This window comes from Rhipicephalus microplus, chromosome 2 (genome assembly GCF_043290135.1).
Source record: "Rhipicephalus microplus isolate Deutch F79 chromosome 2, USDA_Rmic, whole genome shotgun sequence".
Lineage (NCBI taxonomy): Eukaryota > Metazoa > Arthropoda > Arachnida > Ixodida > Ixodidae > Rhipicephalus > Rhipicephalus microplus.
The window spans coordinates 222,871,825-222,943,913 of NC_134701.1; the positions used below are offsets into that span (position 1 = coordinate 222,871,825).

General features: G+C 47.4%; 3 protein-coding genes across 6 annotated transcripts in view; all 3 read left to right on the top strand.

The window, feature by feature from the left end:
• Positions 1-25,704: 25,704 nt before the first annotated feature.
• Positions 25,705-51,917, top strand: LOC119170398 (very long chain fatty acid elongase 7-like). Of its 4 annotated transcripts, none has more exons than XM_075876265.1 (3): positions 25,705-25,861; positions 49,600-49,927; positions 50,663-51,917. In XM_075876265.1, exons 1-3 carry the CDS (start codon positions 25,848-25,850, stop codon positions 51,176-51,178), a joined length of 858 nt encoding a protein of 285 aa, XP_075732380.1. In that variant the 5' UTR covers positions 25,705-25,847; the 3' UTR covers positions 51,179-51,917. The 4 variants fall into 4 exon arrangements, with proteins under 4 accessions (XP_075732380.1, XP_075732368.1, XP_075732374.1 ...); XM_075876253.1 differs by lacking the exon at positions 25,705-25,861 and adding an exon at positions 33,615-33,848; XM_075876259.1 differs by lacking the exon at positions 25,705-25,861 and adding an exon at positions 35,601-35,739.
• Positions 51,918-59,192: 7,275 nt separating this feature from the next.
• On the top strand, positions 59,193-65,975 carry LOC119169369 (very long chain fatty acid elongase AAEL008004). Its single transcript, XM_037420468.2, has 2 exons — positions 59,193-59,374; positions 63,977-65,975. Exon 2 carries the CDS (start codon positions 64,039-64,041, stop codon positions 64,840-64,842), a length of 804 nt encoding a protein of 267 aa, XP_037276365.2. The 5' UTR covers positions 59,193-59,374; positions 63,977-64,038; the 3' UTR covers positions 64,843-65,975.
• A 1,520-nt stretch (positions 65,976-67,495) lies between these two features.
• LOC119170397 (very long chain fatty acid elongase 7) overlaps positions 67,496-72,089 on the top strand; it is an 8,615-nt gene continuing 4,021 nt past the window's right edge. The window contains exon 1 of the mRNA XM_037421542.2: positions 67,496-67,715. The gene's annotated coding sequence lies outside the window, so the exon portion shown is untranslated. The remainder of the gene's footprint in view (positions 67,716-72,089) is intronic.

Sequence of the window (72,089 nt, forward strand, 5' to 3'; positions counted from 1 at the left end):
TGGTGGCCGCTTCGCCTCCTTCACTTATACCAAATTTGGTATTACGGGACGTGAACGGATGACGGAGGTATGATACTGGAGCAAACATGATGAACATGAGATGTAACAATATCACTACATGCTACGCTCAAGATGTGCTCGCAGCCGTTTCGCTAGCTTCACATGTACCAAACTCGGAATAACGCAACACTAACGGACGACATATGTAAATAACACATCCAAGCAAGATAATCATGACTTGCGTGTCATGTAACAACATGACTACATGTCACACTCATGATGCGCTCGCGGCCGTTTCGCTAGCTTCACATATGCCGAATTTGGTATTACGGGATGCCAATGGATGACGAAGGTATGTGACTGGTGCAAACATGATAATCATGAGATTCTTGTCATGTGAGAACATGACTACATGCCACATAGAAGGGGCCAATACATTTCGACGTGACGCGATTTGGGTGCTCGCCGCCGGCGTTCATTTCGACGCGTCATGCCGGCGTTGCCACGCCAGGCGCCGGTCCTGCCATATACTCCCAGGCGCACGCGGCGCTGCGTTGCTTTGATGCATGGACGTTTCAGCGCGTCCGGTGTCCCTTCTTCACGAAACGAGGGAGACGCAGTGCTGTCTGGTTGATGCATTGGCGCGAAATGCAGCATGTCGCATTTCGCGCCGGTGTCCGTCGGGCCACGCTGGTCACGCCTGGCGTCAGACTATAAAGTGCTCGCGTTTTGCTAACGTTGCGTCGCTGTGCCCGGCGTGCGTGCGCGTAACGCTACATTGGAGTATATCGGGACCTTCATGATGCGGTCGCGGCCGTTTTGCTAGCTCCACATATACCGAATTTGGTGTTACGTGACGTCAATAATTGACAAATTATATGACTGGTGCAAACATGACAATTTGCATACGTGTGTCATGTAAGAACATGACAACATGCCACGCTCATAGCGTTCTCGCGGCTGTTTCACTAGTTCCTCATATACTATATTTGGTATCACGTGAAGTGAATAGATAATGAAGGTAAACGACACATCCAAACATGATAATCATGACACGGAAGTCGTGTACGGCATCATTTACCTCCACCTCCTAACGTTTCGCCGATTTTAAAGTGACATACCAACACTTCTCATTCGTGATTCGCATATCATCAATTCCCATTGTACGTGGAATCTGCAGAATTTTTTTTCACTCCGGCTTGTTCACTCCGTATCTTTGCGAAAGGTCCGCAAAGGCCATCTTTGACTTCAAGTGTGTGACTTTTTTTGTATAACGCACACCTATATGTAAGAATAAAAGTGCTTTTGCCCACAGCCTTCATCTTAAGGAGAATGGTGAACGACTGCATGACTTAGCAAGTCACGGATTGAATTCTGTCAGGCTATATGCCTTTAGCCCCAACATCTTTTTGTTTCGTGTGTCTTGTACAAGAAAACAATAAAACAAATTTTTTAAATTGAAAAAAAAAAAGAATTCTTTGGCAAGGTGCCTATAGTGAGGTACCCCTCGCAATACTTCGAAGAGTGTAGTATCCGTGTAGAATCCGGAGGTGGTGGATAGTCAGGTCAAGTCACACTTAACTTTGCATTGAGTGAAGTAAACAACTTAAGTATGCCATTAAAGCGATCAAAGGTTCATTCCTGTAAAGAAAAACTACCGATCGGCGAAGAAAGCAGACCGAACGCCGTTTCTCGTTTTCAACTTCACCTTCTTCTTTTGCAGTACTAGCCTGCACACGTTTATTCCTTTTATTTTTCAACGATTCCAGTAGTATACCTCTACAGCACAAAAAACTGAAGAGAAAATCGGACCCACACCCTCCTACCCCCTTCCCCCCACCTCAACTATCATGCACTTCTACCCCTGCCAAGGAGAACCAACAACGCCTAAAGGGCCTCATGACGAGCGGAACGCGTCCATGTTGTGGTGGTGTCAAACTCCTTTTTGACCGGTGAAAAAAATCAGTCCGGCAGAAACACCGTATTTTCGAGTAAAGCCTTTTATTGACTCCTGCAGCGACACCCTTGAAATGAGTGGTCCTCAAACAAACGACCTCCCGAGTGAAAGCGACCCCGATTGCAGCTGTGAGCCGTGACCAGCTGCAACAGAAGTGTTATATGGGCGTCTTCTGGGGCATATAGGTAATGCACTAAAATATCTTTTCGCGCTCCATTTCTTATATAATCTCAGGCACAATACACCCTCTACTTCTGTATTTCAACGAAAATCGCGCATCGTTGCGTGATCCTGTCATGACCTCTTTTAGAGAAGCCAGTGTGCACAGCCCTCATGAACGGACACCATATATTGATGATCTTACACTGGTTGGACTCAGACGGAAGACTCGGGTACACCTAAGTTCGTGCCGAGCCGCACCGGTGTTGCCAACATCCCGCGAGGAGCCGATATCTGCTTGGGTGGCTTTTTCACCGTAAATAAAGCCATGGATATGGCCAGGCAGCTTAGCCGTATATGTACCCCTGCTCCCGCTGGGAGCATAGACGGCGATTTTCTGCAGCAAATATCTTTAGAGCACCCCAAAAAAACACTCTAAAAACATACCAAACACACCCCAGAAACGCGCATCATAGGCTGCCACAACGCGGCTTTTGAGCCAGGCTAAAAAGCGGAGCAGGCTTGCTAAACGCAGCGATAACGTCTCAACCGTCACAGCAATGAATGCACGCGTGTTTAAAGTATACCTGCGGCAACGTGCTTAGGCGTAAGGACTGTGAATAGTGTCAATTTACAGAATCAATCGCAGACGTGTTCACCAATAGGTACCGATCGATGCACAATCTTTCAAGAAGAGAGAGTGATTTGAGAAAACGAAGAAAATAAAAGGACCCTATTTTTTGCCTCCCGTCATGAGGCACAGTTGAGTGCCTTTAGGACTCCATGGGAAGGGAGATGAAAAGAAAGAGAGAAGATAGAGAGAAGGGCATTCATCGGCGGCAATTCACCATGCGATATGTCGGCAACGAACACACACTGAGGGTAACGGGAAATCGGCGTGTTAGTGCAGTTTCCGGATCACCACGCCACAGACCAACCGGACCAACTCCGACTGGCCCTACCATGAGAAGCACAACATATTACCGTAAAAATATACACAGAAGCATAATTTTTTTACTCCTTACATGCCACGTATACGGAAAACGTTAATTCTGTTCTCAATCCTATGACTCTCCGAAGAGAAAATAATACTCCCTTAAGATAATTGACCCATCTCTTTAAAGATTTCATCTATGTGAAAAGTCAGAACTCCCCCTCCTCAAAAAAAAAAAAAAGAAACGGTCGGACGACTCATTCATTGTATATTAGAGTAAATGGCGCTCGTATTCGCAGCTTGGGTCACTGAAATGAGCATGCCCCGTTATCAACAGGGTACCGTGTGCCGAACGCATGCAAGCAGTGACGAAATAAAATATGCGAAGATTACATTGTCAAGATCTGGAAACCGTACGTGACAGAACTGCGCACTAGAAGGTCCAACGTGCAACCTGTTTGTCCGACACTCAGGATCATTGATCATTGGCGCTGTCCGTCTTAAAGACTGAATAGTAGAGGCTGGGGGGGACGTACTCAGGTTGATTACAACAGCAGATAAAGATAACTGCGGCCAAACAACTAAATTAATTGATTTCTATGGGGCGCAAACTATGGCTGCTGACATTGCACTGCTCTGATAACCAGGCTCAATATCGGAATTCTTCACAGCTACTTCTGAGGGAAAAAAACGAAAAAGAACGCGGCTAATCCTCTATATATGAATCGGTATAACGCAAAAGTGAACTCTGTCTTTTGCAGAGGTAGTTCAGCGTTTATTGTGCATTTATTCAGCACCACCAACAAATTGCGAAGTCACGTTAAAGACGGCAAGCAGATCGAAACTTGCAGCACACACCTCAAGCAGAAAGCATGCACTAAATCAGCATTCACACGACAAGCGCGGACTGTCACAGCTCGACAGTTTGAATGGCACATTGAATAAGAAATACGCACGAAATGAGCGCACATGTATACACAGGACAAGTGAGAACAACTGTCACAATTCTTTCTGCACCGTGTGTCAACAGCGCGCTCCTTTCGTGAACACGGCCGCGCCACCATTCGACGTGACCTTAGTCTTCCCCCGAATCACGAGTCTGATAAGCGCGCGCGCAGGAGAGACCACGCTCCGTGGAGGCGGCGCTTCGTGGGGCCGACCACCTAGAGAGCGCGTCCAACGCGAGTCTGTCGCGCCATGACGCTACTGATAACAAAAACTCGCTAACTTTATGAAGCTCTGAGGACTGCCAAACGCTGTATGGTGTATATAAATCACTTGCCGTCAAGGCAACGTGCGTTTCGTGGCGTAGTGGTTAGCGCCGCGTACTGAGACCCCAGAGGTTGTTGGTTTGATTCCGCGCGATGAATGCTCGCCTTTTTTTTTTTTACTTTGCAATCTCTTAGCATATATTTTTCAAAGTCACTTCCGTGACTTAAACACGTCAGCGGAACCGTGGTGTACCGCTGTATGAAGCACTTTCGCGTTAAAAAAACAACAAACTGCCAGGCCTGCACGTGACGGGCAGCGCAGCCACAGAGAAGGCTGGAGGAGCGGTCTTTCAGAGCCTTTGTAACGTTCTTTGGGTAACTGCTACAAGCACACTTCTTGGGTACCCGCTATGTCATTCATAATTTTTGTGTAGTACATAAGCCGGCGTTCGCTACACTATCCTTCGTCATTTTTCTGAAAAGCCTGATACCCGCTACACACTAGCAAGAAATTTTGTGCAAGTTGTTTTATGCAGTGACTGACGACGATGAAAAATTATACCTGAGGTGGTTATGCGGCACCTTTAATAGGTGATCAAGAACAAGTTTTTGTAATGGCTTGGAGCAATGGATGACCCACTCGTTACACGATCGGCATTGTGTGACGCCTGCTTGTTCCTTTGCTGTTCTAAAACTTTGCGTTCCATACTAATACAATTCCTTTCCAAACATCAAGCCTGCATAAGAAAAGTTTTCGAGGCAGTTTCAGGAACCGGTGTGACCATGTGGGGGAGTTCTGGGCTGGCCCGCAGTGGACCCGAGTCTGAATTCCGGTGTGTCCTTGGTGTTTTTATTTACAAAGTTTTTTTTCTTATTTCGTGCAATAATGGTTACGGGCACCGGTGGCAGCGGATAACTACGGCGCCGGACGCGACCATTTTTTTTAATCCCATAAGAGCTTTCGCTGTCAGAAAATGCATTCCACATATGAGTGTATATGACACAGTCGAATTAAAGATCGTGATTTTTTTGCCAAATATATAAAGCTCCTTATGCCTTAAACGAAAGTCGAGAAACTGATCAACGAATTATTCAAAGATGGAGGGATCCTGATATGTCGCGAGCGTACCTAATCTGAGTCAACCTAAAATCATCCAGTACAGCAGCACTAAGGGATCAACTTTCTGGCAATGTACATTTCATGTGAGTGAATTCTCTGATTTTACGTACCGTGAGTGGAATCAAAATTATGTAGAACTTGCGACTAGCTGGGTTTCCCTTACCTTCACCGACGTTACTCAGCTACAAGATCATCTTATCACTTCACTTTATAAATATCTGGCCACGCGTGGTCAATTGCTTCGTGCATATCGAGTTTCGATGCACATCGAAGAACCTCAGCAGGTGAAAACCAGTTACGTTTTCTCCACCATCGTGTAATAAAAATAATTTAGGTGTGGATTCTCCACCCAACGGCGCGTCCACATAATGTTCGCCTCTTTCCTCCTCTCGGTCCCCGTGGCTCCACTAAAGAAGTGACCTCTTGTCTAGCTCCCGTTGGATTTCTGCTGTGGGACTTTTGGACTAAGGAGGAGGAGGAAAGTTTACACGGAAGGACAGAGAGGTTAGCCAGTTCTTAGACCGGCTGGCTACCCTGTGCTGGGGAAATGGGTGAAGGGAATAAAAGATGATGAAAAGAAATGTTGCGAAGATAGAGAGAGAGAAACTACCAAAAAAAAATAGCGACAGAGGATAGGCAACATCAAAGAGTATAAAACACTAAAGTCTGTATCTGAGGCCATTTATCCGCAAAAAGCGTAGCAAAGCTTTCAAATCCTTCTGGGATGAGGATGGGCTCGGCCAATGAGCCAGAATCCTGTGTTCCGACAAAGGCCGATCATCCAGTCTATCCCGAGCTGAGGTCAGTTCTTGTCTTGGCGCGTTGAAATTGGTGCACTCACATAGAAGGTGCGCGATGGTTTCTTGGCAGCTGCAGTAAGTGCGTGTAGAAGAGCTGGCCATTCCAATGAGATAGGAGTATGCGTTCGTGAAGGCCACTCCAAGCCACAGGTGGCATAGAAGAGTCTCCTCAGCTCGAGATATCCCTGAGAAAAGACGAAGCTGCAGATCGGGATCCAAGTTATGCAGGCGCGCGTTTGTGAATTCTGTCGAGTTCCACTGTACCAGTGTGAGATCACGTGCAAGCGAACGAAGTCTTGTAGCTGCGTCGGTTCTTGAGAAAGGGATGGCTGTGTATTGGGTACCGTCGTGTGCAGATCTAGCGGCCTCATCTGCGTGGTCATTGCCATATGTACCGCAATGACCTGGTATTCACTGATGCACTATTCTGTGCTGTTTCTCGATTGCTTGGTGATAAAGAAACCTTATTTCAGCAACTAACTTTTCATTAGGTCCATGGCGATAGGGTGACATAAGACATTGAAGAGCTGCCTTCGAGTCCGAGAAGATAGATCAAGTTCCCGAAGGTTTCTCAACTATAAACTCCAGAGCTGCACGTATGGCGGTGAGTTCTGCAGCTGTCGACGACATTAAATGCGATGTCGTAAATTTAATTGTGATGTGCCTCTCGGGAATAACCCCCACCCCTGCTGAGCTTACTGACACACAGATCAATCCGTGTAAATGTGAAAGCGTCCGTGGTGCTTCTCTTGCAGGAAGAGTAATGTGGCCTGTTTCAGGGCTAGATGCGACGACTTTTTCTTATTTTGGATGCCAGGAGTTGTAAGAAGGGCTTTGAGGGGGTGTAGGCACCACAATGGTAACGGCGGCCGTTCTGCACGCGTGAAGTGCAATGGAAGCACTGCGCAATGCTGAGCTACAGTTGCGCTGAACGCTGAGTGGAGCCTAGAAGTTCGAAGTGAGGCGAGATGATGTGATGGAGAGAGACAGAGAGATAAAGATGCAAGGAAAGGCGGGGAGGCTAACCAGACGCACATCCGGTTTGCTACCCTGCACTGGAGAGGGTTGAAGGGGAGAAAAGAGGTTGCAGAGAGATAAGAAAGGTTCACACAATTCCGAACACACTCAGGGGAGCACACACAGTCTACAGGTGGTCGCTCAGGTTTGTTGTCTTCAAGTAATATAGGAGTGCTTTCGTCGCTTTCTGTGCAATTGAGGCAGACACCCAAGGCCCCAAAATCTTCTGCCCAGAGAATGGTCTAGAGTCCAGTTGTTTCAAAACCATCCGGAGCTGGCATCGCTGCGTGTCGTAGCAAGCGCAGCTGCACAGGACGTGTTCGATGGTCGCTTCAGTTCCGCAGGAGTCGTATGTAGAGGTGTCTGCGATACCGATGCGAAAGGAGTACACCTTTGCGCATGCAACACCCAAGCAAAGGCGGCATAGCAGTGTCGCATCGGAGCGGGAAAGTTGTGATGGAAGCTGTATCTTGAGCGAAGGATCCAGTCCATATAAGTGACACCTTTGGAAGCTGGTAGGCGACCAAAACCTGCGTGTAAGATCTCGAGCCAACTAGTAAAGTTGTCTTGCTGCATCAGTCCTTGATAGAGGAATCGGGACCACATAAGTTTCTTCATGGGCTGAGCGGGCTGCATCATCGGCTAATTGATTTCCAGTAATAACGATATGTCCAGGCAGCCGTTGATATATAATATCATGCCCTCGTGCGAGAGCTTGATGGTGGCAATGTCTTATTTGATGTACCAATTGTCCATGATTCCTCTTACGCGTGGCAAACTGCAAACTCCGAAGTGCTGCCTTCGAATCACAGAATATGACCCATTTTCCTGGACGCTCTTGAACGAGATATTGTAAAGCGGCTCTTATAACAGCAAGCTCTGATGCCGTAGACGTAGTCGTATACGACAACTTAAATTTGATGGTCATTGCTGCATCCGGAATTACAGCGGCACCTGATGAGCTGCTGGACGAGACCGACCCATCAGTGTATATCTGCGTTTGGTACAAGTAAACTCATATAATAATAGCAGTCTTTCTTGCTTCAATGCTACTCTTAAGTGATTGCTTTTCTTTTTGATACCCGGAATTTCTAGACGTACATGCGGCTGTTTGAGGCACCACAAGGGACATGCGATTCTCATAGCTGGCGTATATCCTGATGGAATGCTGTTTAGGTGCTTGGCTATGGCGTCTGAAAACGTAGCACGTGGAAGCCGAGCGAAATGTCTTAGGTGCATTCTCAAAGCGTCTACGCGGATGTATGTGTTGACTGGATAATCACGCGCAATGATGACTGTCGCTGCTGTAGACGCGCATCTCGGGAGACCAAAGAATATTCGCAGTGCTTGGGCTTGGATCGACTGGAGGACGCGCAAGTTTGTTCTTCGGATCCCACGAAGCACGGGTAAGCTGTAGCGCATATAACCGAGGAACATAGCAGTGTAGAGTTGAAGTATTGCTTGTACCGATGAACCCCACGTTTTTCCAGCAGGAAACCTCAGCACGTGGGTGATCATGGTGAGCTTTGTTTTCATGTGGGTGATGTGAGGGCTCCAGGAGAGGTCGCGATCAACTATGACTCCGAAGAATCGGTGGGTCTTCACGTAACTGTTCGTGTGTCCGTTGATTTTAATAACATAGGGACTCATCGCCTTATGCGTGAATGCTATAAGCGAGCACTTCTCTGATGGCAGCTCTAGTCCCCGTTCTTTCAGATACTTTGTCGCTGCTCTCTGAAGCCGGGAACGCAAATGAAGGCGTGTTACGTCTGACGCCCAGATGCAGATGTCATCTGCATATATTGATAAATGGACTGATTCTGGAAGTGCGTCAATCAGGCCGAGGAGTGCTAGATTGAAGAAGTGTAGGGCTAAGAACACCACCTTGAGGCACACCACGACGGATGCAATGATGCCTTGTTGTGCCATTCTCCGTCTGTACAAAGAAAGTTCTGCCTTTCAAATAGCTGTCAATTCAATGGTAAAGCCGACCCCTAATCCAACATTTTTCATGACATCCAGAATAGCTTCATGTGATACGTTATCATATGCACCTTTCACGTGCAAGAACAACGCCTTAGATAAACGTTTCAGTCTTTTTTGATGCTGCACAGACAAGACCAGGTCAATAACGTTATCAATTGCGGACCACCCACGCCGAAAGCCCGTCATAGCATGAGGGTATACCTCGTGGCGCTCTAGGTACCACTCTAGGTGAGTCCAAATCATCCTCTTCATCACTTTCGCGAAACAGCTGGTAAGCGCGATGGGGCGATAAGAGGTCAAGTCCAGAGGATATTTACCTGGTTTAAGCACAGGGACGAGGCGGCTGGAAATCCACGAACGAAGGACTAATCCGCTGCTCCACGAGTCGTTGTACACGGATAGAAGGGCCAGTCGAGCTGCTTCATCGAGGTTGCAAAGAGCCATGTACGTAATCCCATCCGGACCAGGCGGTGAAGATCGTTTGAATGCCGTCAAGACCGCTTGTACCTCTAGAGCGAAAAAAAAAGTGTTCATTCTTCAATCTCTGGAAACTGATGCGTTTTCTAGGTGACGCGTGGTGCACGCGGACGCCTGACCGGCAACTTTCATGCAGAAATCTTCTGCTACTTCAATTTCGGCATGGCCTTGGTAGAGAGACAGACACTTGAAGGGGTGATGTTTATGTGGCGATGTTCGTAGGCCACGAACAATCATCATCCATGTCTGCGTCAAAGGCTTGTGGGGATCCAACAATTCGCACAGAGATTTCCATTGAAAAGACTGAAGTGAATTGATTCGCTGCTGATTTTTTTTTTCTGTAGGCACCTTGCCTCCCTCAAGTCGTGAATGGACTTTGTGCGCCTATATCTTTGTTCTGCACGATGACGGATCGCTCTGAGCGGTTGCAATTCCGTTTCATGTTGATCATATTTTGGAGTATGTTCAATATGATAAGTCTCTTCTTGAGCAGCACCTCTTATCATATACTCGAGGGTGTCAAGAGGAGGCGCCTCATTTTCTTGACACCTCATTTCCGTCAGTGACCTCAACTTTGTCCAGTCGATGCAAGTCGAAGTGTCGTAGTTTTGCGATTTCTCCAGGCCCTTGATCTTTAAACAAATTGATATGTGCACGGTCGCTTCCATCAGTTTCATAGTCTGCGAAAAACTTAACCTTTCCATTTAGGCTTCGTGACACAAAAGTCAAGTCAAGGCAGCTGCTGTGTATCGTTCCCCGTAGAAACGTTGGGCTTCCGTCGTTTACACAAAGCAGCTTCTGCTCCAGAGCAAAGGAGAATACTTGCCTCCCGCGACGGTCTATCTTCTGACTTCCCCATAGTGGGTGGTGAGCGTTTAAATCTCCGGTGACGATCCATGGTCCAGGTGTGATTGTAACAGAGCACGTACTAAGGACTAAAGAGAGGTAAGCCAGCAAAATGATGTCATCGTAAGAAACCTTCCCACGATATTGTAAACCGCAAAGAGTGTGTCACTCGCGTGCCTGCACGTAAACAGCTTGTTTATAAGCCAAAAGTAATCCGCCGCGTTGGTACAGTGCTCGGCTGATGAACATATACAGGTCGCGGGTTCCATACCCGCTGCGACTATCGCCTCTCGATGAAGGCGATATCGTGGTTTCAGCTCGTAAAACATCAAATAATAATAATAATAATAATAATAATAATAATAATAATAATAATAATAATAATAATAATAATAATAATGAGCCTAAATTTGAGGAGTTTTCAGTCAACGCCTCCTTTGCTTCGTTCAAAGCCAGCGCAAACGCGCGCTGCTCAAGAGGAGCCGTCGGTCCGCCTTAGTTCAGGGAGTGGTGGTGATGCGACGCTGCATGAAGGGTTGCTCGTTGCGTCACACGTGCTTCCGAGCGCTTTCCCACGGAGGCGCCATAAACGTCTGTCCCTCTCCAATACCATACGTCAGTCATATTTGTTCCTTGTATGCTCCTTCTTTGTGGCTGTAAGCAATGCCGCCGCCACCTCACAGCGATATAGTTAGGCAGTGGCGTCACCGTGACGCGTCGCCATTGGATGCCCGGATAGCGCCACGAACGGCGACTCGCTATCTCAAAACATCGTATCACTTACAGAGTCACATGAAAAACAGCGTCAATAACGAGGTACAAGAAAAGAATGAGACAGACAGCGGCACGATGATTACTCGGTTGTTAGGTGAATTCTGTTTTCTTTGATTTGTCATTTCTCTTATTTGTCAGATACTGCTCAAGCAGTGCCACTGTCTGTCTCTTTCTTTTTTTGTCGCTCGTTAATGGCGCTGTTTTTTATGGGAATCATGCCGTACCAGCTCGCCCGAGCAACCACGTTAACCACTTACAGAGACAGCGTAACTGCCAACATTGTGATCACGAGGAATGCAATACGCCACCCCATGGATTTGTACACAACTGAACAAAAAAATTACTATACATTATTCTCGTTTTGAAGCACCGCATGAGGGTCTGTCTTCACCGTGACTGCAAAGCACATGCGAAGGCTAGGCGATGAGCAAGAGTAGCAAAGGTCTAGCTAGCGTATAATAGGTTGTGAACGGCTAAATCAGGTGCATCTGGCTGGCGCATTTGTCGAAAAGCTTTTGCAACTGCAAATGCTCGACTCGTAAAGCCACTTTTACGGAACGGACGTTACCGGGTCTCAGTTGGTTTGTCTACTCGGTCACATTGAACGAAACCCTCTCCCCTCTTCCTCTCTCAAGTCGCGAGGTCATACGGTGAGCGATAATCGATCAACGGTTTGTGACAGCTTCGGAACACTTCAAAGCACTCGACTCTGCTGGCCACACAGGGAAATTGCGACATGCGTGAAAATTCGTCGAAAAACCGTGTCGCCGCGGTTTAACTACCGCGGAAATGCGGTTTTCACGCAGAACCTTCCGGCATTTGTTTATACGCGACATTACATCCGTGCAGCACGTGTGCACGCTATGTAGCATGCTGCATGCACGCTTCTGTGGTTGCCGACTTCCTTTGACCTCTTGCGTTTTTCGTGCAAGTTCAGCGGACTAATCCCAGGCATAAAAGCAACAACTCGAGCATGCAGAAGAGCTCCACGAAACCAAAAAAAAAAGTAACACGAGACCACTGTTGCTGCGTCCACATTGCGCACGCATGGTTAGCTCCCGCTGGCTCAGTAATTCGAGAGGTAATGGCGCACGGAGACGTAAAAGCCTTACTGGGCACTGGAGAAGAAAGGAAATCTTATTTGCAGACAAGGGAGAGAGGAGCAAGACCGGCCACTTACGCTAATGCGGCAAAATGGCGGCAAGCCCCCCTTTACGCAGCGTTGCTCGCGGTCTCGTTAGACGGCGAAGGCGGATTCGTTTTGCGTTGCGTGAACACGTGCGGCCGTACTTCAACTACTAGAGCTCGAAGCAGAACACAAAGAAAAAAACAACAAAACTCGTTTTCCGAAAGAGTGCACAACCGGGACTTCCAGCTTCCAACACGCCTTTCTTCAAGAAGCAATGTGTAATGCAGCATCTGAAACATACCTTCGGGTAATAGAGTAATGCTGCTCGCGTGTGTCCACTCACGGGTGGAACTGCAACTTCCGTCGGCTCTATTCAATGCGTCCCCGTAATTGATATGTGGGGTTTAACGTCTCAAAACCACCATATGATTATGCGAGACGCCGTAGTGGAGGGCTACGGAAATTCCGACCACCTGTAGTTCTTTAACGTGCACCCAAATCTGAGCACGCGGGCCTACAACATTACCACCTCCATCGGAAATGCAGCCGCAGCAGCCGGGATTCAATCCCGCGACCTGCGGGTCAGCAAACCGCGGCGGGGCAATGCGTCCCCGTAAATTCAGTGATTTTAATTTTGCTGTCCAAGCGACGAGGTTAGAGTGCCCCTCTGCCACCTAACAGTGCTCGCATCTTCTTGAAGAACATGTCAATAAATGAAAGTTGACAAGGAGTTCTTGCGTCAAGAAATGGTCGTTCACTAATAATGAAATAGAACAAGAAAATGCAGGCAACAAAATCACTTTTTTCACCGCATATATCTCATGGACACGGTGCTGTCTATGCGCAATAGTCAGCAACACAATGACATTTAAAGTCAAAGCAAAGTCACCATTGCCTAACAGAATCACCCGGAGCTTTTCAGTATATAGGTGCAAGTGGAAGCTGTTTTCCGTACCTCACGTTTGATGATTGTATACGTGTAATCGCACACATAGAACAAAACTGTATCATATTTGGCGTAAACGGTTGAACTACCCGTTCCTTCACAAAGACTGCTAACGTAAGACCGTAATAACATGATGGATCTGGCAACAATGATTCGTCAACACACACGCGTAGAAGCACACTATTGATCGTTCTCGCGTTGCAAGATTCTTTTTGATTCGATTGTGTTATTTATGTCGCATACGTAAGCGCTTTCTACGCCTGAGGCAGCTGCACGCAGCGCCAGCTAACACGATTACGCCAGGAAGCTTTTACTGCACCTTAGTTGTGACGACACCTTTTCATGAACCTTTCCACTGTTCCCTGAAACGATCCTTAGAGCAAAGGGAAATGACGCTATACTCTGCAACACTGGGAACGCCGCGCTCAGCTTCGTGTAATTGCTCGTTCGCGCCATGATTATTCCATCCACCTCTACTCTCTGTTTGTTTTCTTGTTTTATTCGTGGCGACAAAGCAGTAAATGACGCAAACTTATTGGGGAATCACCGCGTGCTGCAGTCATGAAGGTTCAAAGAGCAATTTCGCATGCGATGCCCCGTATTATCTGGGAACCGGGGAAAAAAACACATCTAACGCCACACAGCAACTATCCGCGTCACACTCTTCTAGTCGCTGCGTGCTACAGCTTTCAGCCATCCGTTCATTTACTGTAATATTCGTTCAAACTCTATCTTCACGTATCGAGCAAGTTGGTTGATATGCCAAGCTGTTCATGGTCAAACGAAATACTGATGTTGCATTCCTCGGCTGTATACGTGTATTTTTTTCCTTTGACCTCGTCCCTTTCATTAAACCATTCTAAGTTGCTACATGTCTCTGTCTCTGTAGTCTCACGTTGATGATGGGGGTATACCCATCGGCTCGGGTGTCTCGCACTACCCTCAGATTCTCGTCATTTCGTGAACAGCCATAACAACATCAATAACAACGAAGCAACAATCGCTATTTGGCACAATGAAAGCAACACATTGACGTACACAGATGATGACCGCATTTCTTCACTTTTATTTGTCTCAAGGACGCCGCGGTCATTAGCAGAGATATTGCGAACCTGCGTAAGCACGGGCAATGCGCATTAAATTCAATCACACCGCGGGGCGCATGACGTGCCAAAGCGATGACAGGATTATTACGCAGACCGCAGTGTGGTCTCGTGCCGGCCCAGGAGAGAGGGAGGTTGAGGAAAGGAAAAGACGCAACTTCTGCACTCCTAACTGGGAGCACTGCTGAGTGCCTGACGGCCCAGGAAGACCCCCGCATAGCTGTCATTCCCATCCCCCTCTCTCGCCTCACCCCCATCCCCCTCTCCTGATCCTGGCCGCGGCAGTCGAATCTCGGTGGAGGCGAAGTAGTGGTGGCCCGCGAACTGAGCGTTGAAGCGCACGTTAAGAAACGCCACATGGTCGAAATTTGTGGAGCCCTCCATTTACGGCCTGCCTCATCAGGATGTCGTGATTTCGGGACGTAAAGGGTCAGATATTGGTTCGTCGCTCAAACTTGTCGGCTTCTAAATATGCCTGATCCAACATGCTAGAAACGTTGCTGGCATTCTTTCAGAACAGCCTCAACTACTCGAGTGCGTCGTGCGCGATATCTTGTCAAGCTGTTTTAAAACACAGCTTTCTTTCGCGCTCCTTTATCTCTGTACTACAGATAAGAAAAGTAAATTTGATTTGATTTGAAAATGACGAAACAGTTCCTGGTTCCCATATGCATTGTCGCGTGGCCTGTGGTCATAGTGCTATAGACTGCTAACATCAAGTTCACGAGTTCGAATCCCAGTCGCGACCACAGCATGATTGATTGATTGATTTGTGGGGTTTAACGTCCCAAAAGCACAATTTGATTATGGGAGACGCCGTAGCGGAGGGCTCCGGAAATTTCGACCACCTGGGGTTCTTTAACGTGCGCCCAAATCTGAGTACACGGGCCTACAACATTTCCGCCTCCATCGGAAATGCAGCCGCCACAGCCGGGATTTGATCCCACGACCTACGGGTCAGCAACCGAGTATCTTATCCACTAGACCACCGCGGCGGGGCGCGACCACAACATGTCGATGGCGGCAAAAATCCATAGTGGCCCACGCGCTTAGCATTACGCGCACGTCGTGATAACCACAGATGTCCAAAATTTTTGGAGCCTTCCACTATGGCGTTTGTCACAATCATATTATGGTTTCGGGATTTGAAACATAAATAAATAGTACTGGAGGGTTATTAGACATCCTCAAGTAAAAGAAAATTAAAGACATTCAAATTTTAGTTGATACTGGCCTCTGCCACGACTGGATGCAGTAATTCTGCCTATAATACGAGCAAACAACGTGGATTTTACGAGCGAAACTACAGGGCGTTTATTGCAAACGAACAACATTACGTGCTCTTGTCACCTAGAGGAGCGCACGATGCAAGGATCATGTGCTTTCGATGCGAAAAACACTGGGGCGTTGACTTCTATCTAACGGGTGTAATGGGCAGGTCAGACGTCCTCTTTTTTTTTCCTTTTCATTATTATTTACGGTGCTTTAAGCGAGCTCGAAGGATAGAATAATGGCATGCCGCACTACTTGACGCGCAATAACTTTACTGCATGCTGTTTCTCTTCTGCCCAACTTCGAGGCTAAGCGCTTCGGTGGTCGGTGCGTCGTCAACTAAGACGAGAAAAAAAATATTCAAGGCGTGCACAGAAAGCCTTCGTACAACTGTGTTAAACATACGGATTTTCACTTGGAGAATGAGAGTTGGGATGTGTGACCTTTGAGAATAAGCGCCTGAGTGTTTATTTCTGTGTACAGGCTCCCGGGTAAGTCAAGTTGTAACCTAGAAATAAAAAAAACTCGAAGCTATCTTCTGATGCCGCTTTCAAGATTTCCGGCACTGTCTTGACGGCGCAGCGATCTACGTTAATATAACGCAATATAAATTTTTTTTCTCCCCTCTTGCCTTGTTTTCTCGATAATAATAATCACTGGCGTTTTACAAGAAAAAACTACGATATGATTATGAGACACGCTGTAGTGCGAGAGTATGGATTTAATTTTGAGACCCTTGATTGGGTCTATTAACGTGCACCTAAATCTAACAACTACAACAGCAACAACAACAACAACAACAATAATAATAATATTAATAATAATAATAATAATATTAATAATAATAATAGTAACAATAATAATAACTTTTGAAATGTATAACGTTTGAAAACCACCATGTATAATTATGAGAGACGCTGTATAGTGGAGGGCTCCGAAGATTTTGACCACCTGGGCTTCTTTGACGTGCACCTAAATATAAAAACACCGGCCTGAAGCATTTTCGCCTTCAACGTAACGTGACCTCCATGGCCTGTGCACCTAAATATTAACACACGGGTGGGTATTCCTTGCATTTCGCATCTATAAAAATATGGCCGCCGTGGCTGGAAATCTTCTGCTGCGATGGTGTAGTGGTTACGGCTCGGCTGCTGACCCGAAGGTCTCAGGTTCGATCCCCGCCGCGGCGCTCGCATTTCAACGCAGGTGAAATGCAAGAGGCCTTTGTTTTTTTATTTATGCGTGCCGTAAAGAACGTCAGATGATCGAAGTTTTCGGAGCCCTCCTCTGCGGTGTCATTCGTAATAATCTTAACTTTGTCTTGGGGTGCGAAATCCAAGATATTATTATTGTGAGAATGGAACCCGCGCCCTCGAGCTTAGAAGCGGGACACTTCATTTCGTTCAGAGCTACAAGGGCAGGTAACTTTGTTTTATTAGAAAAATCATGAGGTGCAAGGCATAAGCCGTAGGAGAAGCAGAGAGATGATGACGGGATACACTTTAGCGACTCGCAAGCATGGCCCCCAAACTCGCATATGTGCCTTCGTATAATATTATTGTGCAGATTCCACTTCTGGTCTTTTTTTTTTCCGTGGCATGCTTTTGTTTCACTGGCACCAGAACACCTTCATAGTAGCCTACATTTCTTTTTCCAGCCTCAAGAAATCAAGTGCACGGCTGCACACAATTTCCTTTTCAGCGAGCAAAATTACTTTATGATTACTAGCCGTCAGTCGCTGCGTCTCAGCGTATCTCTTTTCTTCCACTCTTTTAGAATGTTAGTATTTCTAGACTTGTGCGCTTGTTATACCGCTGCTGTGTGCACGAAGCGAAAGAATTCGCCTTATAATGAATCATATTTAACTCAACTTTCTGTGACGAGAAATTACACCATCTCCCACTAAAGGCAACCACGAGCAGCATGCGAAGCAGCGCATGGCTCGACTTAAGGTTCCCTTCATCACGGGCACCTTGCCCGTTGTTAACGCGTTCTTGCAAGTGGACCACATTATGAATTCGCTGTAGTTTCTGTTGCTGTTACTCGTCCCGAACTCTTGTTGGAGCACGCTACGCGGGTCCATCGCCATGGCACGCCGAAGCACGTGGGTTCATCGCGCGTGTGCAGGATATCGCTCCCCGATGTCATCACGTGATTGCTGAGAGAGTGTAAGGGGGAGAGGCCAGAGCCTCTTACACAGCCACTTAGGTCGTTCCGAACGCGCTAGCGCGTGCCAGTGCGTTCTCCATAGAATACAATGCTTTGGTTAATCACGCGTCTGCAGGATATCGCTCCCCGACGTCATCACGTGATTGCTGAGAGAGTGTAAGGGGAGGAGGCCAGAGCGTCTCACCCAGCCCCTTTCACAGGCAGGAACGCGCTAGCACGTGACGCCGTTCTGGCAGTCCTCGGGCCAGGTGTTGCACATGCGTAGTAGCGCACACCGAATTGAGCTTCGTCATAAGCGGCTTTGCATCCAATGCCTGATTATTTGGAACATTCGTGAGCAAATGGTAATCCTAATGGAACTGATGTACACAGCAGCGGCAGCGTCAAAAGAGCGGACCAAGGCTGAATGAATAACGCCTTTTCGGTCGGTTTCTACATAGTAATAGCAGAAGCACGTGCTGCTACCCAATAAACTTCCGGTCACTATATCCTCCTGAGTTCCAGCTATGGGGATTTGTCCAAAATATTGGACATGAGATACCCCATCACTACAAAGATCTCAGCATGTTTTCTTCCTCAAAAACCACTTGTCCAATATTTTGGACATCTACTGGCGCCCTCCATGAAGTTTTGTCAAAATTGCGCCAGGAGATCGCGAAACAAAGAAGAAAACATGGTGGCGTTCAACAGGGCAACTTCTAGAAGTTAAACGGCGAAAGTTAAGGTCCACTTTTCTGTTGGTTTTTTATTATTTGTTACATTTTGAATAATAGCTTGCAGTTATTCCGGAATTTGTCACAATTTTCTTCAGTAGCCTTGCTTTGTGTTGCTTCAGGCCCACTACTTAACGCTTTAATTAAGTTTCAGCGTCCAATTAGTTGGACATCACGCCATACCAAAAGCACAGGCATAACGGAAATAATAAGCTTCACTTTTTATCTTCGTCACCTACACACCCAGTTGTGAAATTTTCAGGAAATTCCGTGGACCAAAATCCAACCTGGAAGCCAGGAGGATATTTATTACCCTCTAACACCGGGAAGAAGAAGTGTCTCTTTAGAAGAACGCTTCTTTCTGCGCTCTGTATTTTTTTAGTGAAATCATCGGTCTTTTGAGGTGCCTCGCCTCCCCGTCTTGCGGTGATGGCCGTGGATCATTCCAGAGGCCCGCCTGGTCACAGGTCCTCACACCCGTCAACCTCAAGGAAGCGAGCTGGCTCTCCCAGTGACACTGAGGACACCGATGTCTATTCTATGTCGGAAGACGACACATCCGATGGCAGCTTTATACCTGTCCGGGGTAAGAGGGCAAAGAGAAGGACGGCGACTACAGCAGCATCAGCTCCTGCAAGCGCAGCGACTGTGCAGTCAAGGCCTGCGCGCTGGCTGCACGTCATTATCTTCATGCCCGAAGATTCATGAGGCAACCTACGGCTTCTGAACAGGCAAGCCCTTTCCGTTGCTCTCGAATATGCGGTGCCACATCAAATTAAGAACGTACTTACGAGTAAACCCAAGGAAGAACATTCTCGCCATAGACGTTTACGATGTGAGTGCGCTAGAACAGCTGCAGCAAATGACTGAGCTAGGCAGCATTAAAATGCGCCCCTTAATCCCGATGGATGAAAAATCAATTGCCGGTGTAATTTATGACATCGACATTGCCATTCCTAATGCTGACTTGTCTACCCGCATCAAGCCTGCAAACGAGGGAACTGTCATTACGCAGGTGCGGCGCCTTGGAAATACGCGCTGTGTAAAAGTGTTTTTCAGGGGAGATTACATACCGTCCCACGTTAAAGTTGGACATTTCCGACATCCGGTTCGACCATTCATCCAAAAGCCACTTCAATGTCATCAGTGCTTCAGGCTAGGACACGTCAAGGGCGTATGCCCCAACTTACGACTGTCCCCGCTGCGCTTAACCTAATGCTGAAGACGCCTGTCGGGCGACTACTCTGAAGTGCGCCAACTGCAGCGGTCCTCATGCTGCCTCGTCGAAAGACTGTCCTCGAATCCAAAAGGAGCGCGCGGTTCTCAGACAAATGGCCCGAGACAACTCGACACACAGGGAGGCAGCCGAAGTAGTCCGGCGTCGGCGTCGGCATCATCGAGAGTCTTCAGGGAAGGCACATTCCCGAGACGCTACTTCCCACTCTTTAGCGGTTCCATTCAATAGCGCCGCGAAAGGGCCCCCTACTTCTACGAAAGAAACAGAGAAGCCTCCTTCTCTCGAGGAATGGCCCACGCTCCCGACGCGCTCTTCTGCCAAGGAACCTCTGCAGATTGTGGCCACACCAGAGCCGTCTCCAGCCATGGAAGATTTGCCTAAAGCTTATCGTCAAGTGATCTCGGTGCTGCGTTCCCTCATAGAAGCCATCCGAGCGATATTAGTCGACATGAAGACACCGCCTGCTCGAAGCGCACTTGGACTATTGGACGCCCTCTCAACTAGGAAGATGGCTACTCACACCTCATCATTTCGGAAAGAAGTCAAGGCTGCATCCGTCATCCAATGGAACGCCAGAGGACTAAAAACACGCCTTTCATATTTTCGTCAGTTTGTGTTTACCAACGTGTTTCCAATCATCGTCATTTGTGAACCCAATTTGTCGAAACCAATAAGACTGTCGGTGTACGAAGCTGTCATGTCTTCAACGAACGGTGCGTGCAGCAAAATCATCGTCTTTGTTCATCGTGAACTGACGTATGTTGTGCTACGAATTGCGCATCACGATGACAATCAGTATGTCTGCACCACTGTGAAAAAGAACAAACTCATGTTTACTCTCATAGGCGTTTATATATCGCCGTCGAATAATCTCGATTCCAGGAGATTAGCGGATATTGTGAGAGTGTGTCCTGCACCATGGGTCATCATAGGTGATTTCAATGCGCACAATCACGCATGGGGAAGTACGCGGACAAATGCAAGAGGACGCAGGTTAGCAAACATCGCCTACAACTATGGCCTTACTCTCCTGAACGACGGCAGCTCCACTTTTCTTCGAGGGGTGACATACGGCAGCTGTCTCGACCTTGCCTTTGTCTCTAACTCCCTCGCGAGATACCTCAAGTGGTTTCCAGATGTTTAGACACGAGGAAGTGATCACATTCCAATCCACCTTAACATCAAAGGCTTGTCTAGTTATGGTCCATGGACGACCATTCGAGCAGTCCAATGGACCAACTTCAAATCTGACATGGAAGATGCTTGCAGCGATGGCCTACGATCTGGGTTAGAGCAAACAATTAGGAGCACAATGCAGAACGCCGCTCGCACGGTGACAATATCTTCCACACGAAACGACATTGATATATAGTTGGAGCGACTCCGATCACTGCGACGCCGGGCGGAGCGTTGGTATCGGCGTACAAAATCAATTCACGATCTTAGGGCAGCCAGGAGGATGCAAAAGAAGATTCGGCGTCACATGGATAGACTAGCGTCGGAACGATGGACAGCGTTTTGCCAGTCACTAGACTCTCGCAAGCCACTCTCACACATTAGGAAAACGGTGGAAGGTCTGCGTCACCCTATGGAACAGCGCTTTCCATTCAAAGCGCTCGCGCTATTTCAAAGGAGTCAAGACATCGATGTCGCAGAAGATTTCTGTGCGCAGATCGCCAACCAAGCCACTCGTCCAGATTCTCCAGTGAGAGGTGACGTCCCCCGTTCCCGTGACTACCACATGAACCTCCCTTTTAGGAGGAGCTCGAGGCGGCACTAGCTCTCTGCAGGTGTTCAACTTCCCCAGGCCCAGATGGTATTCCGTACCGAGCCTTGTGCAACCTTGGGGAAGGTGCAAGGAGAGAACTGTTGAGCCTCTACAACATCTCGTGGCAGGATGGAAATGTTCCTGATGACTGGAAAGTAAGCCGCTTGTTACCCATCTTGAAGCAGGGCGAATTCCCACTCGAACTCACCTCATACCGCCCAATAGCACTGGCCAGCTGCGTAGGGAAGATAATGGAACGGATGATACTAGGCCGTCTGGAGTGGTATCTTGAATACTACAAGATTTATCCGAATTCAATGGCTGGTTTCCGACGCGACCGCTCTTCTATTGACAATGTCATTGATCTAGTTTCGTACGTTCAGCACGAAAGATCCCGTAAGCGACTATCTGCAGCTCTGTTTCTAGATGTGAAAGGCGCTTATGATAATGTACTACATGAAGCCATTTTGGGTGCTCTTGCGGTGGTTGGCCTTGGTGGTCGAGTCTTTCGGTGTATTTCGAGTTACCTGGCTGCAAGGTCATTATTTGTGTTAAAAGAAGACGGCCCAACTACGCGACGCTATACTTCCAGGGGTGTTCCTCAAGGCGGAGTTCTTAGCCCAACGCTATTCAATCTTGCACTAACTGGCCTTGCTGAATACTTGCCAAGCATCATTAAAATATCAATATACGCAGACGACATCTGTGTCTGGACTTCCGCAGCCACACGGCCTCAGATACGTTTCCGGCTTCAAAAAGCAGCAACTATGATTGCCAAATACTTGTTAAAACAAGGTCTCAACATATCACCAGAAAAATGCGCGCTGGTGGCCTTCACTCGCAAAGCAATGACCCCTTATGTCATCTCAATCTGCGGGTGACCGATTTCTTACGCCAAAACCCACCGGTTTCTGGGCATCATTATTGATAGGGGCCTCTGTTGGAGTCCGCATGTGACCTATATGAAGAAGCGCCTGACCGCTATTTCCCAACTGTTCAAGTTCCTGGCAGTAAAAACGTGGGGGATGTCAGTAGACGCAATGATGGAGCTCTACAGAGCCCTGTTTCTCGGTTTCCTCAGATATAGCTTGCCCGCGCTTAGCAATACCTGCAAGACTAATGTTCGTGTTCTACAGGCAGTACAAGCCCAAGCGCTGAGAGTGTGCCTCGCTCTGCCCAGATGTACGTCAACGGAAGCAACAATTGCAATTGCTGGTGACTATCCGATACAAACTGACATTGTTGTAGAAGTCCTGAGAACGCACATCAGACACTTCGCACGTGCCCCCGGCCATCACCTTGCCCTGTTGCCTTCAGAGAGGCGCCAAGCATCGTTCGCCAAAATGATTGTGAAATACAAAGATAAACTTCCCTCGAGCTTCACTCCTGCATCTAAACCATCCATACCGCTTCGGTGTCTTATTCGACCCACAGTGCATCTTAGTGTACCAGGAATCCGGAGGAAATCTGAGCTATCGTCGCCTGTGCTGAAACAACTGTCTCCTCTTCTTTTGCACGAGAAATATTCAGACAGCATACATGTATACACTGATGGTTCCACGAACCGCCAGTCTTCGTCAGGGGCCGTAGTTGTCCCAGCAAGAGGTGTTACCACGAGCTTTAGGACTGACCACTCCATGGCATCTACAGCAGCAGAACTAGCTGCTTTGCGCGCTGCACTTCGTGTGGTCTATCGGGAACCACCGCTACAATGGTCGATTTTCAGCGACTCAAGGGCTGCCCTACAATCTGTGCTCTCAGCACTGTGTCGCGGGCCATAGGAACAGCTTGTTTTCGAAATTCGATGCCTTCCCCACACTTCACACGAGAAAGGGCATCATGTGACGCTTCAATGGCTGCCAAGTCACTGCGGCATCATAGGGAACGAACATGCCGATACTGCCGCGCGGGCAGCCCTTGAAGGAACACGAGAAGAAGCCATACCGCTTTCGCGGACCGATGCTGCCAGTAATCTTCGGCGACTTGCGCGTGAAATCACGTTTTCACTATGGTGCCCACCAAGCATCGATACGAATCGTCAACACCACCTGTCCTCTTTGATGGCTCTCCGCATGCCCACTTGGCTCGACCGAAGAGAAGCCACCCTTCTTCATCGCTTATGGCTAAGAGTGGCATTTACGAAATCTTATTCATTTGTCATAGGAATGGCCGACAATGCTCTCTGTGATGCCTGCCATTGCGAAGAGACTCTACACCATGGCACATCCTGTGCGACTGTCCGTTGTATGACATCCGGAGACAGTCACTGGCGTCCGTTTTTGTGCGCATCAACAACAGCCAAATGTCTGTGGACACTATTCTGTCAAGTGCCCGAGAGAAGACATTGCAACAGAAGGCGACGAAAGCTCTGTTGAAATTCCTACGTGACACGGACTCGAACAAGCGACTGTAACAGCAACGTCACACACCGCGAAAGACAAGACTGGACTATGACTGAGTGTGCGCGCGTGTGCTGCTGAATGTGCTGTGTTTCTCTCTTCCCTCTCTGCTCGCTATCTTTCATCTTCCCCATCCCTCTTCCATGCGCAGGGTAGCAAACCAGCTGCCTTTAGGCTGGTTAACCTCCCTGCCATTCTTTTCCCCCTGTTTTCCTTCCTCTAACATCGACACAGAAGGCTTGTGTTCTAAGTAGTGTTATGAGTAAGGAAACACTCTTTTTTCGCTTTCAGGTCAAAGGGGGGCGCTCATAGTTAAGGCCTAACTGTTATAACGTTGTATCTAGCTTTAAAAAAGTGTATGGGAGATATTTTACCAGACACAGGTAGGAAATACTCTTGAAAATGCACTGGCTACTCGTTAAGGCTCCTGTTCGTCACCCGTACACTGCTATAGGCGATGTCGGCACACAGAACCAGAAGCTATCCAGCACTTGCGTTTGTAAACAGCGATAATGCGGGTACAGGAAAAGCGAAAAAGAAACAACTCTTATGACAGATCCTTTGAAGGAATAAAGCCCCGCTATATTTGTCTAGTGGTTATGGCGACTCGAAGGTCGCGGGATTGAATCCCGGCCGCGGCGGCTGCAGTTTTGATGGAGGCAGAAATGTGAGAGGCCCGTGTACTTAATTAGGTACACGTTAAACAACCCCGAGTGGTCGAAATTTCCGGAGCCATTCACTACGACGTCTCTCGTAATCATATCGTGGCTTTGGAACGTTAAACCCCAAATGTTATTGTAATGAAAGGAAGAAATGCGATGCAACCTTTATATGCCTAATCTTGCACGTACCTTGCGTATTCTACGTCGTTATTTACGGCGCGTCTAAATAGAACCGTTCTCTTGCAGGTTCAGCAATGGCTATACGACCGTTAGTATTATTAGTAATCATATTATTTTATTTTCTGCTCAAGGTGACGCAAACAACCGGCAAGTGAACTGATAGCAGTCCCTTTCACTGCATCCAGCGTTCGGCTATGCTGTCACGGGGGTATACCGTGCCACAAAGCAATCTCACCTGAACTGGTCGCACAAAGGATGTTGTAACGTTATATCGAGTTTGCATCCTCGCACGTAGCGCACCACTGTCACAGCAGTATATAGTAACCAGACGAGACTGACGCGTAACGAATGCGCACACCTTGGACGACGTGTGACCGGTGGCATCCTCTAAGTTTAAAAGAAAAAAAGAAGAAAAAATCAAGACAATCGGCATACATGTCGGCTTAGCCTTATCACCCGAAGGAGCCTATAGTTAGCCTCTGGCGTGCGAAGTATGAAGTAAAAGACAAAACAACCAAGAAGAGTCGAGGCAAATTCGGGCGAAAGTGCGGGAAAATTACAGACGAAGGGCTTAAGCGATACAGAAGCCAAACCGGCTTTGCCGAAGGCCGCCACACTGACTGCAGCTACCTTCTCTACTGTTTAGGAACGCCTTCACCCTCGCTTTTTTCGTTGTTGTTTTTGCTTCGCATTTTGGATTTCGAAAGTGCACCCTTCGATTGCCCCGCGTGCGTTGTCTCTCGCTGCCATTAGAAATCCGTGACGTCAGAGACGAGAGCGCAAAAAGCGGTTGCGTGCGTGACCGTCACAGCGGACGCCTCCCCTTTCCGGGCATTTTATATATGGTGCTCGACCCTCGTGGCTTGTCAGTCGAACGTTTGCTATCGTTCTTTGCGCGAGCTCATTAAGTTCGGCAGGAGGATCCGCTTCGGAACTTATCGCACGGACGGAAGGAGGACTGTTCGGAAGCGCTGTACCATCGTCGCCAATGTCTTTCCAAACGTGAGTCAATCCCTTACGCCGCGAACTGTACCCACCGCGGTGGTCTTGTGGTTATGGTGCGCGGCTGTTGGCCCCGAAGGTCGCAGGATCGAATCCTCGCTGCAGCGGTCGCTTTCCGATGGAGGCGAAATGGAAGAAGGCTTGTGCGCGTATATTCAGATGCACAGCAAGACAACCCCAGATGTCACAATTTCCCGAGATTTACACTGTGGCGTCTATCATAATCATACCGTGGTTTGTAACGTAAAACGCCAAAAATCATATTATATAGTTCATACTGAAGTTACTTCCAGTAGTCTCGATCGACAGGGGTGTTGGGTGACAATGAAGTACGCCGTGGCACGCCGAGAAGGGGCGTAGCCTGATGTACCATCAATTATGTGTGTCTGTGCATGCGTTTGTATATGTGCTTTTGTTTATACTTCAGAAAAATCGAAAAAAAATTGGGCAGGGGATTGAACACTTCCACCCCCTCTGGCTACGACACTAACGCCGACAACTAATGCGTCTGTACCACCGTAGCCGAACGATGTCGAAGGTTCGCGCAAGTTAGTTTGCCGAGGGATGCTAACCGCGTGTACTGTCCGAGTGTTCTTGAATTGAACCTTTCGTGTCGCGTCACGAAGTTCATGTCGAAAGAGCCGTCACAGTGCATCTTCACCCTCTTCCAGGCTGTGAAGGCGTTATTGTTACCCATTAAACATACGCAAAAGGGGACAGTAAGGCAGACCTTAATGGCCTCGTTGCGGGATACCTTATTACAATAGAACAATGACATTCAGACACCGTCCGGTGCACCTGTTTCATAGCAAGCGAGGGCAGCGTTCGCTGGGTAGTGTTAAGGCCTTGCTCTTTGACGAGTTGCCGGCTGCCCTTCAATCAGCAAAAACCATCGCGCTCAAACGTGCCGTATGTTTTGAAGTGCACGTGGCAGGGATAAGCACAAGACTGCTGTGTGATAGCCTGTGTAGTCAATAGCGGAAGGTAACCAGTTTACATCGAGCGCAGCTACTAGTATAGGACTTATCGTGAGCCGATGTTTTGAGCAAGCCATGGCGCAATGATGTAAGTGGATCATGACAAGCTTCTTGGGTAGATTCGAGTGATAACTCCTGTGACAGTTAGCTATTGCTCGTTACAGTCACCGCTGCTCTCCTAACAAAGCATAATGACCGTCTGGCAACCATAGGAGCTGTAAAGGCATTTAAGGCCACAACCGCCGTCAAGCGTAGTCTTTGAACGCGCTATGGGGACAGGTCTACCGAATCTAGAAACGAAATGTCGCGTGCAGAAAACCGTGGACTCTTAAGTTTAAAGAACGTAGCGGAAAGAAGTGCGAGATAGCTTTTATTTCAAATTTATTTGTCGACTGGTAGAAGAAAACTAAAGAGAAGAGGCAGAAATTACGACAGTACATTGACCCCGTGGTTTGTTTCATTCCGGTCCCTGATTCTTACACGATTAAGATATTACGCCTAATCTTCGCATCAGATCGGCGATTACGTAAGCGAACGGCACAAGAACTCCTTTTTTAGAAGCCTGCCGCGACGGCCAGACTTCTTCCTGCGGAAAGAAACGGTAGCGCCGCTTCCGCTTCCTCCACTGATCACCAGTCGAATGTTTTCCTCGTATCCTTCAGCATTTTTCGCTAGCTGCGTTACTGTGGTGACGTGGCACAGTCCGGTATGATGGCTATCTTGTTCCGCTTGCATCGCGGGGGTCTATGCCTTGTTTCGATCTCACACTTCTGCCTGTGTTTTTTTCCTTTGTGTATCTCAGTCTCAAGTCCCTACTGATAACAAAAAAAAATGAAACGCTTATTTTGTCTCCATTTTCACGCTGGCATATCATTCCGACCAGCGAACACCCTATATATTCGAATTTAGCTGTTGCCGACGCGCTATCCTCCTGTTCTGTCGTTTTAACACTGACCTCACTCGTTCTTAACAACCTAAATGTCAGTAGATGTCATTTAGTGTTGTTCTTTCAAAGATTGTTCCTCCGCGTTCTCTTGGTATTATCCATTCCTGCAGGCGCTTTTCGCTGTCACATTGCAAAAGTTTGTTATTGGTCTTCCTCAACCCCTTTCGTTTACCGAGTAATTTATTGCGGCGTACGTAATGAATAATTCGTAATATCACCTATGTTTTAATGACGACAAATTCTAGATGCCTAAGAACACGACAGGAAAAGCAAAGAAGATAGACGCTCTTTCTTTGGGCTTGATTGTTGCTGTGGTGTTTTAGGCATCTAGAACTATTCCTCATTATTATGCACCACCTAGCCCATCAAAAAGTACTAAGTTTTATTTACTTTATATAACCTTTAAGTGCGTTTCACTCTTCTTTCATATTTTCTCACACCTTTCATTGCCTTCTTTTATTTTGGTTTTTTTTCCTTTTCTGACCCCTCACGCGTCCACTGTCTCCTTAAAAGCCACAGTGGCTCAGAGGTCGTGACGTACTAACGGCACTACCGAGATCACTAGTTCGAATCCCAGCCGAGTACACGGACCTTGGGAGCATGAAATTCGACCTCTCGCTTTGTGGGCATCGCAACAAACCGCACACGCGAAGCCATAAGTTGCCCTTCGCTAAACTGTTTCTACAAAACCTGCTGCGCAGTTTGCGCGGGGCAAACCTCAAGGTTAAAGACCACCAATATGTCTTTTTTTCCTCTCTGATCTCGTTATGTTCACCCATCCATCCATTCATGCCTCCTCGCCTTTTCTTTCTTTTCATCCTCTTTTGAATGCATCCGTACTTTTTCTTCCTTCCTTTCTTCGCTGTGAATGGCTCATCTTCTATAGCGACTGCGTGGGACATCCCACCTTCGTGGACCCTTTCGTGCAGCAGCCGCTCGGGCAAGCGAGCCCACTGAAGCGTGTCGCGGGCTTTCGTTCTATCCGCGCGCGCCTTTCTTCAGCTTGCTTCGGCACGGATTCCTGCGTCGGGAATCTATCTAGAAGTCCGCGAAGAAGAGGAGAAGAAAAGGGGCTGGCGCAAGGTGCCGTACATTCATGTGTGTGCGTCAGACCCGAACTGGCCCAGTTTCGTTCCGGCAAGCGACCCTGTATATACGGACTTCCCGAAATAAGACGGACCCTCGCTTTGCGTGCGCGCAAGCAGACACGCACACCTCTCGCGACGCGAGAGAAAATAAAACGGAAAACGCACACGAGGAAAACGTTCGACGACGATTTCTCCGCGAATGGTGCTCGCGGGACTTTTTTTGTCTTCTAGTCGAATACGCGGTCTTGCGCGCCGCGCATGTAACACTCGGTCATGGACCAACGACCGGGGAGGCTAATAACGGATGAACGCAAGTGTAGTATGTAGATTGTGCCCTGCCGAACAGGGATGACACTGCGGCTATGCCCCGAGTTGAAATTATTAGACAAGCACGTATCTGCGCGCCGTATGGGAGGCGATGACAAAAGGTGGCTACGCCTGTCGGACTTCATCAAAACCCGGCGTGTCGGTTCTACGCAAACTGTGAAAGCAGGGTATAAATGTAGTACACTTCAACTAAGTATGCCGCGCCCTACTAAGTTACAGTTACTTTTGGAGTACTTCGCTTTTGATTTTGTGGGCGCTTGATTTCCTGCCTTTCTTTACTGGTGTTCAATTCGATTTGGGGCCAGTACAAAGTCATAGCTTAGCTGCACGTAAATGCCCATACGAACAGATGAACCCGCCAAAGCATGGGTATGCGACCACATACACAAAAAAATTTATAGAAGCTACGTAAGTTTTTTTCCTTTCAAAAGTACAGCAGTTTTTAAAGATGCACATGCGCATCCTCATAGACTTCAGTCATTTTGTCGTTATTGGTAGACCAAATTAAATTTACTGTCATTTTTTTTAATATCGCGGCTACACGCCAGCCGATAAATTGCAATGTGACGTCAAATATTTTCTGTTTTATTTCTTGTTTTGGTAAGCTAGGCTCCATATCTTTAATTTTGCTATAAGAAGCGTTTGGTTAACTTAGCAAGGAATGTGCTTCATGCTCGCTAGGCCCTGGTATGCGCCGTCAATATTCATGACATCACGGCGAATTAGTGCTCAAACCTCAAGGTTGCATTGACACATATATATATATATATATATATATATATATATATATATATATATATATATATATATATATTCCACTTTATCTCGCTCATCGAGCGTGTTAGACGTCATAGATGTTGTGAAAGGGCACTTCACTAGTGCAAAAATAAACTCTTCAAAGTAAGTATTCATACTTGCCCCTGTCTTGTCGTATTTTCACGCCCCAGTCGCTGGTAGGTGACATTTAAATGATTTTCAAAGCACTTCGTGTATGATGAAACCAGTTTACTGAAGCGATTTCAAATGACGTATATGAGTGCAGTGATATTTGAATGTGGGAGGAGTATGATTGATACGGTTTCGGTACTAGGTGCGTGAAGGCACTTATATACCGATAATGAATTTTCTGCAGAAGCCGCCTCCTTCATGCGCTTTCAACGTGAAAAGACGGAAACATTTTGTCATTCTTGTTGTAACGTGCTGTCCCTGTAAGTTAATTGGGCTTTCTTACTCATCATCGTCTCTGAATGTTAGTACTATTGTTAACCGTCAGTGACCTCCGGACAAGGAAGGCACTTTGAGCGTGTTCGAACGTGAACCTTTATGATCTCAAATAGTCCGTTTCGTATTTAACGCTCGATGGGCACTGAAAGTAACCTGCCTTTTGTACAACCGTTCCCAGTTTTCTTCGCAAATGTTTTGTTCCCTGAAAAGTGACAGGGTTGGGCTGTTCAGGACGTCCTTAGACGATCTGAATAAAACAAAAAAAACACCCATTTCTTTCGAGCGCAGGACACTTCGTAGTCACTCTAATTGAGGTGAAAGCTTGGCTAATTACTCGCAAAGAAAAGCAGTGTAAAAAACCAGGCAAACCTCTCCAGCTCCCCATTAAAATGATTCTTTCTCAGGGCGAATACGCCACTCACTTGCGTTGCCGAAACATAGCACTGTATCGCATATGAGAATATACAAGAACGCCTCCGTCGATAATAACCGCAGCGAGGTAGCCTTTGCGTGCTTCGAAACCTGACCTCGTTTTCCCATATGTAAGAGCGGAGCCCCCCCCCCCCCCCCCCCCGCCAATTTGTTCCCGTTTGATCTTCACCTTACTTCCTCTTCCTCTCCTCCTGGACTTCGTGCCTCTAATAGATGCTTCCAATCGTCAAAGAATGTATGCGCTCTTCGCCGAGAAAAAAACATAGACAGAAAACAGTGTATGTACACAATGACCTACGCTGTTGAGCGTGGTAAAGACACACACAGTCGAGACCTTTTTTATTTCGGTGCGTCAAGTGTACGATATGTATATACAATCACACTATACATAGATTGCACATACGTAACATCCGGTAACAACAGGACTGAGAACCGCCATGTTTGTCAACATAAGCAGCTCTTTAGCTGCCTAACAGCGTAGTCGGGAGCTCTGCCGTGGTGAAATTTGGTCTCCGGTCGCGCTACCGGCTTTACCATGACTATTAGGGCCGTTTTTGGATGCAGAATAGTACCCACAGTGGTGGTCTAGTGGCTAATGCACTCGGCTGCTGACCCGAATGTCGCGGAATCGAATCCGAGCCGCGCCGGCTGCATTTCCGGAGGAGGCGAAAATGCTTGGACCCGTGTGCTTAGATTTAGGCGCACGTTTAGGAACCCCAGATGGGCGATATTTCCGGAGATCTCAACTATGGAGTCTTTCAAAATCATATTGTGATTTTGTTACGTTAAACCCCGATCTGTTACTGCAGTCATCGCATCATCACAGGTAGGGGTATTTGCGAGTTATGCCCAGGTTTGTCGCGTTTACTCACGTGATCGCGTCGCTTGATCCGGGATGCCACCTAGACTCGCAGCGATGTACAGCCGACATTTTCCACTCGAATAGCCGCGTATCGTGTTGAGGTTAACAGGGCAACGTATGTGAACGTGTCTTTTAACCCGGGAATTCAATGGACGACGCGAACTGCGACTGAGCACCGAGCCTATACTAGTGGCTGGGCTATGCCATTACGACCAGACTACTGCCGTATAGCTTCAGCGCGTTTTCACCGCTCTAAAAAACGACAGACGAACAAGCTGGATGCAGTCGCAGCGGGCACGCCGTCCATGAAATTGGGAACATCGCTCGAACTGCCTGTCGTAGACGCAGAACCAGATCGTGATGAACCATCAACAGTAGGTCCCACGAAACCGTAGTGCACCAGAGGAAAATAAACAATGCATTCCAACACTACTGAAACAACTGCGGTGACGTCTGAACAAGGGCGTAAAGCAGGAGCGTGCAAAGGGGCCATTAACGCCTCCCAAAAAACGCCAAAATTTTCCCAACCACGATGCACCACGGGTTCGCACTCCTCACTGTCAAATCCCGTCGAAGCCCATGTTTCACTTCCACCGGGAAAGAGCGTCGTGACTATCCATCGATTAGAACGACGACACGCTGTGATGGAAGCTGATTTGCTGCTGTATGTGCTCTACACCTATCCGCTGCATGGTGGAGTAGTTGTGGCCGTCCAGCGACTTGCAGGCCTTCATTTGCGTGACGTAACCTGTCGAAAGACTCACTAGTTGACAATCGCCATGTGTCACGGAAGGCAGCAGATTGGTGTAGCATCTTTACCGATGCAAAGCTTGTACGGTTGGATGTATACCATTGCACGTTTCTATTTTCGCTCGGTACCACACTAGTCAGTCCCACAAGCTGTTCGAAGTACGACGGGCAAAGCACTCGCAGGCTTCATTTCGCCATATCGCATGAAGGGCGCCGACAAGCTCGCAACCAGCGGTAAGCTGCACGCGCCGCCTGACTAGCTTGGCTCAATGTTGACAAACAACAGTTGCTTACTTTTCCAGCCAGAAATGACGTCACGTGCAACCCATGTATATGTACATTGCCTCTGGTAACACGCTCACAAACTCTGCGTTCGCATATTCACAATATCCCCCCCCCCCTTCCTTTTTTTTTGCATCGTTAGTTCAACGAGGTATTGTATACGGAAGATTTTCGCGTCCAGCTCTGTGCACCTCCGCCCACATGGACCCGTCACATGGCTCCCTTGATCAACCACTACCTTTTCATTACCACAACCACGTCGTGCCGTGAAGTCGAGGAAGACTCGGCTCAGCGGTACGAGCAGCGCGTCCCTGTAGCCGCGTTCGCAGCCTCTCTGTTCCTGTTCGCCTCGTCGCCTCTCTCTCGCCGGCAAAACAACGGACATCCAGCGGCGTGCCGCCGACACCACGGCTGACTGGCTGGCGGCGGGCCTTTCGGCTTGTATACTATGTACACAAGCGTGCTCGCTATGGCATGCGGACGTTCACTTCCTCTAAGAAGGAAGTGCATGTCCTTCGTCGCCCTTTCCTCTGTCTAGAAAAGAGCCGCCTCGTCTCCGTCGCTGAGGCCTACATTTCCTCGCCGCCTCTTCCTAGTTCATGCCCTATTATGACGGTCTGCCGCAATCCCTGCGCCGACGACGCCGAGACCTGTCTGCAGGAACGGTCCTGGAAGAACAGCGCCGGAGGGAGGTGCGGAAGAAAGTCTCGCAGAGCGCCGCTGTCGGGGGAGAACAGGAGATTTCTAAAAACGAAAGCGAACGCTCTCGGCGGGGCTGAGCGTTGTTCTAGATTTTCCCTCTCGCTTTGCGAGAGCCAAGTGCCCGATGGACTGTTAGAAACCGACTACCGCCCTACCGACGATGGCTGAACAGGTCCACTCTTAGACTGCTTGCAGACAGATAGGTGTATTCGGAGACGCCGCCCAGGCAACAACCCTTTGCTGATGCCTGCGTGGCCATGGCTGATCCTTTGCTGCAAACCTGCATACTGATGATGGTGCCTGCGCTGTATGTGCTGCTCTCTGCCGACTGGACTTGGTTTACTTCATTGTCATCACGATCCGTGGCGACGTGGTGCTCGCGATTTCTGGATGACAGGTAGAGTACACCAAACCGGCAACCAACCATCTATATTTTGTGTTGTCGGTCACCTGTCTGCCCGTCTTTCCGCTTTCCTGTAGTAATTTGTTCTTTTAATTACGTGCCTGTCTCCGCAGTTCTTGTTTATCCATTTGGCATAGAACTTTCCTCGGTTAAGAAAAAAGGAAGAAAAAACGGACTGATAGCCAGGGCTTGGTGGGCGTGAAGTAAAGATTTGACACGGTGAAATGAACCTGTCAGGATTAAACATGCAGGGCTGACGTCGGTTGATTTTACATGGTAACACCTGTACAGCGGAACCGAAGGAAATGATACGCGAGGTATGAGTTTTTCGCACGTAGTGGTGTCCGGTTCGTTACCTTCAAGGAAAACTTCCTCCAGTGACCGACACAATCTCACGGCTGTTTAGGATCGTTCAAGGTTCACCGTCGCTAAGCACCGCTTTCCCATAACAGTGACCTGAACGTCTTTCTGAAATGTGCACAGTTTCTAATCGGTCTCTCTATCTATCCTCCGCGGGTCGAATTCCGCTTGTTTGTCGTAGATTCGTCTCAGTTTTTGTTGTTGTTGTTTTCCATGCACAGCGAGGACATACGGTTGTTCGGTATTTGTGCCAAGAATCGCTCAAGTTCTCACAGCCAAATTTTACGATGCTACACGTGACAGAACATGACAAGTTGGTTTCCCTCTCTTTATTCGGCTTCTGTAATGTCCCGCAATGGTCCACGTGAGTTAATTTAATATAAATTTCTGTCATAAACGCGATATGCTTTCGCATGACGTTCCAGTGTGGTGTTGGTCCAATAGACGTTGATTTTTATTTATGAGCCCTCAACGACTGCAACAGAAAGAACAAAAAAAAAAACAGTGAATCGTTTCGAAGGCATTGTGAATGTCGGACCCTAGCTGAAGCTCGTTCTAGTTTCCTTCAATCTGTTTTTGCAGCACTCCTCGTGGTGTGCACCCACGCCTTAATTTTTCCCATCATATCCCCCTCTCAAACTTTTTCAAGCACGACCACAACAGAGCGATGTTTTCGGCTTGTTCTTCTAAATAAGTGGGTGCGTTATCTTCCCTGGCACGACGGAAGTGATGACGCGCAAAAGTCAACTGTGGGTTTCGCAAGCACAATTTCGTCTGGGGCACATCCTGTGCACTACATTCTTTGGCTTGATCATGCACAGTCGGCCATTGCTCTTGCCACCTTTCGCATTGGGATTCTCGCCATCGCCTTGTCCAATGCGTTTTGCTGCCACAGGACGGGGTCAGTTGCCCGCAACGCGAATTTGAACACGAGAACATGTATTACGGTTGGTTTGTCGGCCAGCATGCGCAATTAGTCCTGTATGTACGCAATTTATTTCGTCAACTCCTCCTCGCGATGCCACATGGCCGGCTGCAAGCCGACCTTGGCCACTCTGGCTGTCCCTCGGTTTCACTCTTCGCCATCTTCCTCCCATTTCCTTGTTTTTGCATGTTTTTTTTTTGTTTTTTTGTCGCCATGTTTGTCGTCACAAAGAGTGCAAGCTCAGTCAAGCCACGCTCAACGACTGCGCTTGCGGTAGCGAACACACCAACCGGACCGACCATTTAGCGGGTGTCTCATTGTTTCATTTTTTCTCTACTCTTTTTTTTCGCTCGCACAATGGCTTCGCGAAGACGACAGCGACGACGTCATGCGGCACCTTGAGTGCGGCCAGTCCCTCTCCCCCGCGAGCCACCCAAGCACGCACACTTTTCTCTCGTCCAGCTTTTAAAACGAATACCGTGCGAGGACGCGTCGCGCAGTACATCTGCCCTTGACTGTGTGGCTGAGGTGACGACCAAATAACACACTCGACCGGCGGAAGCCTATGCGAACGCCAGGAATAATGCGACCGCTAGAGCTGTGAGTATACACTGCGGATATCCTTTCATATTACGCGTGCTCGGTCGAAGCGCTCTCCGTGACACCGGCAAGTAGCTAGTCAACTGCGATAGCTTGCATATTGGAACACTGTTACACAAGCGGGAAATCGACGGGCGTAGTGTGTGCGGCGAGTCTGTGGAATGAAGAAATGGCCCGTGACGGACTCCCTTGAGTTGGCTTCTTTGGCGCGTCACGTTTGGTGTCAGCCACTCAGTACAGTTTCCCAAAGCTGAAATCAAACAACCCAGCTCTTGGGGTCGCCCGATATTGGGAGGAGGCGACCGCCGAGCGGCCGAAGCTTTCGACAAGCGAGAGAGACAGTTCTATTCACTCTCGCTACCTTAGGCTAGTAAGCTTAGATCGTGCTGCACAGCATTCACGATTATGGAGTGTTGTCACAATGCAAGAAATCTGTACTGTACCCGTAGGTGACCGGAGTTGTGACTCGTGGAGAACCATCAATATAGTTAAAAGCTGGGTAAGATGGTTTTCACATATGGTGTCAATACATGAAGGGTAAACTGTTGGCGCAAACTTAGACGACAGGGTGGGCGTTGTATGTGCTTCTTGGTATACTAAAAGCCTTCTGCTCCATCAGTTCTACAGACTACTCAAGGAGGATAATCATGAATTCAATACATGATCGTGGAGAAATGTGTGCCTACCTCAATGCTTAATACTCATTGCGAATTACCACGCTTCAAGTATGAACTGCATTTGGTTAATCACCAGACAATTTCGACAAGATGAGACTGAAAGATACAGTGCGCGAAGCTTTAGTTCTTGAGTAGCAAGGGCATGCCATAGCTCCTTGGCTTAAGCACCATTCAAGCGGTCATGGCGAGAACAGAAATGGCGAAGAGGGCACCTGTATAGTCGCGCCCGGATGCAGAGCCACTGGAGTAGCCAGGGGGCGGGGGGCGGGGGGGGGTTGTTCGGGTGGTTCTCCCCCCCCCCATGCTTCCCCTGACAATTCTCCGTTTTGCACGTGTACATATACACGCATTCATACAAGCACACGCATTGGCATGCATAGAGTATGACTACTCCTCCTCCCCCCCCCCCCCCGGAAAAAAACTGGCTATGCTACTGGGCACAGTATGAACACACCACCACTACACGCCTTCGAGTGCGTCCGTGAAGCGCGCTCCTTATCTTGCCAATCTATACTCGCTCTCATTTGTTCAATCTTTCACACTGTTCATTAGATGTTCCGTGAAAGACGCACTGGGGTGACCAAAACTATTCAGGGCTTCTTTAGTTTTTTCGAGTGCGGCAACTAAAAATACTAGAAGATACACTCAAAAATACACTTTAAAATTCTAAGTACTTTCAAGTTTTTTTTTTAATTTGTTCCTACTGCGCTTAGTGAAGAAGTTGTATATCCCTCACGTGCATGTATAAATTTTTGTATGCACGCAACTAAGCTGATCTTCCTGCAAGTCTGCCGCAACCAGTTTTCAGAAACGTGGCATTCGCCTTGTTTGAGGGAAAGTAGCTGCAGCATTGACCGCGTTAAAAAAAAAAGTAAAAAGCCAGACTGAGCTTGCCGTTGCGTATTTCTTTGTAAACACGCGCAAGGACAGAGCAACTTCGGCGAAAGCTAGACATTTTTAAGCCTAAGGGCTGGAACAGTCATAGCAGAGGCTCGCAATGCTGCGCACTTACAATGCCAACGCGCGAGTTCACCGTCCATGTCTTCGAAGGACAACCTATCGATATGCACCGTGTCCACTCTAATGCGAATCGCCATAGGTGATCGGCGGCCGTCCGCCTTTCTTTGCAATCGCCTTGTTTCAAGCAGCAGCGAAAGTCAATAAAAGTTGATTGGCATGTGGGGTTTAAGGTCCCAGAATCACCATATAATTGAGACGCCTTAGTGAAGGGCTCCGTAAATCTTGACTACCTGGGGTTCTTTAGGCCCGTGTGCTCAGATTTGGGCGCACGTTACAGTCAGTGCGAGCGGGTCGATTAATGAATGCGGCAAACAGCGTTACTAGATAATCTCGTGACGATGGTAAATAAAAACGAACTCGCAGAGGTGGCGGAAAAATAAAACGCGTGCCAGCGAATGGAGAGCGACGGTGCATGCGAGGCATATTCGCACGAAATCGATTCCGGTGCAGATAAAGTGTGGTGGCGATTTGGACTGCATGCCGCCGGGTGAAAAGTGCGTGTGGCGGGAACGGCTGTGATGCTTGGCTCAAGGACTCGGTGTAACTTGGAAGGGGTTGCCACCGTTTACACGGCGGGGTTAGGAGGCATCTCAAGGAGAAGGCGACGATAGGGATCGCTTGAAGCGACGTGCTCCGGATCTGGTGCCATGGCATACAAATCCGAGCTTGCTCTTTGTTTGCCAGACGTGAAGACGGTGCGTGGTTGGGCGCCGCCGAAGTTGCACGCTGCTCGAACCCGCTTCCGATTTCCATCGCCCCTCTACGGCGGCAACGTCGTGGTCAGACTTACTCTCTGCTTCTTGCACTGACAACGTTGAGCGCATCTCGGCTTCTGGACGCTGTCGGTGGGCGCCTGCATCTGGACCACCGAAGGCTCTCTTGTTGGAAGGGTGGTTGCGGGCTGTCCCTGCAGGTAGGGCGCTATCCTTTTGACATTTGTACTTCGGGGTTTCTATGAATATATTTTCTCCGCTTTCTGGACTCTTGAATTCTACTTTTCTGTACATTACAAATGCTTTTTTCATTGCTTTTTTTATTTCATTGCTTTTTAAACAGTAATCTCCCTTCTGCGTACATGCAGACTATAAGGTTTGGCCGCCCGGGCTCTATAGCGACAGCAAACAGTTTAGTTGCAGCGACATCCAACGTTCCGACGTAACTAACTACGGGGCGTGTAGTCTGGATGATAGTTCTTAATTCGGTGCGTGTGGGTCGTCTTTCCACGTTAACGGTCAATGTAACGCGTCTTGCCAGCTGAAAGTGACTGTGGCTAATTTTTTTTTCTGTTATGCACACGATTATCGGTGACATGCAATAGTATTCATTCATCGTGAATTTCTTTCTAGCAAAACGAACTTGGAGCCAACGTAATTGTGCGAGCGATCTCGCAAACGGTTATCTAATCCTTAGGATGCCTGTTCTGTCAACTTAGTTACCTTTTCCAACCTGCTGATTGAGGAGTTGAAAATAAAAGCAAGTTATCACGGACGCAGGTTATCGAGATAATATGGGTACGTGCAAGCTCTTTCTCATTAAAATCGGTATGCCTAATCATTATTGCGTGCCGTGTCCCTAGAGATTTACAAAGACAAAACAAAAACAAGGTGCTGCCTTTTCATTGTCGCTCGCTGCCACCGCGTGACGTTTGAATGACGTACGCCCTCGTACAAATGGCGCCATTTGCTGGCTTCCTTACTGATTTAATTTTTTCTTAATGGCTCGTGCCGTTATGAAATACTTGGAGGCCTTCGTAGCCCAGTGACGTATGGCGTTGCGCGTAATTTCGCCATTTTCCCGGGGCGAGGCGTTCCATTTCTTCTGTCTTCGCTACACCGCGTGACGCACGGGAGGTTTCCTTATCACCTCCTGCGAGCCTTCCCGTGGGAACGTCTCGCTGCCGTCTTGATTGTAACTACGCGAGTGTGCGCTGGCTTCATCTTTGTCTCGTTGAAAGCGTGGGACACGGAGTCCTTTCAGCGTATTTCTCCCCCCCCCCCTCAATCTATTCTCCTCGGTCTACTCGCAGCATAAGCTACTTCATTTTCGGAGCTGCCTTCAAAGAACTCGTATAAAAAAAGGGGGGGGACATCTTCAAGGTTACATTTGCCGGCATCGTTACGAAGTAGTATAGCCTAAAGTTAAACAATCCGGCTTGGCAAACAAGTGCCAATTTCAGGAGGAAAATATCAGTAGAGATAAATTCGTAGTTTATGTATCGCATTTCGTGAGGCAAAACAGTTGGGTACAGCTGCGAAACGACCACAGCAGGAAGTAGCATGGCCACAATGCAGAAGAGTACTCGTATTTCTGCGTTTAGTGTCCGGTGCAACGCAGGCAACGCGTTTTATGAGCGCATCTCCAAAGGTGATCACAATCGCGCACGGCAGATAGCGTAACGAGAAAGCTTTCCGCAACTTAGATAGCGCTACTTCCGGAAAGGTTGAAAACATTAAGATAACTGGCGTTCGCAGAGACTCATGTATTAAAAGTATCTAACTTTGACTTGGTATTGAAGTTTGAATTGTTCTAGCGTTTTTGTCCTTTATAAGCCGAACTACAGGTATTGTTCGGTTGATAAAAACAGCAGTGATGTCGCATCTGGAGGTTAAACGAAGCTTCGCGTGCACAGCCTGCTTAAGCAATACACCAATGAAAACTAGTTTCTCAAGATAGTTCGGGTCGAAAACTCGCCCCCCCCCCCCAAAAAAAAAAAATATGAAACTCATTGTCTGCTATGGCTGCTAGCAAGCAAATGTACTTACCGCTACACAATTACACACGTGCTGATGCTTCTGCAGCTGTCACGAGCATGTTATCCGTCTTGCGATTCTTCCAGTACTGCTTCCATTAAGACACCGCTCATATCGAACACGAATAACGGAATGACTTGCTGTTAGCGTTACTGCGTATATTCGTAAAGCGACCAGTTTTTTTTTCCTTCAGCGCCCTAGCCTTATTATCCTCATTCAATGTCCTAGCCTCGAGCCTCATTAGATTGCATGTTATAAGTGTGAAAACATTGGGACGTGCTGTTGGCTGCTCGCTCTTCTAAAATCATTACGCGGACCTCATCGGGAGCAGCACAGCGTATAGACGTTGCGATTACAATTAGCGACGAGCCAGCTGCCAAATTTCACCGCGTCGCATTTTTCGCCCCATTCACAAGGTTATGTGATCACCGAGCGCGAAGTGTGCGCGTACATTTAAAATGTTCTTCGCGATGACTCGCAGTAGTGCTTTAAGACATCTGTTGATATAAAACAAATATACGCTTTCTGAAGGGCAAATACACGAAGATGGTCTGAAAGAAAAAAGAAGCGTACTGCACGAGAGCGCAAGTGTACGGCGATGAATTAACGTGATCAAGCGAGTTTGAAGCATTGGTAGTCAATTCTCGGTTTTCTTTTTCATTTCGCTTCAAACGATGGCCCTGAACTTTGAAATTCGACAAAAAAATACGATAGTCAGCGAGCGCTTAAAAAGAAATTCATAAGAACATTTTTTAAACCTGTTCTTTTTTTGCTAAGACCTATGTATATTGACGTCGCAACAAACACGGTAATGGCAGACCATATGTTGTGACCGCTCGCTCAGTGGTTTCTGCGGATAAGCTGAAATGATGGCCGTTACGCCATTATATAGTTCAAGCCTTGTTTTTCAGCGTAACTAGTAATGGATGCTCCGAATCCCCTTCAAAGCAATGTTTTATGCCGAGCGAAGCTTTACTCGTGAGGCCGAAATACTGATTCGTAATAACGTAACGACTGTTTCTGCATCGCATTAACACTTCATTCGAAGCGATCGAGGCCAGACATCCGAGTGTTACATTCCCTATTGGTTCACACTGCGATGCCACTGCTGAAAAGTTGCCAACTATATAACCCCATCTCTGGCTATGTTAGCGGTCCCTAAGAGCTCCTTGTACCTTACGCAACTTCTCGTAACGTGAATAGAAATCATACGAGGACGTGGCTCTCCTTGCAGCTGTAAAGGATATGCATGTCTGCAAATAAATGTGCCGTTGGAAGGCCTCACGCAGGAATCAACCTTGCACGTATTTTCCTATTTTAGTTTTGCGAAGCCGGGCCGTGAATCTCGATTGCGGAGTATACATGGGCGTCGCTACTTATTGGGCATCTTAAACAGATGGATGTTTGCCAGTGGCGTAGCCAGGGGGTAGAACACCGTATCCCCACACCCCCACTCTACGAAAAAAAAAACTTTACCGGCTTTGGGCCGTACGGCTAGCCGAAGATGCCGCCCGGGTCCAAGGACTTCGAGCGGTCACCTGAGGCACCGCCATCATAACCGACAGACGGTGGGAAGGGACAGATGTTAATTCCCTCTTCTCCCACTTCACCCGGAGAGAACTACCGGATTTCAAATAAAGTTTATTTATTCATTCATACGCCATAGCACAGACCATAAAATGACATTTGACCACATCTGCCTCCACACACTCCACTTCGAAGTAGAGCACCTCCCCCCCCCCCCCCCCCGAAAAAATTGCCTGTGTTTCTGATGCTCGCATCAGTAAAGCGGTCGCACTCCCGTAACGCGCCTACAGGCAGCAATGGGGTATATAATCTTGAGCCGGTCAATGCAGCGCTGCAGCGCGTTTACTTTCTATGAACTCAATTACCCAGTAGCTCATGCAGTTTGGGCTAAATTAGACATGTTTTTTCCGCGGACCTGCGCCTCGTCATTCCTTTGTCTCATCCGGCTTCCATTTTCCTCATACGCGCTTGCCGGTATTTTCATTTCGGGAATTAATCGCGCTGCCTATGCCGGTTCTTCCTGTACGAGGATCACGTAGCGTGCATTCTTCGCCGTGCGAAGCCGCGTATAGCTTCATAACCTTTTCTCTAACGTCGTGACGCGAGCCACCAACAACAGTTCCGAGCATCCCACGTAAACTTCAGCTAGCGCACATAAGAACGTTATATTCAGTGTCCGCCGTTTCGACGTATCTATGTTGCCACGCCTCGTAAATCGTGCATGCGCCACTGATATACATGGTGTATGTGGTGCAACGAAATGAGTGCCATGCGCAAGTAGGATGACCACACGAGCATCCTAGCATTTACCGCATACCTTCAGCGTGCGGTTTCGGTTTGCTTTCGTCCCTTAAAACAATGATACGTCACACGTACAAAATGCAGCGAAGTGTGTACGTCACTACATTCCACGGCGTACGCAGAAGTACTTTGACCTCACCTTTCTGCATTGATATGGCATACCTTGAGAATTGGTCATGCTCGTAAAACGATACGGCAGCTCTCAGGTGTACCATCCTGCTGCGTAACACCTCTTTTTTTCTGCCTCAAAAGGACGTGCGCATTGAAGCGATAATTTATTGCTCCGATTCTTCAACTTAAGCCAACCACATGTTTACTGGCGGCACGACCATGTACACTGTCGTCCTTTATGAAAGGGAACACGTGAACGAGTGGCCTGCGCTCTGCGGCGGCTGCCTACAGCACTATCAGCAGAACTGCTAAAACACGCAAAAGGAAACACATTCGCTTTCAGCGTCATCTGATGCCGAGTTATGGCCGGTAGACAAGCGCTGCTGTATTGCACTCTTTGCTCACGCCTGCAGTACGTGCGTACTCCACTGCCAACATATCAAACGTTGTTCGCAACCACGGTGCAATCTGCACTGATCACCCGATATCTCTCGCCGCGCGAGCAATCGGGGAACGTAATCTAGCAGAGCTTGTTTACCGGCCGCAGCTCGTTATCTTGCTTGGCCATAGATGACGCTGAAAGCGAACGCGTTTCTTTAGCTCTCGGTTGATCGTATTGTAAGCAGCCGCCACAGAGGGCAAGCCACGCGTTCGCGTGTTCTCTTTCATAAAGAACGACAGTTTGCATATAGCGGAGTTGAACATATATGCTTATTGTGAGGGGACGACGACGAAGTGTCTCTTCATAGAACGCTTCTGCTTTCGGCTCCGAGCATTGTTATCAAGTTTTTCGCTTTCTACGGGAGACGCTGCTCCCTGCCCCAAGGCGACGGACGCGGAGTCATCCACTGGTCCGCCCAGCCAGAGGTCTGCTATGGCGAGCTCCTCGGTAAATCAGCGCGCCTGGCCCAGAACCAGTGAGGCCAACGGTGATAGTCACTGCATCATGGCTGTGGACGTGGAGCCTTCTGCGGCTATGTCCGACCACAGACCACCTTTGGCAAGCTCGTCGCGGAAACGAAGCACCTGTTCGAGCACCAGCGAGGACACGGAACTGTACTCGGCCACTGGCGACGACTCGTCGGATGACGACTTCGAGACCGTGAGAAGCAGGAAGGCCAAAAGAAGTATCAAGTCGTCTTCACCAGCAGGGACATTAACGTCTCAGTCAAAAGGAGAATGCTGGCCGCACACCATCCTCTTCAGGCCCGAGGACTCCACCATCAGCCTTCGAGCAGTAAACAGGCAAGCTCTCTCTATGTACTTTGAGGGGGTAGCACCAAACGACATTAAGGATATCCGGGTGAACACGCGGAAGAATATTCTAGCTGTGGACACAATGACTGCCAGCGCCATAGACAAGCTTCGCAGAGTATCAGATTTGGGAGGCATCAAAGTACGACCGGTTATTCCAATGGACGGTGCCTGCACGGCGGGAGTAATCTACGACATTGATTTGGCCATAGCAAACTCGGACCTCCCAACTCTCATAAAACCAGCGAACGAAGGAGTTCTCATCGCGAATGTACTTCGCCTCGGAAACACCCGATGTGTAAAGATAATGTTCAAAGGAGATTCCATTCCGTCGCATGTCAAAGTGGGACACTTCCGACATCCTGTTCGACCATTTGTCCCTAAACCACTCCAGTGCCATAACTGCATGAAAATTGGTCACATCAAGAGTGTATGTACAAACACCACAGTATGCCCCCGATGCGCTGAGCCGCACACTGCAGACGCATGTCGGGCAACAAGTCTGAAGTGCAGAAACTGTGATGGTCCGCATGATGCTGCATCCAAGGAATGCCCTCGGATTAAGAAGGAAATCGCCATTATCAAACAAATGGTTAGGGACAATTCAACCCACAGAGAAGCTGCTGAAAGGGTACGGCGGCGACGTAGTCGCCGACGGAGGCGTGTAGGACAGAGTGTTGCGCATAACCCATTTCCTCCGAGCACGAGTGAAGTAGTAAGCACGAAGCGAAAAGAAGTGGAGAAGCTCACAGCTGCGGATGAGTGGCCTACGCTTCCTCGTACACAGCCTGCAAAGGAGCCTCCTGCGAGGCCTCGCCGCCCTACACCTTCCACCGAGTCTACTTCCGTTGAGGATGTGTCAAGGGTCGATCGACAGATCATCCCGATGTTACGATCCCTCGTCGCTGTCATGGCAGACATACTAAGAAGCCTGGGAACTCCAACCGCTCGAAGCGGGTTACAGGTGTTGGACGCGCTGAGCCCAGTCCTCGCCTCCCTCGCGTAGAGTCATGGCAGGAGATCAACAATCGTTCCGCAAAGACGTCAGAGAAGCATCAGTCATCCAGTGGAACGCAAGAGGACTCAGATCACGGATTTCCGATTTTCGTCAGTACGTGTCTTCTAACCTTTTCCCAATCATCGTAATATGTGAACCGAAATTATCAAACCCAATCAGGCTATCTGGCTACGAATCAATCCCGTCCAAAACCCGAAACGAAAGCAGCAAGGTCATTGTGTATATTCGTCGGGAGCTTACCTACATCATTCAACCTGTGTCGCCTCATGATGAGAACCAATATGTTTGCCTGACTGTGAAGCAGAAAACCCTCACCTTCACATTAATAGGTGTCTACTTATCTCCCTCAGCCCGTTTTGATTGCCAAAGACTGGATGACATTCTTTCGAGCGTCCCGGATCCGTGGATAATTATAGGGGACTTCAACGCCCACCACCCAATCTGGGGAAGTTCAAAAATCAATACCACGGGCCGGAGGCTGGCTTCATTTGTATCGACTCATGAACTGTCTCTACTTAATGATGGGAGCCCTACATTTCTGCGAGGATCAACGTACAGCAGCTGTTTGGACTTGACGTTCGTGTCACGTCGCTTCGCCACAAGCGTTAAGTGGTTTTTAGACATCGAGACACATGGTAGCGATCACATCCCCAGTTATCTCACCATCGAAGGCTTTGCTAGCGACCACCCGCCGAAAACCGTACGGAGGATCGATCTTTCAGCATTCACAACCAACATTGAACACGCTTGTGAAAAAGGCTTAACCTCTGGCATTGAGCAAGCGATCAAACAAGCAGCGCAGAGTGCGATGCGCACGCTGGCATATTCTTCAAGGCCCTCAGAAACGGACATGGAGTTAGAGCGACTCCGTGCGACTCGTCGGCGTGCGGAGCGTAGATATCGACGCACAAAATCCATTCAAGATCTACGGATGGCCAGGCGCATGCAAAAGAAGATCCAGCGTCGTATAGACAAACTGGAGTTTCAACGGTGGGCGAAATTTTGCGCGAGTCTAGACCCTCGCAAACCGCTTTCTCAAATATGGCGAACCGTGCGAGGCCTACGCACATTTCCCCAACAACGTTTTCCGTTTAAAGCCTTGGCCCTTTTCCAAAATAGAAGGGATATCGAGGTAGCGGAAGATTTTTGTAGGAAGATTGCGGGCCCACCAAATTGCACAGAAGCCCTTACTGCTGATTACACGCCACATTCACTTGACCCGCACCTGGACCTGCCTTTTTCAATGGAAGAACTGAATGTGGCTCTTGCTTCATGCAATCGATCGTCATCGCCTGGGCCGGATGGCATATCATACCGCCTATTATACAATCTCGGTGATCGAGCACGAAATGCTTTGCTGGAAGTATTCAATGAGTCTTGGAGAGATGGAACGGTCCCCAGAGAGTGGAAAACAAGCCGGTTGGTTGCACTTCTCAAACCTGGAAAATCGCCTCTAGAGCTGACATCATACCGCCCAATAGCGCTGGCTAGTTGCGTAGGGAAGCTGATGGAGCGAATGATCCTTGCAAGACTCGAGTGGTTCCTAGAACGCCATAGAATATATCCAGACGCCATGGCCGGTTTTCGTCGTCTTCGGAGCTCCATTGACAATGTCATTGACCTGGTGACCTACGTACAACACCAGAAAATGAGCAGACGGTTATCTGTCGCACTATTTTTAGATGTCAAAGGAGCATATGACAATGTTTCTCACGAAGCCATACTTGACGCCCTCGAGTCAGTTGGTTTGGGTGGGCGAGTGTACCGCTGGATCCAATGCTACCTACATATGAGATCATTGTTTATGCAAACTGATGATGGGCCGACTTCTGAACATTATACACACCGTGGTGTTCCTCAAGGTGGTGTATTGAGCCTCACACTGTTCAACCTGGTTCTGATCGGTCTCGTTGAACGCATACCAGATTCCGTGCAGATATCTCTCTATGCAGATGATATTTGTGCCTGGACATCAGGTGTAACACGTCCTCAGGTACGTGCGAGACTCCAGAAAGCAGCGAATTCAATATCGGCGTACCTTAGAGAACAAGGCCTCGAGATTTCTCCTGAGAAATCGGCGCTGGTCGCGTTCACGCGGAAGGCAATGACGTCATATCCCATCGCCATCAATGGACACAGTGTCTGCTACGCCAGGGCCCACAGGTTTTTGGGGGTCACGATCGATCGAAATCTCTGCTGGAGTCCCCATGTGGCCACTCTAAAGAAGCGCCTAACGGCCATCGCACAACTTTTCAAGTTCCTCGGAGGCAAAACGTGGGGCACATCAGTGCACGCGATGTTGCATTTGTACAAAACGCTGTTTCTGGGGTACCTGCGGTATAGCTTGCCGGTTCTGACAAACGCTTGCGAAAGCAGTATACGCACAATAGAAAACGCCCAGGGCCAGGCACTCAGAGTTTGTCTTGGATTACCACGCTGTACATCAACAGCGGAAACCATCGCAATCGCCAAAGATCATCCGGCCACTGTGCACATTACTTTGGAGGTGCTTAGAGCTCATATTAGACACCTTGCTCGCGCCCCTGCCCACCACCTAGCTTCGCTTCCAGAAGATCGACCGAGTGCCTCCTTCTGTAAGAGAGTATTGACTTTCCGTGAGTGCCTTCCAACAGTCTACACACCTCCGGAACGGATACTAACACCTCCTTGGTGCTTGGACCGACCAAAACTGCGCTTGACAGTGCCGGGGATTCGCAAGAAGGCGGAGCTCTCGGCGCCAGCTTTAAAGCAGATGATTCTACTCATGATACACGAAGAATACAAAGATCATGTCAAACTTTACACGGATGGCTCGACAACTGTTGGAGGATCTGCAGGAGCTGTGATCTTCCCAGCAAGAGCCGAAACCATCCAGTTCAGAACGTCACACAAGACGACATCGACAGCCGTGGAGCTCGCGGCACTCCGCAGCGCACTCCGCAGGATTGACCAAGAGACACCACAAAAATGGAGCATTTTTACTGATTCGAAACCAGCTCTCCAATGTCTACACAATACTCTACGTCGTGGACCTCAAGATCAATTGGCGCTCGAAATACGACAACTGTACCATCACCTAATAGACGAAGGACATGACATATCTTTTCAGTGGTTACCAGGCCATTGCGGCATCATCGGTAACGAGCATGCCGACAATGCAGCTAAGAATGCTCACGAAAATGGAGTGATGGAACCTATTCCACTATCAAGAAGCGACGCAGCAGCAAAGATTAATACGCTTGCGCAGGATGTCGCAAGGTCTATGCGGAATACGCCCGGTTTTCTCCACACCCGTCTTCACCGCCTGGACCCATGCCTACGACTTACTATTCCATCTGGCCTACCCCGATCCGAGACGACCCTTCTCTGCCGTATGTGGCTTGGGGTGTCTTTCACGAACGCTTTTGCCTGCCGCATCGGAATGAGAGACAGCGCTACATGCGATCATTGCGACAATGACGAAACAATTGAACATATTTTATGTCAGTGCCCCCAGTACAGCTCTCAGCGACAGTCCCTCTCAGCAGTGTTTGCTCGCCTCGACGACCAGCCATTTTCTGAGCAGTCAATCTTGGAATGTCGGAAAGATCGAGCTTCACGCCAGAAAGCAACGAAGGCGCTGATGAAGTTTCTGCGAGCGACCCGCCTCGTTGAACGATTGTGACACTACTGTGTGCGAGTGTGTGTATGTGTGTTTGTGCTTCTCTTCCTCCCTTTCCCCTTACCCTTTCCCCAGTGCAGGGTAGCAAACCGGATATGTTTTCTGGTTAACCTCCCTGCCTTTCCGCAATAAATTTTCTCTCTCTCTCTCTCTCTATATGCTTATTGTAGATGCACGCGAATGGATGGGTCGTGTCACTATTGATATTATGCTAATGGTGACACAAGTGTATTTATTAGGAGTTCAGGCCATGTTGCCGCTTGTATTTGATGGAGGCGAAAATGCTTCAGGTCCATGTATCTATAGGCTTAGGTGCACGTTGAAGAATCGAACGTTCGGGAGCCCTCCACTATAAACGCCGTCTACAAGATTTGCGACGTTAAACCAAACAATTATTCTCTATTCTCTAGAGAGGTGCGGCCAGGCAAGCTGCCTTTGAGCAGATTTTGTCCCGTCATCCTTGCTATTTATGCATGTTGTGTACACAAGTGGATATAGCTTCATTTGAAAGCGTTAAATGCCAGTGTAGACAGTCTTCAAAGTGTAAATAGTCCCATTGTGCTATAATACACTACGTCAATTTTTTCGAAGCCATTAAAACATAAACAAAACATTTGGAAAGGTGCTCATTTGTTAATGACGAGTCCAAGGTTCAAGGGTTGCAATGTGGGCTTCCTGGTGAGTCACTTAAACAGCTTTCACGTAAGGCGAAGCATAGCGCGGACATGAGAAGGTACAAATGGTGATGTTGTGTGGGTAGAAGTGCACGGGACTTCTCGACATTTTAGAGTACAAATGTCACGAGTTTTTTTTTTTTTTCGAACGTCAAAGTTGTCATCTTTGTAACATAGCCCATGTTTCCCCCACACAGTACCTGGCTGACGTGTCACTTTATGAATTTTTCGTCCACACTATCCATTTATCACACAAGTTCAACGTTCGAACACTTCCTGTGGCCCGTAGCGACAAACGTCCTACAGTGATCGATAAACGGCGTAGCTTACCCATGTTCATCAACTCGGTGTGTGTCTGCTTTTTCAGGATGAACGTGAAGGACTCGTACAGCTGGATCCTGCCGGACCGGGACCCACGAGTCGAAGGATGGGTGCTCATCGGAAGTCCCGTGGCTGTGACCACGGTTCTGGCGTGTTACGCTTACTTCGTCAAGATTTGGGGGCCGCGCATGATGAAGAACGCAAAGCCGTTCGAGCTGCGCAAGACCATCTTGTGCTACAACGCCGCCATGGTGTTGGCGAACCTGGCGATAGCAACGCGCGTGGGATACTACGCCTTTGTCACGGGCCACTATGACCTCTTCCTCCAGGGTCCGGACCTGTCCACTAGACCAACTACTATGATTCTGCTTCAGGTAAGCGTTCTACTTAACGCCTGCGTACTCTTTCTTCTTTTTGGGGAGGGGGGGGGTGGCGTTTTTTCGGTGCGAATGTAAGGGGTCCAACAAAAGTAAGTTTGCATGGGAGAGAGAAAGGCAAAGAAAACGCAGGGAGGTTAACCAGGTTGGACCCGGTTCGCTACCCTACACGGGAGAGTGGCAGAAAGAGAGAAACGAAGGACGGAGGAAAGCGCTTCCATGCAGGAGAATTCAAGGGCGGAAAACTGAAGTTTGAAAATAGTTAGGCTGTGCGAGCTCAGTGCAGTATTCATATACCGTCGGGAATTTTATTTATTTAAAGTTTTTTACACCATATTTCGACTTTAAAGCACACTTAGCAATGTCTAATCTTCTACCATGCCATGCTGTACGACCATAAAAAATGGGCTACTTTTCCAATGCTACGGTCACTGCTGAATATTCGAACGTTACTCTATACGTTCCTCGGGCAATCAGATGCCGTAAATTTCCTATAGCACCTATGAGTGTGTACTTCTCTCTTGGTTTCATATTTTTATAAACTACCAACATTGCCCAAGATACCCACATTTCAGTGCGACACCCAGGACGGCACCAGTTGCGCAGTATTTGCTCGTGTTATGTATTCTGCAGAGTGTTAAGCGCTGCGACTGGCACGCCAAGACCATGACACGTCCATAATGTCCATGACTGTAGCCCGATCCCGACAATGACTCCTACTTTTACGTGCAGGTTTCGTGGTGGTACCTGGTGCTGCGATTGTCCGAGTGCATCGAGACGGTGTTTTTCGTGCTGCGCAAGAAGTTCAACCAAGTGAGCGGCCTGCACGTCTTCCACCACGTGTCCGTGTCCTTCTGCACGTACTTCTACATCACCTACGGCGGCTTCTCCATCGCCTGCTTCGAGACGGTGTTCAACTCGAGCGTGCACGTGATCATGTACGCCTACTACTTCCTCGCCGCCCTGGGACCCGAGGTGCAGCGTCACCTGTGGTGGAAGCGCTACTTGACCCGGCTCCAGCTCGTCCAGTTCATCGTCATGATCGTGCGCAACGTGTGCCTCGTCTTCACACTTGGCGTGCCTTACTTCTCGCTGCCGCTGTTCATGCTCTCCCAGTGTCTCATCTTCTTCATTCAGTTCCTCAGCTTCTACATCCGCTCGTACAAGTCCAACGCCGTGCGGCTCGTCAAGTGCGGCGGCTCCTCGCAAGACGAGCACTGGAAGGTCGAGCGAGTGAAGGCTCAGTGAGAAATATCTTGTCACACGACGACGCAAGCGCGCATGCCGACCAAAACTCGTCCGTCAAACACCGGCACGCGAACGTTTCGTTGGCGTCGATGGAGGGGGCGATGAATGACCTAGTTGTGGGTAGCGAAGCAGGCGCGGTGCGCTGGCTGCCTCTTTGAACACGCGACGTCGACCTTCCAACGTTTGCCAATTTGGACTGCCGTGGGCCCCAGCGCTGTGTGTGTGAAAGGCTTTGGCAGTCTAGTGACTTCGTAGTGCGAGTACAACGCGGTGACCTCTACAAGCAGGAGCGATGTGTGATGAATCTCGGAGTGGTTGTGCTCACGAGGCGCAGTATTGCGACGCACGGCCGAGGACGATGCTCATTTCATTGCCGTTGCCGATGTGTCGCGAGTGTGACGAGACAAAATGGAGCCTCCTGTCTGCCTCCACGTCTGTGTGAAAAAGCGAACAAGGTCTTCTGCGTCCACTAGAACTCTGACGAAAAGCCCAAGGACAGTGCCTTATGAATGTTCATTTTTTTCGAGGCATTGATGCAGAAAGTGTTGCTTATTTATATCTTTTTCTGACATGTTCTTTAGAGATATGTATACCTAACACATTCATCATTGGTCAACTGCGTCATCTCGACCACGTTCTGCGCAGAACGCGACTCGAAGAATACGTCTGTAGAACGCCGCATCCACATTGGACTGCGGGATTTTGTAAATAGCCCGTAATAAACAATGCAATACGAGTATCGCAAGAGCTTGTGTAGTGCCTTGCATTATAGCCGCATGTTTCCAATTGACCTCGGTGGCGGATACTACCAAGTGGGCTGTCCATTTCAGCAAGCTGTGATTGGCAGTTTTTTGACAGAAAGAAAGCCAGCACCAATCGTAACCAAGGGCTCCAATCTGAATTTTCTCAACGCATACCTAAATGTCTATTGTCAACTCTGCGTACTCTTAAAACAATAAAACCACTGGCTATTGGAGGATACGGTGACAGTGGTTATAGGATCTGGTTTTAATAAGCCCATAACATGGAAAAGTGCTGCAGCCCTTGCCGAATTCTCGTTGGTAAGTACTGCCGTTTTCTTTGCGGCTATTCTGTGTTTCCTGTGAACGGCGCCTCTCAAGGAAACAACGTCTCTGTGTGTTGACATAATCAACGTAAGTGAACCTTTTAAAATGATTTAAAAAGCCTTATGCAACCTAAGTGAACCTTTTAAAGTGACTTAAAAAGCGTTATGCACGTCTTAGAAAGGGGTGCAAAACTTTTTAAAACCGCTCTGCTTTTATCTTTTCTTTTGCCGTGAGGTTGGGGTATAGTGAATTAGAAGTTAGAATTATGGTAGGTTCATCTGTATTGGATTGGATGATGATGGCCCCCTGCAGTGCTCTAGTGGCTAAGGTACTCGGCTGCTGATCCGCAGGTAGCGGGATCGAATTCCGGCTGTATTTTCGATGGAGGCCAAAGTGTTTCTTCTCTGTATGCTTAGATTTAGGTGCACATTTAAAGAACCACAGGAGGTCGAAATTTCTAGAGCCCTCCACTACAGCGTCTCTCAATCGTATATTGGTTTTGAGACGTTGTAAACAAACAATAAATATTATTAAGTGAAGACGGTAATGTTCTTTCTAAAAAAAGAAACAGAGTGCAGACGTGAACACAAGAGCTCGTGGCACAATGGTGTTTGGGTGTCTTGACTTCTTCCTGGTGTCGGAGTTTGCGCGCTTAGTCCTTTAGATTAAATGCTTACCATCTAGCTACACTATATGTTATTTTGGTGGCCATATGATGCAGAGTGCAGCTTGAGTTCAAAACTCAACCTGCACAAGTTAAGAGTAACTGCGCGCAGTTAGAATGCTTGTAGAGTCAATAGTATTACATCAAATCAATATTTAAGGTATGTTGTGATCATAAACATAAAAAGCGCTGATACTTTGTAAAAGACCACCGCGTCATTATTCTTCGGCATTCAGTGCTCTGTCTCAAATCATTCTGTTATAAATAATTAATTAAATGACGTTTGTAATGAAGAGAGAGAGAATGATGTTACACGGTAAGGCAGGGATGTTAACTGGAGGGGGGAAGCAACAAAAGGGAGAAGGGCAGGGAGGTTTACCAGAAAGACGTCCGGCTGGCTACCCTACGCTGGGGGATTAGGGAAGGGGACAAAGTTGAAAGAGGGAAGAGAACGAAATGAAATAGGGGAGAGACAGACAGTAAATTCACTGCAGCGTGTAGAACTACAGCGCAAGTCAGAGGCGTTCACACAAACCCGTCTCCCTCAAGAAACACAAGAGGGTTTTGTTACCATGTACTAGGGAAGTGGTAAGGGCAGACGTAGAATTAAGTAGTATGTGAATGAGTGATGCACGGAGGTAAATAGAAACACACACACACACACAGAAACGTCATAATCGTTACACCCAAGCGAGTCACTCGTAAAAACTTAGAGAGCAAAGAAAGCGTCAGCACAAATGCGTCAGAAAATTGTGCACGAAGTGTTAAATGTTTCCAAAGGCACATATATGCTACGGGTCACATCTTGACGTGAGACAATAAGCAAAAGCTGCTCCAAAGTGACGGGTAGCTGTGCACGTAGTGCAAGCCGTGCTTTTGCACAACGGGTATACCTTTATTTTCTCCTGCACTGCGAAGCGTAGTGAAAACTTGTGAATATACTGAACGCTCCACGTTTAAACGCTATTTTTTGAGTGGTATACTTGGCTGTCAATGTGTTCGGTACATTAGGAAGGGTCATCTTTCAAGTCACTCCACAATTAGGCACATCAGCTGCGAATAACATTGAGAGCTTTTGCGAAGCTGACTATCTGTCTGATTGTTACGTGTGACGTGAATTCGACGCCATGGATTTACAAATCGCACAGCGTAATCACACAACGTTGACTAAAGCAGCAGCCCCTGCCATGTCGTATGACACTGCACGATCGTATTTGTGAACCACGTATTCGTGTGCACCTTTGATTGCGAACAATGTTTACCTGGCGTTTCTTCAGACTCACTCGACACAGGCGCACTTGTATCACTGTGTGGTGTTTATGTTCTGTTCAGTAAATGCAATAATTCTAGTTAACTTTTTTCGTTTCATCAGGAGCACCAGTTAAAATTAATATTATATTTTATTATTATTGTTATTATGTAAAATCAGCCAGATGCAGAGAGAGAAAAAAAAAAGGGGGGGGGGGCGCTTAAGCTTCGCGTTTTTAAGAGTTGAACGCGATAGCGATATTCTGTCCCTAGTGCGTGCTCGAACACTTAGTGCATGAAATGTTTTTGAACTTGCTATGCACCTACTACGTGGCCTTAAGAGAGTAGCCGCAGTAACGTGTGTGCCGTTTGTGGTGAATGACTGGCTTTAAACCATAAAGTCATCATGATAAACACATGTTCTGACGCCCTATACCAATTTACGCATGCACCACGCATTAATGCTGCGATATGATTGATATGGCAATTTTAAAGTCCCAAAGCCACCATATGATTATTAGAGATGCCGTGGTGGAGGGCACCGGAAATTTCAACCACCTAGGTTTTTTTAACGTGCACGCAAATTTGTGCACATGGGCCTTCAACATTTTCGCCTCTGCCGAAAAGGCAGCCGCCGCAGCGTGGATTCGATCCCGCGACCTGCTTGTCAGCAGCCGCGTACATTAGCCACTAGACAGCCGCGGCGGGACAATGCTGTGGTATTCCACGTTGACGCGTGTGCTTGTAAAGCAGGAGAGTTCATTTGACTGCATTTCCAAGCAGATCAAGTCGATTTCGTTGTATTCATAAGCAGACGCATGAATGTGTGGTAAAACATATGCTTGCCATGCAAATGCCCCACCACGGTGGTCTAGTGGCTAAGGTACTCGGCTGCTGACCCGCAGGTCGCGGGATCAAATCCCGGCTGTGGTGGCTGCATTTCCGATGGAGGCGGAAATGTTGTAGGCCCGTGTGCTCAGTTTTGGGTGCACGCTAAAGAACCCCAGGTGGTCGAAATTTCCGGAGCCCTCCACTACGGCGTCTCTCATAATCATATAGTGGTTTTGGGACGTTAAACCCCACAAATCAATCAATCAATCAAGCTTGCCATGCAAATGACCCGGTTTCAGTGCCCACTGGTAATCATAAATTTTTATTATTTATTTTACTTGCATTCTTTTCAATTTATCGGTCACGCACAAGATGTCAATTTTTCGCTCACAACCAGAGACACCGACCTCAACACCGGCTGTGGAATTTCTGATAACCGAGCTCTTCAACGCTATCGCGTTAGAAGCGGCGTATGCTGACGCGAACGTGCGTGAAGTATTCGAAAGCTTATTGCATATTAAAACATTTATCAAACTGATTTGTTCACGATTGACTAGGCCACTCAACTATGTAGTTGTGTGGGCGTATTTACTCACCCAAACTACTAAATAAAGTGGGGTAAATATTGCAAGAGGAGAGCGGTGTTCAGAGCCCCTGACGTGGCCGTTGGCCTTTCAAAGTCAGTTCGATCGTAAAAGGCCAGTAAGCAGGCTCTGATTTTTTTTTTCTTTAACATCCCTCACACAAGCTCTCCAATTCGTAAAGTATAGTACGAGGCCATCACATTTTCCGAATATTGAGGCGCGCAGACCCTCCATTTCGAAAAACAATGCCCGTGCCCGCTTCCTTCCGACCAAACCCACACGTACGCGCAGTGACGCAGGCTTAACTATGAGCAACTTGACGTACCATTGCGCTCGTTGACTGGGTCTTTGCTTTACGAAATGGCGCTTCGGCCAAGCGGTAATGCAATTTCGGCCCTGCAGCCCACATTTACATTTTTCTATTCTGCACTCCGCCATTTTTAGAGCCCGAAATCTACCGGGAGAAACGGTACTGCCATAACGAAAGCCTTCGGTATAAAGAAGCGTCTTGCTACTTTATCTCGAACCACGCCTCCTCGCCGCGCCACAATAACGCGTTCTCATGTCGGGGATGCCCTTCTCGGTCGTTCACTGTGCGCCGATGACGTACGCTGACGTCGGGTGACGTTGCAATGTGGGTGGAGTCATGACAAGGGCTACACCTTTGTCCTCTCTATGGCGGAGAAGGGTGGCGAAGTCACGCAAAAGTTTGAACCCAACTGAATTGGATGTTATGACCACTGTAACTTCCTTATTGTAGCACGCATTTACAAATTTTTGTGGCAGCATGTTCACTTAGCACAAGCGCGCATATTTCTCTTCATAACAATTTTTGGACCTCGGGGTTGTTTACTGCCCCTTTAGGTGTGAAGAGCCACGGTACGAGAAGCGTGGGAATGGCGAGCGAGTAAGCTAGATGTGCACAAAAGGCCAGACAAACGCTGTGCAGGGTGATCACGCTCGAGGAGATGTCGTAACATAATCTTAAATGGGGGATCCCTTGAGCCCACAACGTGTGTTTTGGCACGCAGATGGGAACTCTCGAACACACCAGACACAATACAGAAACACAGTTTTGCGACTGAAGGTGGGGTGTTTCCAAGGCCCATCTTATATGCAGTTTCGCTAATTTGGCTTCGTTTGCAGAATAAACAGAGATCGAAACTATACATATAGAATAAGAAAAATGACAGCATATCCACGGGGTGAATGATGGAGAGTGGGGCGAAGCTGGTCCGCACGTCACTGTCACGCCGCTTCAGCCTCCCGTTGTCGTACTGCCGGGTCCTCGCGGCTCCGCCACGCAGCTTTGCGGCGCGCTTCTGCCTCGCACGCCTGCACGTCAGGGTCCCTTCTTCGAGCGTGAGCCGCCGCCGCCCTGCGCGCACGCCTCTCAGCAGCCTTGTCTATCCTCCGTCGCCGAGCCTCTGAATGCGCACGCGAGCCAATACGGTGCTTTTACTGTGCTGTAGAGGGCACCCTGGCGTATGGCGCCGCCGAAGAACACGCAATCGTAGTCGCGCGATCGTCTCTCTCCTTCCATACGCGTGACGTAAATTCTTCTTTTTTACAAGTAACGCTCTCTTGTGTCGTACCATTTGAATTTTTCCCCGTATAGTACAAGTACTGCCCTCTATGACCTGTTCAAGAATTATCGAGGGGTGGTTAGCCACAAAGGGGACGCACAAGCCACGCCATAAGGAGCTTCACCTCTAAAACCAAGCTGAAATGTCGAGGCGTGTACTCAACTGGTGCTCGGATGGAATAAAGCTATGGACCATCTCCCCGAAGAGAGCCCTGATGGAATGCGAAGCAGCAGTAGTGCGCATGGCGTTGACCCAGTTGAAATGGGCTTCAACGCGGGTGCTGGAATAAATGTTTGAAGCAAAACTCAGTGTAGCAATTACTCGAGTAAAGGTTTACTTGACACGGAGACACAGGAGGCGGGTTGGGTTTGATAGCAGAGAAACGATCGAAAAGAGCATTACTACTCGGCGTGCGGTCGAGCGTTGCAGGCGTCGGAGTGTTTGTAGTGAGAGAGAAGTGCGTTGCCAGTGGGTAGAGGAGCCGGCAGCTGCGGGCGCTGTGGCGAGCGTGCTGCAGATGAGGGAGAGAATGACATCAGCACGCACCTGTCTGAGAAGCTTGCGAGGGGAGCGTGACGCCAACGCACAGCTGCGGCGTGACCTACTTGGCACCGCTCCAACACCTACGGCGAGGAGAACGCGTTGTCATGCGTTCGTAAGGACGCACGTACGTACGGTGTTACACGCGTGAGTCAAACAGCTGCTTCGTATCTAATAATGAAGCAGTCAAGAGCATGCTTTTGCGGTCTTATCTGGGTCGACATGATATTCATTGGTGACCTGATTCGAGTGCTAGGGCTATACTCTGCATCTGTCGTTGCGATGACACAGTTGTAAGCGAACTCATTGACGTCAGAAACACAGGAATTGAAATTGAGGCACAGATAACAGGCGCACCGCGTCTCGAAAAATTTACACGTTCATACAGAGTGCAATGTTACTCGGACGTAGATTTTCCTTTTTTAAGTGGAAAGCGCCTGTTACCACGTTATATGTCCCAGTATTGTCGACGCGTCTCATCACTAACCATAGCTGAACCATGGTCCCTCAATGGCTGAACTAATAGAAATTATCACATCGTATGAAAACTAGATAAATGTGTAACAAGAATTCAGAACAAGCGGGAGTCGAACCTATAGGATCCTAGCACCCTCCCATTTGAGGTTACTGCAATCACATGTGCCAAAATGTTTTTCTATATTTCTATCTATAGGTATTATATGTGGTTAAAATGGAAATGAAACATCTGTACGGCGCATAAACAGAAATATGAGCTAATTTTGACATTCTTCACTTTATGTCGTTTCATTACCTTCATAACTTTTCAGAAAAGGGAATTAAATGTGGCCGCAGCAGAAAAATGTAGTCATTAACAGAAATTCAAAGCAACAACAGTGACGCGGAAAATCATTAGAGTAACCAAGGCTCGCAATACAGTCTCATATCAGTCACTGTTAGATAGAAATGCGCAAAAAAAAAAAACACAGGACACAGCAAACTCCCATCCCGGGAATCCGTTGTCTGTGCAAAAATTAAACTGTCACGCCCAAAAGAGTACTAATAGACCGTCCTTCGGACACGTAAACGACAAAAGGTGAGCACCTTCCCTTTGTGTGGTTTGTCTGGCTCCCCAAGCAACCAATGACGCCTTATTACGCCTGTCCCTGTCATTTTAGCATCACGTGACAAAAACCAATATAGCCCGAATAACAGCGATGTGGCACGACTGCAACTTGCGACACACCATCTGCAGCTAGACATACTGATTATCCCTCTATACTAATTGAGTTCAGCGTAGAAGAAATTACCGAAGGCTTTCTCGTTTTCTTGTTGGCATGTTACAAAGAATACCATGAAATTTATTCCAGGGGCCAGAACAGTGACTGTACAGGTAATTTTTTGTTTTCGTTCTTTTCCAGCGTATTAATGGGATAAAAAATTAATTTGACCATACACCCACCTCTACAGTTAGACGGACGTTGGTATGCATTAGGTTGGATATGCAGCTGTCGCTGTTTGGTCAGTATAGCAATACCGCCTACAAGCTGTCGTTGCAAGTTCTTGCAATACTACAGCGGCTGCCTGAGCTTCGGAAGGGTCACATGTACATGGTGCTCGAAGGACCCTACAACGCTAGAAATAATTTTCTCATTTGCGAGGTTTGCCATTTCTTTTTGCGCATTACGGCTCGGAACCCGCAGCAAAAGCAAAGAAAGGTAAATATACCGCGGACGAGTGCCTGACTAATTGCTCTTTCCAAATCTTTATGATTTTTTAGCCGATATCATTTCAGCTTTGCACAGCCCACACTAAAGGAAAATAATTTGATTCTTATTTATGAACCCTGGTCTGTCATGTTTACGACTCTGTTTAGACGCATGAACTCTCTCGTGAAATCACTGTATACTCTCGCAGGAGAGCCCTCGGACTCAGAAGACGTCCTCTTTTAAAATAGCGACATACATTACAAGTAACGAAAAAACGAAAGAGTAACTCATACACTTTCTTTTTCTTAGCTAGTATTGCCATTAAGACGTTTGTGTTTAAGTGATTAGATATTGTGTTTAGTACGACAGTTATGAGTGATACGAGAACGTCTACTTCAACGGATTGTCTGCCCACAGTGATGAATACAGGGAAGGTTCACAGCAGCGCTTGCTCTTTCCACCGCTTCTTTTATTTTTGTTTGTTTTGTCAGTCATGTTCCGATTCTAAGAAAATTATCCTGGACACCAGACCCACTTTAAAAAAATGGAACATTAGTCTGTTCTCCAGATTATTCCCTTCCATTCAACTGTTTGATTTAAGTGAGCAAAGCATGGCTACATAGAAATGCGAAAATTTCAAATTTTAAATAAATTGGAAGCACTCAGCCGCGTAACGCGATAACCGCTTGGTCAATAATATTAATAATAATAATAATATTAATAATAATAATAATAATAATAATAATAATAAATCATTCTTATTACTAACCCAATTGTTATAATAACCCAATCCAGTTGATGTATGGGGTGAGAAAACAAGCGACAGGCCACTTGACTAAGTTCTCAGCCCCCAATTACATCAGGCAGAGAAAGTGGTGGCGACAGAATACTTATAATGGTCACAGTAACTCACTTTAGTTACACAAATATATGAACGCACATATAATAGAGACATTTAAAATGGAAGCAGTACAGGTTGTGTAATCTTGATGAGCTTTGTGCAAATATGACAAAAGAGAACAGTAAAAACAGAATAGAAAAGAGGCACAGAGCATGGCAACACATTGCATGATACACATAAGGGGGTAAATGCTCATTCTGTGCTTTAACAGTTAGAATTAATTGAAAATTCTCGAAGCTGTGCTTGTGTAATGTTTGTAATTTCAATGCCCGCAAAATGGAGCTTGTTTAATTGTAACGGTAACGGATAAGAGACTCTTTGCACACCATAATTTGTTCTTGTGTGAGGAAGTACCCAAAGAGGCTGATTATGCCCAGCGGTGGTGGTCTAGTGGCTAAGGTACTCGGCTGTTGACGCGCAGGTGGCGGGATCAAATCCCGGCTGCGGCGGCTGCATTTTCCATGGAGGCGGAAATGTTGTAGGCCCGTGTGCTCAGATTTGGGTGCACGTTGAAAAACCTCAGGTGGTCGGAATTTCCGGAGCACTCCACTACGGCGTCTCTCATAATCATATGATGGTTTCGGGACGTTAAACCCCTCGTATCAATCAATCAATCAATCAATCAATCAAAAAGGCTGATTATAATGTTTGTAGTGTGAGTTGTAAGATTGAATATCAGCTAACTCTGATAATGTTCACAAACGTCTTTTTTGTTCAATCTTACAGTATCGCTGCAGCTTATATTTGTATAAGTTGAAAGCGCTAATAATGGTGTATTAAATAAACAAATGATGAATGTTATGTCTGTATGGAAAATTATAAATTAAACGAATGATTTTATCATGTAGTACAGAAACTTTTTTCAGATTACTTTGTTTTTTCACGGCCCATACTAATGCACACATTATGAACAAAATCCGTCGCATTTAGGCAAAAGGAAACTTAATTTTGGCCTCTATATATACGAGGCAATTTTTTGGGGGGGGAGGGGGAGGGAGGGGATACTCAATCTTTTTCTGTCCTCTTTCCGACCCCTATTCGCTCATTCCTTCGCATAGTAGCAATGTGGTTACCATTATCGAATAAACCTCCCTGCCTTTCTTTTTCATCTATTTCTCTCTCCCTCTCTTTTATTTAGAGCCACCTACTTTCGAAGAAAAGTTTAGAATAGAGGCAACTTAGAAAGAACTAGTTGATAGCGTTTATTATCTTTGATTTGTTGTTTGCTAAATACCGTTTACGTTTGGGATTAGAATATATCTGCCAAAGACGCTTAGCGCAGTCTTCGTATCAGCAAATGGTTCTTTCAATGTGTGTGAGTAATCTCTAATGCAGCTTCTGTGCCTTTGACGCATCAGTTGATGAAGGTATACAGCCGCGGAGTACTTTTACGCAAAGAGCACTTTTTTGACGTATTAAATAGATACCCCCCTCCACCCAGCTCGTAGCCAATAGGAGCCTTGGCACATCCATTTGATCTCAGCCCCCATCTGCTTCGTCCTTGTGAGCTTAAGACGAAAAGCTTGTCGACTGTGGTTTTGTGCCACTTTCACAACAGTTTTTGCCTTCCGAATATGCATGTAAGACAGCGGTACTTGCAACCACTGCGGCAACGAGTAGACAAATCAGCACGCTCTTCATCACTGCCCTCGCTACAGCACGCACAGGCCGCAGCTCAACAGCATGTGGGCACACCCTGAAGACAGGCCCTTGCCGAAATAGACAGTATTAGAATGCTGTTCTAAAGTGTCTTCGAACCATCAATCTATCAAGGCTTGAGTGGAATTCTCACGTGGCAGCAGCCTACTGGGCTGTTCAGAATACTCCAAATCCTCACTTTTTCGTCTCTTTCTTTATTTTTGCACGCCTCCTCTTCATCACCGCTTCTCTTCTAGTCTTTCTTTTCCTTCCTCTTCTCCCTAACGTAGAGTAGCAAACAGAATGTTTCAGTTCCGGCTGAGACCAAATCAGATAAGTGATACTCTAAAGAAATGAAGAAAGGACATGATGCCGTATACATCTCAAAGTCTGAACCCACTTCGGGTTTAATTATTCATTGTTTATTAGGGGTAAAATAAAGACATTGCGTATATCAAATGCGACTCTTCAACAAAACGATGTCCCGGACAGAGTGAGCTGGAACGACAACCGAATGGTGCAGCTATGTTTAACGCCATTTAGAGTTATGTATGACGAACAATGGCAACGCCCAAACCAGCAGTAGAAGTGCGGTCAACATGGCGATTCCCTCATTTAAATCGTTACAATTACGCAATTTCGCGTGACGTTCGCGCCGTCGTCATAATTTTAGGACACCTCGCCGGGAGATTCAGCCGCGTTTCGTATAGCCGCTTACGGAAGGTAAGTCGCGATAAACGCTGCAAACACAACCTTAATGGGGAGGAGCGTGTGGAATCATCAGGATGTCGGAAGGTCATGGCAGGCGCTAAGCGTTCTTGAGCCTCATGGAAGTAGTTCGCAGCAGGCGTCATCAGTGATCATTACGCCAGAAGTGTTGCCATTCACAACCATCACTTGCTCTTGAACTAATGTGCTGTTTGAGGAACCATATAAAAATAAGGAGCCATGAAACACGGGTGAAATGTTTAACTTTTCGCTGATGACAGAAACCGGGGCGCGAAAAATATCTAGCCAAACAAAAGAGCAAATAAAGAGACTTGTGTTGACGATTTAGAATCTACGAGAATAAGGAAGAATACACCGGCGTAATAACCGTATGTCTACTTAGTTACATAAAAAATGTAGTCAGATTGCTATATTTTATCAGCAGCAACTCACTTTGCAAAAGCAATAATCACTTCGTTATGCCACAGTACTTAAGCCAAAGCGAATTATATTCAGTGTACAGGGTAATCTTGACGCTCCATGGCTATGCATCGTAGTTATTTCTTCTTCCGTTTTGCTCTTTCACGAGCCACGAAAACTGAACTGAATGCAGTTTCTTCCTTGCTCGCGCAACGCGCTCTTCACGGTTTTCAGACAAGCGTACTATCTACGAATTAGGTCATAGCCAAATTTACCTACTGCCTGTCAGGGCTAAAACCGTGGCGTCGAGATCGCACAGGAAAAGGCTAAAGATTTTCCTCCCGACGAGACGGGAACAGAGGTCTGTAGTAACACGATAAATCGGTCAGTGTGCTCAGCCCAAAGGGTGGGACCGTCGTCTTTCTACCAGACACACGCGTACCTTGACAGCTCCGTTTTTTTTTCTCTTTTTTTTCTAACGAGTGCTGAGCCACCGAAGCACCCCTCTCAGTTCCTCACGTGTCACGATGCACCAGCGCCTCCGTTCCCTGCGCCCAATCAAGGCTTGCGTGGAACTTCCACAATGCCGACACTGTAACATCTGACAGCCTCTAGCGAACGCACCTTTCATCCTTGTTTCGTACAAAGAAGGCGGGCTGGGCTGTCTGGAAAGAAGGAGTGGAAGCCTCGTGACTGTGCGCTTATTTTTTCTGGCCCCCAAACGGCTCATAAAACTTCGGACCTGTGCACTGCGCGGACCGGGTATGAACGTTCCCGGTGCTTTCTCATACGGTACTGCCATCGCTATAGATAGAGAGTTATGGCCAAAATAGGAAGATCTGGCGCTTCGACGCGGCGATGCGCGATGCGTCGCCAGTTGAATCACTTTGTGTAGAAGAAGGCGAAAGTCCTCCCGTGAGCAGCGTGCTTTTGTGATCTTGCAGGTCTTCAACCGAGGTACGTATAGTGCCACCTTCCTTCTGCCACTCAACCTGGACTGCGTGCGATGGCGGCTAGCAAAACATTGTCTACACTGTTCTTCGCTGATGATACCAGCCGCACGTGGCTGCCGAAGCGCGACCATCGGACAGAAGGTTGGCCGCTTACAGGCAATCCGCTGCCAGTCCTCACAATCACGGCGGCGTACGTGTACTTCGTCAAGGTGGCCGGTCCCCGCTGGATGTCTCGCCGCAAGCCTTTCGACCTGAAGGCCTGCATCCTGGTTTACAACCTGTTGGCTTCCCTGCTCAGCGCCTTCTTTCTGTGCCGCTTCGCGAAGCTCGCCTACTTGGATCTGGGCTACACATTTCTGCAGGGCCTCGACACGGTCGACACACCGGCGAGCCGCGAGATTGTACGTTTGTCCTGGTGGTTCTACATATTCAAGCTGTGCGAGCTCACCGACACTGTGTTTTTTGTGCTTCGCAAGAAGAACCAGCAAATCAGCACGCTCCACGTAGTGCACCACGTGATCGTCTCCTGGAACATGTGGTTGGACGTGACGTACGGCGCCCAGTCGCACGAGATGTTCATCAGTTGCCTGAACTCTTTTGTGCACGTATTTATGTACACGTACTACTTCCTCGCGGCGCTTGGACCCGCCTACAAGCGGCTACTTTGGTGGAAGAAGTATATGACGCTGATGCAGATTTCACAATTTGTCCTTTTGCTTGTGCACGCCATTGGCATGGTGTTCTCCAAGGGAAACTACTTGGGACTCTTCGTGTGGCTCGAGGCAGCGCAGGCGATCTTGTTCTTCGTGTGGTTTATGCTCTTTTATATTCAGGCCTACACAAAGAAGAAAGTTTAGCTCCATCATTTTTTTGAAAGTAAAAAAAGGCCTTTTATTTCTTCAAGTCTTTTGGATTTGAACTAGCTGCGTGGTCTAGCTTGAAGGTAACGTGTCGAAATTTTTCTCAAAAGTGTTTAACTTAATTTTTATCTTCAAATAAGTAATGTTTGAAGACATTGACATTGTGTCGTTTGCTTACATTCTTATGTAATGTCCTGTGAAATGTAGTTTAGCGATTTACATATTAGGTATTCAAGAGAATTATGTGGACGAAGAAGTGCTTCTTCATGTGACAAACATATTGATTAATCAAAACTTATATGCTTCTATGCTTGAACATAGCAACTATCTGAAACGTAAAGCTTAACTTCACTGCGTTACGATGACGTTAGTACAAGATCCAAAATACTTTATCTCACGTAAAGCATTGTCACCCGGGAACCGATGTCGGTTGTCACCTGGATGTGTTTCAACAGCGTTAGCCTGTTTGTGAAGATAATGGTATAGAATGAAACGCTATGCAATGCAGATTTTTTTTCTTTTCTCCTTATCAATCCCGCTTTTACCCATTCCTCATTGAAGGATAGCCAGGCAGATTGTTTAACCTTGTTAAGGATCGTACTTTTCTTCTATAGTGCTCTCCATCCTACTCCGTATTCTTTGAAGGTTTTCCCTGCATATGTTCTAACTTGCCATAGATAGTCAAACAGACAGCTAAGCGGGTGACGGCCATCTTGAGTTTCATTTCAATTATCACACAGCTGTAAAAATAGACAGCGTCGCGAATTTCCCAGCAATAACAAAGCAATACAGGCTAACTGGCTTTGAAAACAAGTCGGCGACTGACCGGAATCCTTATATTCTGCCTGTATGGATGTCTGACCACAACTAGACGTTTTCTTGTGCGCTAAACGTAAGCGACACTCAATTCTTACTGTGTTGCTGTTTAAGCTCGAGTCAAGCACGGTGGCGACAGGAAATACTCAGGTGGGTATGCATCACTGTAATTTGGCAAGTTTCATTACTGATTGTAACAGGTGCGATTGAAATTGTAACTATCTCCAACTTTACAATAACAAAGTGAAATAATTGAATTTAACATGTGTAATTTGAATGCAGCGATCAGCAGCCCCAGTTGGTTAATATTTAGGAAAAAAAATGGCAGCATATCCACGGAGTGACTGATGGGGAGTGGGTCGAAGCATTCGTCCGTCCATTCGTTCTTGCTTCCGTCCGTTCCTGCTTACGACTGTGTAACCGTCCATGCATCCATCCACCCGTCCGTGCGTGCGTCTGTTCGTGCGTCCGTCCCTGCGTTCGTCCATGCATCCGCGCCTGCGTCCGTTCATGCGTCCATCCATGCATCTGTCTGTGTGTCCGTTCGTCCATCTATTCAGCACTCCAAGTACCACCATCTCGCATCTTTTCATCATATATTCTCCATATAGAAGCACCGCCATCCAGCGGACATTTCAAGGACTAAACGGGAGGTGGCACATGCACACTTACGGCTTGCGCTTCGGGTTTACTTCCCACCTTTAACCACCTCGAGTTCATGGTATATACCAGTTCACTGTAATCATGGCTATGCGGCCCAACGCTCGCTTAACCTTTCTAAAACCAAGGAGGTTACACCCAGCGAGTATAACGTAGCAACCCTTTTTTGTCAGATCGTGCTCAATGTACATGCCAATAGCTGCTAATGGGGCTCGCAGCGTGCGCGTTACCTAAAAGCCGAATGCTCCTGTCTCTCATTCCCCCTTAGCAGCCATTAACATGTGCATTGAGCACTATCTTTTACTGTCAACAACGCACAGAAGAAATCTCTCACCGGAACCACCTTAAAGGTCAAAATTGTAAGGACCGCTATTTCGGGTATGTGCAACTGGTGGTTACGTACTACGAGGGACGCACAAGCCACGCCATAAGGAGCTTCGCCCCTAAAAGTACAGGCTCACCCACAGCTGTGTCGCTTGCACTTTATACAGAATTGGAACTCGCAACGGCGTGAGATGCAGACTGTATATCTTATACCATGCCATTGACCCTCCCTGTAGAGAAGTTTAATCGTGGAAGTAATTCGTGCGTAAAATCTTACGCAGAAGCAAGCACACAAACACACAAGATCTACAGAATTACCGTGAAGTTATCACAAATGAAGTTTTATTTGTACAAGAAACTTGTTGTACGCAAAGTAAAAAAAAAGAACCTTTGGGGTGGTGAAGCGAGACGATGAAGCTGCTAAGGGCCAGCAACCATTGGCTGAAAGCATAGGCAGGTTCCAGGCCCATCCCACCAATTCACAGGGCACTTGAAAAAAGTTTTTGATAAAATGAGAACAAACAAGCATAACGCACACTGTCTGCAACCGGTACCATGGTTCTCTCAAGAATGCTAAAGGACGGTATAGTGAATGCCTCCCTACTACACGAACATTATGATATGCTGTAGTGGGTACCCTGCAAGTGTGCGTGTGGCAGTTACCCAAAGAGTGTTTCGAAAGGCTCTGAAAGGCCGCTCTTACAGCTTTCGCTGTGACTGTGCTGCGCGTCCCACGCAGGCCTGGCGGTTTTTCGCTTATTACGAGAAACATGGAGACATTGCGGATAGCAGATGCGAATTTTCTATACAACGATCAATGTTCCAGAGAGCACTCACAGGTGCACGACGGCAGAATAGTGCAGCTGTATCAAGAGTGGCCATTTGTCTTTGCCCATGACGACCAATCACGACGTCCAAAACAGCTGCGAAAATTTGGTGAACGCGGCTGGCTATTCTATCGTTTATATCGTTTTAATGTGGTGATGTCGCTTGACGTTAGCCCCGCCATCCTTCTTTTAGAAAACTAGGCGGCGAGTTTAAGCCACGCTCCGTTGAGGTGCTTATAGGAGGTAAGTCTGGATAATTTGTTCTGCCTGCTGTAAATACAAGAATAATGCATAGAGAAGAGTGTAGGGATAATTAAGATGACGGAAGGTGGTGCTTGCTAAGGTTTCTTGCGCTTGATGAAATGGGTCTGTCACACGCGTCTTCAAGGAACATTAAAATTATTGCCTTTGAAAGCCATCACCTCCAAGTTGAAACACATGTCACGTGATATCGTTTCTGCTGACGAGAAAGACAAGGGCGCCACAAATACCATTCTCAGAACCAAAGTAGCGAGCGAGGAGATTGCTGTCAGTGATTTTATGTCTACGTATATAAGTATGACTACATGCGTGTTGTATTGTGACCTTGCTGCTTCTTAAATTCATCAAACGGTGCATTGTCAGTGTACCATAATTTACGAACAAACAAACACGTTTTATTAAACAAAATCAGTTCGTAGAGCCGCAATACCACGGAAAATAAATGTGTCTGCAGTAGCAATATATTTGGATTTGTCCCGGGTATATATTCCACTTATTTTTTTTACTTCTGTGTGCCTCCTTCACCAGACTTGAAAGCTCACCTGTTTGCACTGTTTTTCTTTTTTGCTCACGCTACCCAGTCTTCACGCTTTTCGATCAGGCCTACAATCTAAAGTCGAGTTCATAGCCGCTGTTACCCACTGCCTGTCAAAACTAAATCCGTGGCGTCTTGGTCATATGCAAGAAGGAACTAAAGGTTTTCCTCCGAACGATACGTGAATGGAGATTGGTAGCAATGCAATAAATTAGTCAGTATGCGATGCCCTCCAAACTGGCACCCCTCTCCACCCTTACCTTGACAGCTTTATTTTCACGTGCGTCCTAGATATAAATGATTATCATCATCATGAAATTTCATGCGCCATTTTCGTTTTCTTTTTTGTCGCCTGCATCTTCCTTCCCTTCTGCTTCACTACCACATGACGTGCGCCGATCTGTCCGAAGAATCAAGCAATAACTCAATGGGCGATACAACGAGTATATAGAGGGAGAAAGAAAGAGAGAGAAATTGTTGGTGGAAAAGGTACCAAAGCTTGCACTGAAGGTGTTGTGGGGTCTCTGATCAAAGCACGCGCTCTCGGAGCGAGCGGACACAACAGACGCGGTTGAAACGATCAAAACAACACATTCATTGAACGCGTTCTTTTACAGCTCATTCTTTTATGGTGACGATAGTGTCAGCCGAATCGAATTACGCCACTCAACATGTTAAAACAACTTTACACAACATTGAAACGCACTCAATCAACATAACAACAAACACAAGGTAGCGCGAAGGTGGCGCCGCCAACGCTAAACTCACGCTAAACTGACCCGCGGTGCCGTCCAGCTATCAGCCCCGAGAACGAACACTGGCGTCGCTGTGGTCGCGGTGGTTTGACGTCACGGCAAGGACTCGCCTGCTCCGCCGGCCCTTGTAGGCTTTTTCTGCGCCCGCCATGTACACGCTCTTTAGCGATATACGTTGTGAGTACACCTCAATTTCGCGACGCAAATTTCACAAGATACAAAAGGCAAGGTTTCACAACTAGTGAAAGTTCTTGAAGCTGTATGAAGTTTCCATTATTTAGTTTAGGATCGGCAGGCTACCGTCCGAAAGGAAGATTTACTGTGAAAATGGTGATGCAGGAGAAGGCGTTCCTTCTTTTTCTCGTGTATACCACGAAATAGGGGATAAAAAATGTGCTAAGTGGTACTAACGTTATTACAACTAGGCATAGACTCCGGGATTAGGAAATATCTGTGCCGAAGTATCATAAATAAAACTGGGGACGTTTTCAATTCACTAAATACATTGAGCTTTAGCGTATACAAGCTATATATACGCCACATCTCGGAATAATCTGAATGATTTGACAGAACTGCACTTGCTCCAGCAGGAGACATTGCATGAATATGGCTGTCATAAGCCCTCACTTAACATATTCGTCAATTAAACAAAACAACACTGCCACATACACAATTATTTCAGCAATAATGAGATATTTCTCATTTACCGGGATAATATATAAGAACAGGTTTCATCTGAACAGTCGCCAGAGAGTATGTAGTCATATACCCTGATTTGTGTAAAATACTGAAGTGTTCTACCACCGCATCACAAACCCTAATTGGAGCTTCACGTGAGAGCACCGCTGATAGCAAAGCTTTCAACACAAACGTCAGAAAAACTAAAAGAACGTTTTTTTCTTCATGATGTAAAAAAAAAAAACCCAGCGCAAAGGGGACGCACAAAAAAAGAGGAGAACACAGGTTGTCCTGAGTCTTCTTTCTTTTGTGTGTCGTCTTTTGTGTGACGTGATTTTCACACCCGTCGGAATGCGGCTGGAGGCCACGAATGGCATCCATCATCGGGGTTAGCAGCGCCACACAGACCTTTTCACTCCTTTGACATTGCTACACGATTGTGCAGAAGCAAAAGCAAACCTTTTATTGTTTTACCTGAAACCTTATCAATTCTGTTTCCTTCATAGCTTGGGACAAGCAAAAAGCGGTCGCAAACCGCGGAACAGCGCACGACGCGAGCGTAGGCGCACCGCGGCTGGCATCGAAGAGTCCGTGCCGTGACGTCATCCGCCAGGCAGCGCCACTCCAACTTCTCGGGGCTAATGAACCCACCGCGGAAGACAACCGTTCGTACCCACCCCCACACGCCAAAGACGACCGCTGATATCTCATGTGCAACCAGCCAGCACCACCGCCGAACGTTACTGCTGGCGCTACCACGTTAAGCATGATGATGATAATGGTAATAAACGCTCGCGAGCACAACGCCACATACCGCTCGATGATTGCGAACCCTAAATGTGGCCTATGCGCCAAACACGTCTGCCTGTGTCACAGTGCGAAGCACTGTTACAAGTTTATTTTAGTAATATTAAAAGTAAATAAATATGAACCACGCACTAAACGCAAAAACATTTATGTTGCCGATTTGTTTACATCGATTTTGTAGTTAGGACTAGAGACGTTCAAAACGGGAAGCTATCTCAAAATTAACGCCAACTTATCCGTAATACTCGGTTATCGAAGCTAACTGAAAGCAAGCGAAGCTACTTTAAAGAGTCATTTGCTGCGAAGTTAACTGTTCAACAACAACGCCAAAATCACTTCGAAGCGGGCGTCCGAGAGCGCCGCCATGTTTTACGTATGTTACGTACAGGTACGATAACACGGTAACGTTAAATATAAAAAATAGCGTGAGTACGGTAAGCGGTACGGGTAACGTACGTATCTGCCCGTGCACACTACCATCCCGCTATCACGGTACAGCCGGTATCCCGTAAGGCCGGTATACTATAACTGTCTATTATTTTGTGCTGTGCCCTACATGTGTGCCTAGAGACATAGCGCCCCCCCCCCCCGCCCAGGCCATTAAAATTGAGCGATCAGTGCGTCAAGGTTAGTACATTATTGTTTTGCATATATACCGAAAAATTATGTCTGGTGATACTTCAGAACCATATCATTAGCGGGTTTAGATTACAATCCTCAGAGGTCGAACTATTTGCATATGCTGACGATGTTGCGATATGTAGTACTTCTTATGAAGACTTGAAGCGTCACTAAGAATTTCTAAATGTCTCACTGAAGTTACAGGACGCCATATAAACTGGGGTAAGGGCCTCGGGTTTTGGCATAGATCTTGGCCTTCAACTCCTGAATATTTTGCAGCCATTAATTGGACAAAAACACCAGTTAAACATTTCAGAGTGTCAATTGAGTCATAGAAAAGTACTGATAATTTTTCGAAACAGCAAACAAAAAAAATGAATGAAACCACCCGGCTTGCGCGAAACGTGCAGCACAGTCAAACTGAAAGCTGGAAAAACGGCCTTTTTTAAGCTCTCTTTGGGTAACCTCTACAAGACACTTGCAGGGTACCCACTACACAAGAAATCATAATTTTTGTATTTTTGTGTAGTTGGTAGACATTCACTATGCCACATTTCGTCATTCTTCCGAGAAGCGTGGTAACCGCTGCACGCTCGCAAGAAATTTTGTGCAATTATTTGTTGATGTGGCTGACGACGATGAAGAATTATGCCTGAAGCTCTTGTACTGGGGGTAGGAGCATCCGATGACTCACTCGTTACACAATTTGCATTGCGTGACACCTGGTTGTTCGTTTGCCGTTCTGAAACACTTTGTTGTTCATATTTACTGGATTACATTCATTTCATTCCATTTTCATTTTCATTTTATTACCTTAAAGGTCCCCAGGGGGACATTACATAAGGGGTGGGGTTACAAAAAACGTACAAAAAAGCCATGAATTAGCTTGAAAAATGGCTTGTGACGCTATGCATAAATGTTGATGAACAGGTGATTGCTGCAATATGGTGGGGGAGGTCA

Coding starts and splice junctions, on each gene's coding strand:
- LOC119170398 (XM_075876253.1), top strand. CDS start 33,709: ATGGCTGATCCTTTGCTGCAAACCTGCATACTGATGATGGTGCCTGCG. Junction 33,849..49,599: donor TCGCGATTTCTGGATGACAG/GTAGAGTACACC, acceptor CTGCTTTTTCAG/GATGAACGTGAAGGACTCGT. Junction 49,928..50,662: donor CTACTATGATTCTGCTTCAG/GTAAGCGTTCTA, acceptor TTTTACGTGCAG/GTTTCGTGGTGGTACCTGGT.
- LOC119169369 (XM_037420468.2), top strand. CDS start 64,039: ATGGCGGCTAGCAAAACATTGTCTACACTGTTCTTCGCTGATGATACC.